The sequence below is a fragment of the Pelophylax lessonae genome (genome assembly GCF_965119305.1).
Source record: "Pelophylax lessonae genome assembly, chromosome: 4".
NCBI lineage: Eukaryota > Metazoa > Chordata > Amphibia > Anura > Ranidae > Pelophylax > Pelophylax lessonae.
This window is the reverse complement of record NC_138771.1, coordinates 576,195,455-576,267,543: the sequence shown is the minus strand read 5'-3', so window position 1 is coordinate 576,267,543 and position 72,089 is coordinate 576,195,455. Positions and strand designations below refer to the sequence as shown.

The following is a 72,089-nucleotide window of genomic DNA, read 5'->3' as shown; positions in this document are numbered from 1 at the left end:
CCAGATACGGAGACTTGCAGGACAAAGCCGCCAGCTCCGACACTCTGCGAGCCGAAGTGATCGCCACCAAAAAGGCGACCTTTTTGGACAACATAGACAACGAGATCTCCCTGATCTGTTCAAAAGGAGCACGTTGTAACACAGATAGAACGAGATTCAAGTCCCAAGGGGGCAGAGGATCCCTCCTAGGAGGAACCAGATGCCGCACACCCTGAACAAAAGTGCCAACCAAGGAGTTGGAAGCCACGGGACGTTGAAACAGAACGGCCAGCGCAGACACCTGACCCTTTATCGTAGCCAGCGCCAAACGCTGATCGACACCCGTTTGAAGGAAGGACAGCACTCGGGAAACCGAGTACGTGCGGGGTGAAAACCCCCTGGACTCACACCATGCAAAATAGGCCTTCCAAGTACGGTAATAAACCTTCCCCGAGGAAGACTTCCTCGCGTTGATCAAAGTATGAACGACCTCTGGGGAGAGACCCTTCTCCTTCAGGACCTCGGTCTCAACAGCCAGGCCGTCAAAGCCAGAGACTGTAAAGCAGGATGGTATATCGGTCCTTGAGACAGGAGATCGTCTCGAAGAGGCAGACGTCGACCACCAGATTCACGAGGTCTGCGTACCAGGACCGGCGAGGCCAGTCCGGTGCCACAAGAATCACCGTGCTGCGTTCCGAGTGTAACCTGCGAAGGAACCTGGACAGCAACTGAATCGGTGGAAACGCGTACATCAGCCTGTACTGATGCCACGGGGCCACTAACGCGTCCGACGCGTCTGCCCGAGGGTCGCGCGTCCTTGCCACGAACCTTCTCACCTTGTTGTTGAGACGAGACGCGAACAGGTCCACATCTGGAAGACCCCACTTCGCGCACAACATCTGGAAGACAGCCGGGTGGAGAGACCATTCCCCCTGATCCAGGGCCTGGCGACTCAGATAGTCCGCCTGCCAGTTCTCCACCCCCGGAATGTGAACCGCCGTTATCCCCGGGACATGAGTCTCGGCCCAAGACAGAATGTCGGCCACTTCTCGAGCCGCTCGGGCACTCCTGGTGCCCCCTTGGTGGTTGATGTAGGCCACCGCCGTGGCATTGTCCGTCTGCACCCGAACCGGGCAGCCCTGCAGCCGGTCCGTCCAGCGATGAAGACAGAGATTTATCGCACGCAATTCCAGAATGTTGATCGGAAGGGAAGACTCCCCCTCCTACCAAGTTCCCTGGGCGGACAGAACACCCAGAACACCACCCCAGCCCGACAGGCTGGCATCCGTGGTGATCACCGTCCACGAGATAGGACGAAACGACTTGCCCCCGGACACCATCGGGGACTGGAGCCACCACAGAAGGTCTCTTCTGGTGCGATGACTCAACGAGATTTGAAGATCCAGAGATTGAGGTCGCCCGTCCCACATGGACAGGATCTCCGCCTGGAGACCCCGCGTGTGAAACTGGGCGAAGGGAATCGCCTCGAAGGCCGAGACCATCAATCCCAGACATCTCATGCACGTCCGTAGAGACGAGTGCGGAACGTCCCTGAGGGACCTGACTTCCTCCTGAAGAGTTCTGAGTTTGTCTTCCGGCAGGAAGACCTTCGCCTGCACCGAGTCCAGAATCATTCCCAGGTAGGGAAGACGAACCGACGGACTCAGTGTCGACTTTATCGTCCAACCAAACTCCTGCAGAGTTTGCATCGTGACAGACAGGTCCTTCTCCAGACTCTGGCTGGTCGCAGACCGAACCAGAATGTCGTCCAGATACCCCAGGACAGAAATGCCCTGGGCCCTCAATAATGCCAGAACCGGTGCAAGCACCTTGGTGAAGACCCGCGGAGCCGAGGCGAGACCAAAAGGCAATGCCACGAACTGGTAGTGATCCTCCGCAATGGCAAATCGAAGGTACCTCTGGTGACCCTCGAAAATGGGGATGTGAAGATACGCATCCTTCAAATCGATGGAGGCCTTGAATTCCCCCGGAACCAGGGCAGCCACCACCGACCGCAGGGATTCCATGCGGAACTTGCGAACCCGCACAGAGCGGTTCAGAGCCTTCAAGTCCAGAATTGGACGAACCTTGCCCTCCTTTCTGGGCACGGTGAACAGATTGGAATAAAACCCCCGAAATCTGTCCCGATGAGGCACCGGAACTACCACTCCCTGAGCCCTCAGGTCCCGCACCGCCAGGTGCAGGTCCCGTAAACGCTCTGGAGACAGTTGAAGATTTGAGGGAAAAAATCTGCTCTCCGGCCGAGAGAGAAACTCGATCTTGTAACCAGATCGAACGATCTCCTGAACCCATCTGTCCCGCACGCGGGCCAACCAGGGCTGAAGAAAACCGAGCAAGCGTCCCCCCACCCCAAAACTGGGTGAGGGCGCCCCTTCAGGCCGCACTGTTATGGGCTGCGGATCCGGATTGACCGGACTTCTGTTTTCCAGACCAGGGCTTCTTCTGAGAGCCTTGACCTTTGAACGGTTTGCCCTTGTAGTGCGACCGAAAGGCACGAAAGGACCCCTGAAGGGGCCGAAAATTAGCATGCTTCTTCCCAGAAGCCCCCTTAGCCTTGGGGAAATGGGGCAAGAGAGTACTCTTACCTCCGGTGATCCCCTTAATCAACACATCCAAGGACTCCCCAAAAAGGCGAGACCCATCATAAGGCAGATTGGCTAAGGTCTTACGTGAAGACTGGTCCACCGACCAACATTTCAACCAAACCAGGCGGCGAGACAACACCGCCACGCTGTGCACACGTGCAGCCAACGGGACTAGGTCCAAGTCCGCATCACACAGATACATGACACCCTGGTGGATTTGATCCACCATATCCAGGGTCGCCGGCGAGGCCGAGTCGGCCACTAGGACGCGCCTAAGCATCTGCGTCCAACTTGCGACCGCCTGGGCCGCCATGAGAGAGGCAAACAGAGCCTTAAGCATAGAACCCGTAACAGAATAAGTATGACGGGCAAGAGACTCCAATCTCCTATCCGTGGCTTCACGGAACACAGGGGAATCCTCTGCAGGAATCGCAGTGGATTTGTTTAAAACCGCAATTGCGTGATCCACTGGGGGTGGCACACACCACCTTTCATCAGTGGAAGGCGAGAAAGGATAACGCAGCTTGAACCTACTTGGTACAGCAAAAGGTTTGCATAGATTGCGCCATTGTTCCTTAACAGCGCGCTGAAAAGCATCATTGCAGGGAAAAACCTGCGGCGTCCTGCGTTTTCTCTGCGTCCCATAAGCCGCCAAGGCAGCGGGGGGACACACTTCATCCTGCAAACGCAGCGTTTGTTTTATGGAAGCAATCAATTCATCCATGATTGCAAGCTCTTCAGGCGAGCCAGGGGGAGAATTATCAACCCCTTCAACCTCAGCCTCCACCTCGGACCCCACTAGATCCAGGGAGGAGCGGGACCCCGATAAGGAGGCCGCCGCCATAACAACCCCATCACCTTCACCCTCAGAATCAGAGGAAAGAGCAACTCTGGGTCTTTTAGTAGATTGAGCAGCCACCAGCATCTGCACCTGAGCAGCAAGGCCAGCCACAATAGTGGCTAAATCCCCCCCTGGGGGGGAAACAGCGGTCCCCTGGCTTTCCACCAAGGCGGTAGGAAATTTGCCCTCCTGAGAATCCATTGCCCCTATACCAAATGCCGGATAATAAAGGGTTAACTGCCCCTTTAACAAGCGCGGCGAGTGCAGCCCACCGCACCACACACAAGCACAATGAGACCCCCACAGGGACAATAAAACTGACACAGGCAATGGATAGGAAGGATATAACCTGAGGAGACCCTCGCCGCTGCTGCTGCCTCGATCGGTGTTCCTGGAGAAGAGGAAGTGATGCTGCCAGGGCGCTCTATGAAAGCCTATGGGAGGCTACAAGAAAATGGCCGCCATGCATGTAGAACATGCGGCCGGAGCGAGTGTAGGCAAAATGGCGCCGTTTGGCGCCGAAACCGCCGCTCCACAGTACAGTAATGCACACATGTCTGTATATAAAAAAACATGTCAGATCGCCGCAGCGATCGCTGTATAATGCCCAAACATGCCACAAAACATGCCCCACAGCACACAGCTTCTCACACTGACAAGGCTGACACACACAGTGTCACACAGCTCCCCCCCCCCCCCCTGCAGCCCACAGCATGCAGCCGAGAGATAGGGAGGCAAACAGTGTGAATAGAGGCAGGTTACACAGTCCCAGACTGACACCCCCCCAGACAGACAGGTCCCCACATAAATACACTTACCTCACAGTGGCGTGGGGGACCCGCACAGGTGAACAAGCCGCTGCACATGAGGCAGGGAGAGTCGCATACAAGACGCACAGAATGGGGGTTAAGAAACCGCACAGCGTCCAGTGAGGTAGCCACCTCACCAATCATCCCTGCACCGAACAGGGATGGGTCGTTCACTGTGCCAGGAGCGTTACCTGGCTGAACGCTCGATGGCAGGCTGGGAAGCCACTGACCCACGACCTGCGACCAGGGGGATCAGCCCGAGACCCAGCCCGCATGATCCTCTTCATCCGAAGAACTAACTAATGCTGACAAAAAGAACAGCTAAGTAAAGGTAGAGAGAAAACTCAAACAAAAAATCAAAAAAGAAGAAAGAGTCTGGGGCACAAAGCCCCAGCACAGAGAGAGCCAGCCACTCCTGACAAGCTAGACATTAAAACTGAGATATGGTTGCAGGAAGTAGGAGGGTATTGACTGAAGGGACCACCCCTTGAGGGTGGGATATGTTAAAAGCTTTAATGTTAACATATTCTGTTGCCTAGCTACTCCTTCGGAGCAAAGTCTAATACCCATATGTGACGAATATGAAGAGGCGGCGACTGTCGGAGGACGTAAGAGAAAGTAGAGATTTTACTTTATTCTCTTCTGGAATCAATGGGGAGACTGGGTAATGGGGTTCTTTAGTTCAGGCACAATGACATAAGTTGCAGCAATTGTTCTTCTAACCTTGTTAGAACAGTTAACTGCGTAATGACCAGAGTCCCCACAGTGGCGACTCTAGGAAAAATATATAGGGGGGGGGGGGCACATAAGATACCACAGTCAAAACTGGTGGGGCACTCATAATTTTTACCACTAAATCTTACCACTGAAAAAAACAAAATTAGTATATATTAATAAAGTTACATAATACTAGAGTATTGCAGTATGCAAAATTATCTGTTTATTGTACTAACCTACACTTTAAAGACAAGCTTTCAAGAGATTTATTTTGTTCCTCAGGTATTGCCTCAGATCTGAGAAAGAGGAAAACTCTCAAAACCTTTTTTGGTTAAGATGATGTCAAGCGTGTGTGGCGGCAACCAGGTGAGGAGTACAAAGACAAGTGTGTCTTGCCTATAGTCAAGCATGGTGGTGGGAGTGTCATGGTCTGGGATTGTAGTAGTGCTGCCGACACTGGAAGCCACAGTTCATTGAGGGAACCATGAAAGCCAATACGTGCTGTGACATACTGAAGCAGAGCATGATTCCCCTCCCTTCAGAGACTGGGCCGCAGGGTAGTATTCCAACATGATAACGACCCCAAACATACCTCTAAGATGACCACTGCCTTGCTAAAGAAGCTGAGGGTAAAGGTGATGGACTGGCCAAGCATGTCTGCAGACCTAAATCCTATTGAGCATCTGTGGTGCATCCTCAAACAGAAGGTGGAGGAGCTTAGGGTCTCTAACATACACCAGCTCGGTGATATCATCATGCAGGAGTGGAAGAGGGCTCCAGTGGCAGCCTGGGAACTCTGATGAACTCCATGCCCAAGAGGGTTAAGACAGTGCTGGAAAATAAGGGTGGCCACACAAAATAATGATACTTTGGGCCCAATTTGGACATTTTAACTTAGGGATGTACTCACTTATGTTGGCAGCGGTTCAGACATTATTGGCTGTGTGTTGAGTTATTTTGAGGGGACAGAAAATTTACACTGTTTTACAAGCTGTGCACTCACTAGTTTCCATTGTAGCAAAGTGTCACTTCAGTGTTGTCACATGAAAAGATATAATAAAATATTTACAAAAATGTGAGGGGTATTCACACTTTTGTGAGATACTGTATATTGGAGGAGGATGTGAAGGGTAATATGAGGGGTGGTTTATGTAGGAGGAGGGTGTGAAGGGTAACATTGGGGGTGGTATATGTAGGAGACGGGTGTGAAGGGTAATATGGGTGGTTGGTATATGTAGGAGATGGGTGTGAAGGGTAATATAGTTACATATTTAGTGAGGTTGAAAAAAGACATCCGTCCATCCAGTTCAACCTTTTATGTGTGTGTGTGTTTGCTGTTAACCGTACATTGTATACCCCTGTATGTTGTGGTCTTTAAGGTGCCCATCAAATAGTTTTTTGAAACTATCAATGCTCCCTGCTGATACGACTGCTTGTGGAAGAGAATTCCACATCCTTACCGCTCTTACAGTGAAGAACCCCTTACGCACTTTAAGGTTAAACCGCTTTTCCTCTAGTTTTAGTGAGTGGCCACGTGTCTTATTGTATTTCCTTTCTCTGAATAGTTTGTTCCTTATGCTAGGGTCATCACCAGTACAGTATTTGTACATTGATATCATATCCCCCCTCAATCGTCTCTTCTCCAGAGAAAATAAGTTCAGTGCTTGTAGTCTTTCCTCATAGCTGATGTCCTCCATTCCCCTAATTATTTTTGTTGCCCTTCTCTGGACTCTTTCCAGTTCCAGCACATCCTTCCTGAGGACCGGTGCCCAGAACTGGACAGAATACTCCAGATGTAGCCGTACCAGAGTCTTGTAGAGCGGGAGAATAATCTCTTTATTTCTGGAGTGAATCCCCTTTTTTATACATCCCAGTATGGCTTTGCTTGCAGCGGCTCGGCATGCTTAGTTTAGTATCATCCGCAAATACTGAGATTTTGCTCGATATCCCCTCCTCTAGATCATTTATGAATAAATTAAACAGGATTGGTCCCAGGACAGAACCCTGGGGGACCCCACTTTCCACACCCGCCCAATCTGAGTACTCCCCATTAATCACCACCCTCTGGACTCTCCCCTGGAGCCAGTTCTCTATCCAGGTACTCACCTTATGGTCCATACCTACCTTCCTTAGTTTGTACAGTAAGCGTTTGTGGGGAACGGTGTCAAAGGCCTTTGCAAAGTCCAGATACACCACATCCACAGGCTTACCTTTATCTAGGTGGCAGCTCACTTCATCATAGAAGGTTAATAGATTGGTTTGGCAAGAACGATTTTTCATGAATCCATGCTGATTACTACTAATAATACCGTTTTCATTACTAAAGTCTTGTATGTGGTCCCTTAACATCCCCTCCAAAATCTTGCAGACTACTGATGTTAGGCTGACCGGCCTATAGTTACCAGGTATATATCATGGCCCCTTTTTAAATATTGGTACCACGTTGGCTTTTTTCCAATCAGCTGTCACCATACCCATCTGTAAACTATCCTTAAAGATCAAGAATAATGGTCTGGCAATCACCTGGCTGAGCTCTTTAAGAACCGTCGGGTGCAAGCCATCCGGTCCCGGTGATTTATTTATGTTAAGTTTCTCTAGTTTAGTTCTAAGTCTATCTTCTGTTAGCCATGGCGGCACTTCCTGAGGTGTGTTGTTTAGTTCGGCCTTACAAGCTGGGTTCGTGTAGCCCCCCGATTCTTTTGTGAAGACTGAAGAGAAGAAATGATTTAACACTTCCGCCTTTTCTCTGTCCTCAGTGGCCATATTTCCTTTGTCATCTTTTATGGGGTCAATGTGTTCTGGCCTCGCTTTCTTACTGTTTATATACTTAAAGAATTTCTTGGGGTTCTTTTTACTCTCCTCCGCTATATGTCTCTCGTGTTCTATTTTAGCTGCCCCGATTTTGTCTTTACAATTCTTATTGCACTCTTTGTAATGCTTAAATGCTGCCAATGACCCCTCAGTCTTGTATTTTTTGAAGGCCCTTTCTTTAGCACTAATATGCATTTTTATGTTGGAGTTTAGCCACCCAGGGTTTCGTTTTGCTCTTTTAAATGTATTTCCCTTTGGAATGCACTGGCCAATCCCCTTGTTAAGTATGCTCTTGAAGCACTCCCATTTTTCCTCCGTGTTCTTTGTTCCCAGGGTTCTATCCCATTTGATATTTTCTAGCAGCGAGCGCAGTTTTGGGAAATTGGCTCTTTTGAAATTCAGTGTCCTTATATTACCCTTGTGCTTCCTATTACTGTAATTAATACGGAAACTTATTGACCTATGGTCACTGTTTCCTAAGTTGCCCCGTATTTCTATATCCGTGAGCAGGTCTGTATTGTTGGTAATCAGTAGGTCAAGTACTGCATTGTTTCTTGTCGGTGCATTCACCATCTGACCCATGAAATTGTCTTGCAAAACATTTAGGAACTGCCGAGCCTTGGCTGACTGCGCGGTTCCTTCTGCCCAGTCTAAGTCTGGATAATTAAAGTCCCCCATTATAATGACATTTCCCATCCTTGTTGCCAATCCTATCTGTAAAATGAGGTCCGCCTCCCCCTCCTCCCTCTGGTTGGGGGGCCTATAGCATACGCCCAATATTACCTTCCCCACCGTGCCTTCCCTTTGAAGCTCTACCCATAGGGATTCTGCCTCGTCCATAGCTCCATTATTAATATCATCCCTCATATTTATTTGTATACTTAATATACAGACATACCCCTCCCCCTTTTGGGTATGGGGGTGGTATACGTAGGAGGAGGGTGCACAGTAAACCCCCGCTCCATCACGGTTCAGTTTTTGCGGTCCCGGTAAATTGCGTTTTTTTCTGTAATGTTATTTTACTATATAAATCATTGAAAATTAAATATTTTTGTGTTTTCCATAGCTCTTGCTCTGTCTTTCAGTATCTTTTATGTGTTTAAATGAGTTTCTATTGTTTTAAAAGTGTGTTTAAAGACCTTAAAATGATTTTAAAAGTACAGTGACAGTAAAAAAAAAACATGCCTACAGTGTATTTTAATAGGGTTTTTATATTTCGTGGATTTTCACTTTTCGCAGGTGGGTCAGGAACGTAACCCCTGCGATGGAGGGGGGTTTACTGTAAAGGGTAATATGGGGGGGGGGGTATGTGTAGCAGAAGGGTGTGGAGGGTAATATGGGGGAGGGGGTGGTATATGTAGGAGGGAGGGTGTGGAGGGTAATATGGGGGGGGGTGGTATATGTAGGAGGAGGGGTGTGAAGGGTAATATGGAGGGATGGTATATGTAGGAAAAGATTGTGAAGGGTAATATGAACCCATCTCCCCCATATTACCCTCCACACCCTTCTACTACCTATACCACCCCCCATATTACCCTCCACACCCCCCTCCTACTTATACCACCCCCCCCATGGTACCCTCCACACCCTCCTCCTACATATACTACTCCCCATATTACCCTCTACACCTTCTCCTACAAATACTAACCCCCCCATCATATTACCCTTCACACTCTTCTCCTACGTATACCAGCCTCCATATTATCCTTCACACCCCTCTCCTACGTATACCACCCACTATATTACCCTTCACACCCTCCTCCTACTTACACCCTCCCCCCCCCCCATTTTACCCTCCACACCCTTCTCCTACATATACCACCTCCCATATTACTCTCCACACCCCTCTCCTACATATACCACCCCCCCCCCCCCATAAATCAGGTACAAAGTATGGAGAAACAGGCACTATTAAATCCCAAGCATCATGACAATGAGAAAAAAATATATATACAGCCTTTGTTACAGGGTACTGCCTACAATATATAGAGATAGAGAAATGTATCAAGAAGTACTGGCCTATATTACTGAAAGACCACACAGTTAAAGAGGTGTTACCAAACAAACACAAATGTATTTATAAAAAGGCCCCAGGTTGATGGAATATGATTCCTAAAAATGTGCCAGATACTCCTTGAGGAACACATACCTTTTTAGAAAGAAAAGGTTGCTTCAAATGTGGTAGATGCAAACCTTGTAGGACCACTAGGGATAAGCAGAAAACAATTGAAACACTTACATTATCCGAAGGGGGAGAATTTAAAATAGACAGATTTATTACATGTGGAATGAGATTTGTCACATAGATGTTGATTTGCCCCTGTAGACGAATCACAAGAACTTTATCAAAAAGAATAGGGGAACATATGAACAACATTAAGATGGGATTGCAATGACACAGTGTCTCGAACCATTACAGGTTAAAACACAATAGAAACCCTGCATCTTTACAATTTTTTGGTATAGATATAATTTTCAAACGTTGGAGGAGTAGTGATATGCGTAAACAGATATCTCAGAATGAAACCCAATGGATATACCGTTTGGATACTTTGAGCCCCTTGGGGTTGAATTTAGACATTGATCTTAATTGCTACCTGAATGATTTTTATAGGGATTGGTGATATTATTATCAATGGATTAGGTAGGGGGTAATATATCATATCGCCTTATAGCTCTATTAAAATTTAGGAGACTTACCGTACCACATTCCATTGGTTGCTTTTTTATCTAGGGTGAGGGAGTTAGGAGGTCTATATGAGATATAGTGGGGATAATGCTATTTTTGAGAAATTGTAGTGGCAATTTTGTAGCCACTAAGGGGAGCTGAGATATAAACAATTGTCAATTTGGCTCTTTGTAGGAGGTGCCTTACGTCTACAAAATTTAAAGTGGAGGAATAAATGTATAGAAATATAATTGCAAGGAGATATTTATCAAATAGGAGATACACTGCACTCTGTTGGCTACACCTCTGGGAATGTTGGGAAGTAGGGGGATTTACATGGGGATGTAGGGGATTATTGGACAATTACACCTATCTCCTTTGGGAAAGAGGAAAGTACATATTCTTATTTAGCCACTAGGGGGAGCTGATACATAGGCAATGGATAGTATATCCCTGATGTTTTTATAGTATAACCCTGAGAATGATGATTTTATAGTATAAGAGATAAAGTGGAATTATTGATGTGTAATATGTTGTCTTATATGTCATTTTATGATATGATATATATTTATAAGTGCTATGTAAGAATGGGACCAGCTCAGGGAAATGTACCAGTCAGTACCTAATGGCCAGTTCATTCTGCGTCTTCTAAACTTTATATAGTATCTCACGAAAGTGAGTACACCCCTCGCAGTTTTAGTAAATATTTTATTATATCTGTTCATGTGACAACACTGAACACTGAAGAAATTAAACTTTGCTACAATGTAAAGTAGTGAGTGTACAGCTTGTATAACAGTGTAAATTTGCTGTCCCCTCAAAATAACTCAACACACAGCCATTAATGTCACCAGAGGATGCCCCACAGATGCTCGAAAGGGTTTAGGTCTGGAGACATGCTTGGTCAGTCCATCACCTTTACCCTCAGCTTCTTTAGCAAGGCAGTGGTCGTCTTGGAAGTGTGTTTGGGGTTGTTATCATGTTGGAATGCTGCCCTGTGGCACAGTCTCAGAAGGGAGGGGATCATACTCTGCTTCAGTATGTTACAGTACATGTTGGCATTCATGGTTCCCTCAATGAACTGTAGCTCCCCAGTTTCGGCAGCATTCATGCACCCCCAGACCATGACACTCCCATCACCATGCTTGACTGTAGGCAAGACATACTTGTCTTTGTACTCCACACTTGATGGCCGCCACACACGCTTGACACCAGGCCCGGATTGGCTAATCGGGAGCACCGGGATAATTCCCGGTGGGCTGGTCAGTTTTTTTGACCACTAGGGCCGTTGTCATGGCCAGGGGCGGACTGGCCAAGTTGCCTGGGAGGCCCCACGCAGGGTGGCAATTTCCCCGATCTGATCCCCCAGGACACCGCAGCAGCACCTTTAGCTTGCACTAGACTGGTTGCTAAGATGGCCAGCCGCCTGGCGTCTAGCAACCAGTGACGTGCAGAGAAGAGGACCCAGAATGCACGGCGGAGGAGGATCTTCCTCGTCCTCCTCTGCGCCTATTGGAATGTGTGGCATGTGGCTCCACCCACCTCCTCCCTGCATCTTCACTGTGCGGCCGACGGGGGCGGGGACTGCCGGTGGGAGGAGCGAAGGAGGAGAAGGCGGCACCCAGGGACAGCTAGCAGCTTTTTTTAATGCAGGAATAATGCCTTTTTTTTTCAGCCAGGACCTACGGCGCTGCCTCCTTGCATTGCCGCTTACTACAGTCACTTATAATCACAGAAGCCCAGCTTCTGTGTTTTATAAGTGACAGCAATCTCAGCAGCACGCTCAAAACCCTCCCTGCTCTTCCTGCATATTCAACAGAGGAGGGGGCGTGGCAGGATGAGCAGGGGGCGTGGATCGACGAGAAGGGGGCGGGGCACATAGCTCTTGCCTCGAGCCTACAGTATCACAAGAAGCCCGTGGCATCAGCCTGACCTGTAAGGTACAGTCTATTCTTTTCTGTGGGGCAGAGGACAGGGAGGGGAGCCCTGTACTGCACTGGGCAGGGAGGAGAGAAAAGATCTGTAATGGGAGGGAGGGGGCAGAAATTTTGGAGAGAGCTCTGTACTGGGGGAGGGGGGGAGGGTTGACCTGCCCTCTGTACATAGCATAAGCTGTCCAACACAAACCTGGCAATTTTCAGAAATAACAAAAAGAACAATATTATATATTACTTTGCAGTGAAGTGACAGTGCTAACCTACATACACATGTATATGTATATACTCAAGATCCTATATAATCTTCCAAAAAGCATGTATAATAGTGAAACAGAAAACATACTATAATATCCTTAATATGCAAAATCAATAAATATAATGTGTGAGAAATAGAACTGTAGATCAGCAACTGTGTGTCAGGAAGCCCTTACAAAACACCTCCATGTGCAATGAAATTTTAACCCATTATAGGTTATATTGTGCCTTTTGTATGTTTGTTTATAGTCAGGTGTGGTTCCACTCAAGATGTATACTCCTCTTCCGCTGAAAAACACTCCGCTGGGGAATGAGTACGCAAGATAAGACCATAGTTGGTATTAAAAGTGAGGTATTTTAAAAATATTAAAAACACTTACATTTGCAGTACTTGCCAAAACGCATGTAAAAAAACAGTCCTTGGGGACGATAAATCTCCTCACTGCGATACTTCTGTGGGCACGGAAGTATCTAGGTGAGGAAGAGATTTACCACCCCAAAGGACTGTTTTTTTACATGCGTTTTGGCAAGTACTGCACTCCTGAACCCTGACATCTGTAGGTAGTGTGATCCTGAACCCTGACATCTGTAGGTAGTGCGATCCTGAACCCTGACCTCTGTAGGTAGTGCGATCCTGAACCCTGACCTCTGTAGGTAGTGCGATCCTGAACCCTGACCTCTGTAGGTAGTGCTATCCTTAACCCTGACCTCTGTAGGTAGTGCGATCCTTAACCCTGACCTCTGTAGGTAGTGCGATCCTGAACCCTGACCTCTGTACGTAGTGCAATTCTGAACCCTGTAGGTAGTGCAATCCTGAGCCATGCACTCTACACATAGCACACTCCTGAACCCTACCCTCTGTAGGTAGTGCAATCCTGAACCGTGCATTCTATATGTAGCGCACTCGTGAACCTTACCCTCTGTAGGTAGTGCGATCTTGAACCGTGCACTCTGTACGTAGTGCACTCCTGAACCCTGTAGATAGTGCAGTCCTGCGCCGTGCACTCATCACATAGCACACTCCTGAACCCTGCCCTCTGTAGGTAGTGCGATCTTGAACCCTGCACTCTGTACATAGCGCTCTCCTGAACCCTGCCTTCTGTACGTAGTGCAATCCTGAACCTCGCACTCTGAATGCAATGTACTCCTAAACACTGCACTCTGAACGTAGTGCAGTCTGTACGGAGCACAATCCGGAACCCTGCACTTTGTACATAGCACAATCCTGAACCTTGCACTCTGTATTCAGTGCACTCCTGAATCTGCACTCTGAATGTAACGTACTCCTGGGCTCTGCATATAGCATACTCCTGAACCCTGCACTCTGTATATAGCACAATTCTGAACCCTGCACTCTTTATCTAGCACAATTCTGAACCCTGTACTGAAAATTCAATGCACTCCGGAACCCTGAACTCTGTACACTGCACACTATATACAAAGCACACTCCTGAACTCTGCACTCTGTGCTTAGTGCACTCCTCAACTCTGTACAAAGCACACTCACACTCCTCAACTCTGCACTCTGTAGGTAGTGCACTCCTCAACCCTGCAATCTGTACATAGCGCACCGCTGAATTCTGCACTTTGTACGTAGCACATTCCTCAACTCTGCACTGTTCACAATGCACTTCTCAAACTTGCACTTTATGTGTAATACATTTCTCAACTCTGCATTCTGTACATAACGCCCCCTAAACTCTGCACTTTGTGCATAATAAGCTGCTAAACCCTGTACTCTGTATGTATCACACTTCCCTCTTTCTTTCCTCTCCCTCTCTCTCTCTCCTTCCCTCTTTCTTTCACCCCTCCTTCTCTCACTCCCTGAATGAATTACAAGGCTGTAGAGAACAGTGCGCCATTGCAAACTTATATTCTGAGGTTTTAATATTATTATTTTATTATAGTCAGTCGTGAACTTAAGTGGGCTGGTCTAAGGCATGAAACTCCAGGGCTGAAAATGAGTCCCACTCCGGCCCTGCTTGACACCATCTGAACTAGGGATCAACCAATTATTGGTTTGACTGATAATCAGCGGCCGATATTCACTTTTTTGCAAGTATCGATATCGGCCACAAACTTAGCCAATATGACCGATATTTCTGCCTCCGGAGGGGAAGAAGGGACATGGGGATTAGAGCAATGCCTGATAACACAAAAAGCAGGGTTCTTCTGCTTAGCCAGCACACTGGTGATGTCTATCATAGGAGCAGGTCCAGGAGGCGGGACTTCGCATGACAGCGCCCGCGCCGGGTAAGCAGAAGAACCCTGCTTTTTGTGTTATCAGGCGGCGCTCTTATCCCCATGTACTGGTCACTCTGCATTGATGGGGGCACTGGTCACTCTGCATTGGATGGGGGCTCTGGTCACTCTGCATTGGATGGGGGGCACTGGTCACTGTGCATTTTTTGGGGGCACTGGTCACTGTTAATTGTTGGGGGCACTGGTCACTCTGCATTGAAAATAAAATAGTAAATAAACTGCGCTAACAAAAGAATGATAAAACCAGAAAAGCTGCTAGAAAATCAACTGACGTGTTGTAAATAAAGTGAAAAAATGGAAAATTGCAGCGCTAAACCAAAATAACAAACATCATGTGACCATAAGTGAATACATGACTACACAAATCAAATAAATGATATATGATCAAATGAATTATGAGGCGATCAAGTGTAGCCACTAAAAAAAGTTCATAAAGAGAGTCCCAGGTAGTGATGATAGGTGTGCACCCAAATACATAGGTGATATTCAACCGTGCCAGGGGACCCCACACCAAAGATCAATAAATTGCACTCACCGGAGAGTATGGACCCAAGATACTATATAGTATATGGGCCATACGGGCTGGTATTGCTGTATACTCCCAAGACAAGGCTGAAACACCGGATATCAGGAAGGTAGCCAGAGTATCACAACGGAAGCCGTAAATCTCTCACAGTTGTACATGTCACTCTGCATTGTTGGGGGCACTGGTCACTCTGCATTGGATGGGGGCACTGGGCCCTCTGCATTGGATGGGGGCACTGGTCACTCTGCATTGTTGGGGGCACTGGTCACTCTACATTGATGGGGGCACTGGTCCCTCTACATCGATCGGGGCACTGGTCACTCTACATTGATGGGGGCACTGGTCACTCTGCATTAATGGGACACTGGTCACTCTGCATTGATGGGGGCACTGGTCACTCTGCATTGGATAGGGGCACTGGTCACTCTGCATTGATGGGGGCACTGGTCACTCTGCATTGATGGGGGCACTGGTCACTTTACATTGATGGGGGCACTGGTCACTTTACATTGATGGGGGCACTGGTCACTCTGCATTAATGGGACACTGGTCACTCTGCATTGATGGGGGCACTGGTCCCTCTACATTGATGGGGGCACTCGTCCCTCTACATTGATGGGGGCACTGGTCCCTCTATATTGATTGGGGCACTGGTCACTCTGCATTAATGGGACACTGGTCACTCTGCATTGATGGGGGCACTGGTCACTCTGCATTGATGGGGGCACTGGTCACTCTGCATTGATGGGGGCACTGGTCACTCTGCATTGGATGGGGCACTGGTCACTCTGCATTGTTGGGGGCACTGGTCACTCTGCATTGGATGGGGGAACTGGTCACTCTGCATTGATGGGGGCACTGGTTACTCTGCATTGATGGGGGCACTGGTCACTCTGCATTGATGGGGGAACTGGTCACTCTGCATTGATGGGGGAACTGGTGACTCTGCATTGGATGGGGGCACTGGTCACTCTGCATTGTTGGGGGCACTGGTCACTCTACATTGTTGGGGGCACTGGTCACTCTGCATTGATGGGGGTACTGGTCACTCTACATTGATGGGGGCACTGGTCACTCTGCATTGATGGGATCACTGGTCACTCTGCATTGATGGGGGCACTGGTCATTCTGCATTGGATGTGTGATTGAATGTGCAGAATATCAGCCTATATCGGCCGATACGCTGTTACCAATATATCGGTATCGGCCCTGAAAAAAACATATCGGTCTATCCCTAATCTGAACCAAATAAGTTTATCTTGGTCTCTTCAGATCACAGGACATGTTTCCAATAATTCATATCCTTAGTCTGCTTGTGTTCAGCAAACTGTTTGCGGGCTTTCTTGTGCATCATCTTTAGAAGAGGCTTCCTTCTGGGATGACAGCCATGCAGACTAATTTGATGCAGTGTGCGGCGTCGACTGAGCACTGACAGGCTGACCCCCCCTCAACCCTTTCAACCTAAGCCAGTGGCGGCGAACATTGGCACCCAGATGTTTTGGAACTGCATTTCCCATGATGCTCTACTGCACTGCAGAGTGCATGAGAATCATGGGAAATGTAGTTCCAAAACATCTGGGCTGCCAAGGTTCACCATCACTGATCTTTATGCAGAGCAACAATTCTTTTTTTCAGATCCTCAGAGAGTTCTTAGCCATGAGGTGCCGTGTTGAACTTTCAGTGACCAGTATGAGAGAGTGAGAGCGATAACACCAAATTTAACACACCTTTTCCCCATTCACACCTGAGATCTTGTAACACTAACGAGTCACATGACACCGGGGGGAGGGAAAAAGTCCATTTTCCCTTAGGGGTGTACTCACCTTTGTTGCCAGCAGTTTAAACATTAATGGCTGTGCGTTGAGTTATTTTGAGGGGAAAGCAAATTTACACTGTTACACAGTGAATGGTAATGGGGGGGCTGGTATATGAAGGAGAGGGGTGTAAAGGGTAATGGGGGGGGGGGTGGTATGTGTAGGAGGAGGTTGTAAAGGGTAATATGGGGGGTGGTATATGTAGGAGAGGGGTGTGAATGGTAATAGGGGGTGGTATATGTAGGAGGAGGGTGTAAAGGGTAATATGGGGGGTGGTATACTGTATATAGGAGAAGGATGTAAAGGGTAATAGGGGGTGGTATATGTAGGAGAGGGGTGGGAAGGGTAATGTGGGGGGTGGTATATGTAGGAGGTGGGGTGGAGGGTAATATGGGGGTGGTATATGTAGGAGAGGGGTGTGGAGGGTAATATGGGGGCGGTATATGTAGAAGGAAGGTGTGGAGGGTAATATGGGGATGGAATTTGTAGGAGAGGGGTATGAAGGGTAATATGAGGGTGGTATATGTAGGAGAGGGGTGTGGAGGGTAATATGGGGGGTGGTATATGTAGGAGGGGGTGTGGAGGATAATATGGGGGGTGAAATTCATATGTGAGGGGTAATATGGGGGGTGATATATGTAGAAGGAGGGTAATATGGGGGGGGGGTGTGGTATATGTAGGAGGAGGATGTGAAGGGTAATATTGGGGATGGTAAATGTAGGAGAGGGGTGTGAATGGTAATATGGGGGGTGGTATATGTAGGAGGAGGGTGTGGAGGGTAATATGGGGGGGGTGGTATATGTAGGAGAAGGGTGTGAAGAGTAATATGGGGGTGGTATATATGGGAGGAGGGTGTGGAGGGTAATATGGGGGGGTGGTATATGTAGGAGGAGGGCGTGGAGGGTAATATGGGGGTGGTATATGTAGAAGAAGGGTGTGGAGGGTAATATGGGGGGTGATATATGTAGGAGGGGGTGTGGTATATGTAGGAGAGGGGTGTGGAGGGTAATATATGTAGGAGGAGGGTGTGGAGGGTAATATGGGGGGGGGGGTGTATGTAGGAGAGGGGTGTGGAGGGTAATATATGTAGGAGGAGGGTGTGGAGGGTAATATGGGGGGTGATATATGTAGGAGAGGGGTGTGGAGGGTAATATGGGGGGTGGTATATGTAGGAGGAGGGTGTGGAGGGTAATATGGGGGGTGGTATATGTAGGAGAGGGGTGTGGAGGGTAATATATGTAGGAGGAGGGTGTGGAGGGTAATATGGGGGGGGTGGTATATGTAGGAGGAGGGTGTGGAGGGTAATATGGGGGGGTGGTATATGTAGGAGGAGGGTGTGGAGGGTAATATGGGGGGGGTGGTATATGTAGGAGGAGGGTGTGGAGGGTAATATGGGGGGGGTGGTATATGTAGGAGGAGGGTGTGGAGGGTAATATGGGGGGTGGTATATGTAGAAGAAGGGTGTGGAGGGTAATATGGGGGGTGGTATATGCAGAAGGGGGTGTGGTATATGTAGGAGGAGGGTGTGGAGGGTAATACGGGGGGTAGTATATGTAGGAGAGGGGTGTGGAGGGTAATATGGGGGGTGGAATTCATAGGTAAGGGGTATGAAGGGTAATATGGGGGTTGGAGTATGTAGGAAGAGGTTGTGGATGGTAATATGGGGGGTGGAATTCATAGATAAGGGGTATGAAGGGTAATATGGGGGTTGGTATATGTAGGAGAGGGGTGTGGAGGGTAATATGGGGGGGGGGGGTGGAATTCATAGGTAAGGGGTATGAAGGGTAATATGGGGGGTGGTATATGTATGAGGAGGGTGTGGAGGGTAATATGGGGGGGGGGTGTATGTAGGAGAGGGGTGTGGAGGGTAATATATGTAGGAGGAGGGTGTGGAGGGTAATATGGGGGGTAGTATATGTAGGAGAGGGGTGTGGAGGGTAATATATGTAGGAGAGGGGTGTGGAGGGTAATATGGGGGGTGGAATTCATAGGTAAGGGGTATGAAGGGTAATATGGGGGGTGATATATGTAGGAGGAGGGTGTGGAGGGTAATATGGGGGGGGGTGTATGTAGGAGAGGGGTGTGGAGGGTAATATATGTAGGAGGAGGGTGTGGAGGGTAATATGGGGGGGTGGTATATGTAGAAGGGGGTGTGGTATATGTAGGAGGAGGGTGTGGAGGATAATATGGGGGGTAGTATATGTAGGAGAGGGGTGTGGAGGGTAATATGGGGGGTGGAATTCATAGGTAAGGGGTATGAAGGGTAATATGGGGGGTGATATATGTAGGAGGGGGTGTGGTATATGTAAGAGAGGGGTGTGGAGGGTAATATGGGGGGGTGGTATATGTAGGAGGAGGGTGTGGAGGGTAATATGGGGGGGGGGGTGGTATATGTAGGAGGAGGGGTGTGGAGGGTAATATGGGGGGTGATATATGTAGGAGAGGGGTGTGGAGGGTAATATAGGGGGGGGGTGTATGTAGGAGAGGGGTGTGGAGGGTAATATGGGGGGGTGTATGTAGGAGAGGGGTGTGGATGGTAATATGGGGGGGGGTAATATCACAAGGATACAGCACACTTCTTATGTATAATTATATCTTATAATTTCCTTGTTTCATATATCTTTCTCTTTCTGGTATTGATGATATGTAATAGAAGTGCTGACCTCCCCCTCGCCCTGCACCTTGCACCTTGCTCTGCCAACACAGAAGACAGTCTCCATGGAGGGTAATATGGGGGGGGTGTATGTAGGAGAGGGGTGTGGAGGGTAATATGGGGGGGGGTGTATGTAGGGGAGGGGTGTGGAGGGTAATATGGGGGGGGGTGTATGTAGGAGAGGGGTGTGGAGGGTAATATGGGGGGGGGTGTATGTAGGGGAGGGGTGTGGAGGGTAATATGGGGGGGGTGTATGTAGGAGAGGGGTGTGGAGGGTAATATGGGGGGGAGTGTATGTAGGAGAGGGGTGTGGAGGGTAATATGGGGGGGGGTGTATGTAGGGGAGGGGTGTGGAGGGTAATATGGGGGGGGTGTATGTAGGAGAGGGGTGTGGAGGGTAATATGGGGGGGTGTATGTAGGAGAGGGGTGTGGAGGGTAATATGGGGGGGTGGTGTATGTAGGAGAGGGGTGTGGAGGGTAATATAGGGGGGGTGTATGTAGGGGAGGGTAATATGGGGGGTGTATGTAGGGGAGGGGTGTGGAGGGTAATATGGGGGGGGTGTATGTAGGAGAGGGGTGTGGAGGGTAATATGGGGGGTGGTGTATGTAGGAGAGGGGTGTGGAGGGTAATATAGGGGGGGGTGTATGTAGGGGAGGGTAATATGGGGGGGTGTATGTAGGGGAGGGGTGTGGAGGGTAATATGGGGGGGGGGGTGTATGTAGGGGAGGGGTGTGGAGGGTAATATGGGGGTGGGGGTGTATGTAGGAGAGGGGTGTGGAGGGTAATATGGGGGGGGGGTATGTAGGAGAGGGGTGTGGAGGGTAATATGGGGGTGGGTGTATGAAGGAGAGGGGTGTGGAAGGTAATATGGGGGGGGTGTGTATGTAGGAGAGGGGTGTGGAGGGTAATATGGGGGGGGGGGTGTATGAAGGAGAGGGGTGTGGAAGGTAATATGGGGGGGGGTGTATGTAGGAGAGGGGTGTGGAGGGTAATATGGGGGGGGGGGGGTTATGTAGGAGAGGGGTGTGGAGGATAATATGGGGGGGGGGGGGTTGTATGTAGGAGAGGGGTGTGGAGGGTAATATGGGGGGGGGGGGGTTGTATGAAGGAGAGGGGTGTGGAGGGTAATGTGGGGGGGGGGTGTATGAAGGAGAGGGGTGTGGAAGGTAATATGGGGGGGGGGTTGTATGAAGGAGAGGGGTGTGGAGGGTAATATGGGGGGGGGGTGTATGAAGGAGAGGGGTGTGGAAGGTAATATGGGGGGGGTGTGTGTATGTAGGAGAGGGGTGTGGAGGGTAATATGGGGGGGGTGTATGTAGGAGAGGGGTGTGGAGGGTAATATGGGGGGGGGGGTTGTATGTAGGAGAGGGGTGTGGAGGGTAATATGGGGGGGGGTTGTATGTAGGAGAGGGGTGTGGAGGGTAATATGGGGGGGGTGTATGTAGGAGAGGGGTGTGGAGGGTAATATGGGGGGGGGGGTTGTATGTAGGAGAGGGGTGTGGAGGGTAATATGGGGGGGGGGGTTGTATGTAGGAGAGGGGTGTGGAGGGTAATATGGGGGGGGGGGTTGTATGTAGGAGAGGGGTGTGGAGGGTAATATGGGGGGGGGGTTGTATGTAGGAGAGGGGTGTGGAGGGTAATATGGGGGGGGTGTATGTAGGAGAGGGGTGTGGAGGGTAATATGGGGGGGGGGGTTGTATGTAGGAGAGGGGTGTGGAGGGTAATATGGGGGGGGGTTGTATGAAGGAGAGGGGTGTGGAGGGTAATATGGGGGTGGGGGGGTAATATCACAAGGATACAGCACACTTCTTATGTATAATTATATCTTATAATTTCCTTGTTTCATATATCTTTCTCTTTCTGGTATTGATGATGTAATAGAAGTGCTGACCTCCCCCTCGCCCTGCACCTTGCACCTTGCTCTGCCAACACAGAAGACAGTCTCCATGGAAACTGTTGACACGTCCAGCTCGCACTCTTCCTGTATTTTGACGAGGCGCACAAGATTTTGCTCGCCTTTGATTGGCCAGCTTACATGTCAATCATACAGCACAGCTGCCAGCTTACCAGTGTACATTATCCAGGCCGCGGTCCTCACTCAGCCAATCAGCGGGAGTGCAGCCGCCCCGTCCCGCCCACCGTGTGACAATATTGCTTTTTCAGGCAAACCACACAGGTACTATCTAACCTGCTAGATGACTCCTGCTTATCCAATAGCGTAATTCGGAGCGAAGATAGACAGTGTCACTAACCAATGGGCTGGCGAAATCATGATGAGGGTGGTACTTGTGAAATGTCCTCTGTAAAGTGGAAGACTGAAGGGGTCAGGACTGGCAGGTGATAGTGTCAGGTACACATTGGCCTTCTGATGGGCACAGGGACATCTCTCAGGCTATAGCAACCTGACATGTTTGGGGGACTGCGAGTCCCAGTGTGCTCTAATGGTTTTAAGCTGGTAGAGCATGCTGGGACTTGTAGTTCTGACATATCTTTAAGCAGAAATGGGCAAGCTGTGCCTTCTTGTTGTTGGGGGATGACAAGTCCTAGCATGTGCTACCCTCCCCCCACTCTGGGGTCTGCATGTTCCTGGCAGCAGAAGGTGTACACATTGGGGGACATCTGTGACATTGTTTTCTTTGTACTGCAGACAAAATTCCGGGCAAAGGTCTGGAAATGCCACAAGATTTTCCTTGCACCATCGGGGTGGGTTTTCATTCTGTCGCAGCGCTGCTTTAGAGCAGCAGATGGGTGAATTATGAATAAGGCTGAATGTTGAGGGGCTTGTTCACACCAGCCGGTGCGCTGCAGTGCGTTTAAATGCATGGACATCAGCAACGAGATAGTGTGAATGGGCCCTTATTGTCGGTTCACATCGCCATGGTTTACCTAAAATCCATGTGCCACAGCTCGCTGCGTTACCTAGCCATTTAGTTTGAAATGCACTAACACACCACACGTTATTGCAGATGCATGATAACGCAGCACAACGCACACACGTAGATAATCTGTGGGATGCATTGCGCAGTAAAAATGTATCATGCACCATTTTAACCACTTAAGCCCTGGAAGATTTTACCCCCTTCCTGACCAGGGGGTATTTTGCGATTCGGCACTGCGTGAATTTAACGGACAATTGCGCGGTCGTGCGACGATGTACCTAAACTAATTTGACGTCCTTTTTTTCCCACAAACAGAGCTTTCTTTTGGTGGTATTTGATCACCTCTGCAATTTTTTGATCACGCGCTATAAACGAAAAAAGAGCGTCAATTTTGCAAAAATAACAATATTTTTCACATTTTTTTCAATGAAATTCCCCCCCAAAAAAATGTAAAAATCGAAATTTTTTAACATTTTCAGCCAATTTGTTTTATGCTACATATGTTTGGTAAAAAAAAATCGCAAAAGGCGTATTTTGATTGGTTTGCGCAAAAGTTATCGCGTTTACTAACAAAGGGAAAGATTTTTGTCATTTTTGTTGTTTTTTTTTTTAACGCGTAATGGCGGCGATCTGCGATTTTTTTTGCAGTACTGCGACATTGCGGCGGACAGATTTGACCCTTGACTGACATTTTTGACACTTTTGGGGTTACCAGTGACATTTCTACAGTAATCAGTGCTATACATATGACTGTTACTGTAAAATTACACTGGCAGTGAAGGGGTTAACTTTATTTGCGAGGGAGGGGCTGTGTGTGTCCCTAGGGGCGTGATTCTAACTGTGATTGGCTGTGGCTTGAGCTGTAGGAACAATGATCAACGGTCCTACATAGTAGAACCGTATGATCATTGTTCCTACACAGGGGAGAATGACAGGCGGTTTGTTTACACAAGCTGCCTGCCTTTCTCCCTCTCGGGTCCGCTGGTCACACGCGCGGGGGGGTCCGTGACCGCGCGGGAGCGCTCCTCCGGCGGCGCGCGCTCGCTCCCCAGAGCCTCACAGGCTAGTGACGTATATATACGTCACTTTGCCTGTGTGGGGCTGACCGCCGCAGTATATGTACTTGCGGCGGTCGGCAAGTGGTTAAGTGCGCTGCCGCCCATTCAAAATGAATTCACTTCTTAACGCAACATATGTTAAAGAGCAATAAAACGCATTCAGAGCAAGTGTGTTAACCTGGTGCCACCCACGGAACACATATCCATAGCTCCCAACTTCCCTGATTTCAAGTCCCTCTGTCCCTCTTTCCTCCTCATTTCGGTCTGATCTATATAGCTGTATATAAATGCACTATTTATCTTTCCAAAAATGATTTTACAGTGCTAAACCTTTCATTGAGTTTCTAAACAATACTAAAAAAAAAAAGAAGAAAAAAAAGTCCTTTCCCTTTGGAAGATAGGGCACTGCGTTATTGTAACTGACAATTGCCCGGTCGTGCCACACTGTACTGAAATTTGTGTCATTTTATTTTACACAAAAAAGAGCTTTGTTGTGGTGGTGTTTTTATTTTTGTTGCTATAAACAAAAAAAAGACAATTTAAAAAAACAATATTTTCCACTTTCTGCTATAAAACCTAGTTAATTAAAAAAAAGGAAAAAGAAATTAAATGTCTTCATAAATTTAGGCCAATATGCATTCTACTACATATTGTTGTTTTAAAAAAAAATCCCAATAAGCATATATTGATTGGTTTATGAAAGTTATAACGTCTACAAGCTATGGGATATATACTGCAATTTATAATTATTTATTTTTATACAAATCATGGCAGAAAAACACCATTCAAACACTAACTGACACTTTGCTGGAACCAGTGACACTAATATAGTGATCAGTTTGAAAAATATGCACTGTCACTGTACTAATGACACTGGCTGGGAAGGGATTAAACATCTAGGGCGATCAAAAGGTTACCTGTGTGCCTAGCCAGTGTTTGTGTTTACTATATGTGCTGCTTTTACTAGGTGAAGAGATGGATTTAAGTCCCAGATTTGCATGAACACAGAATCCACCCCCCCCCCCTCCTGTCAGATTGGAACTCTGCCGTGTTTACATAGGCAGAGCTTCATTCTGAGTCTCTGCCCATTGATCTGCCGGTGCCGGAGGACATTGCGTGCCAGCACACACAGATCTGTTTCTACTGTAAATAATTACAGCAGAAGTGGAGTGCAGGTGCCCCCTGCAGGCGTAGGTGCATGATTACATATATATGTGATCCAGCTCACAACTGCCACCCTGTAGCAGTAAAACTGCTATTAGGCGGTCAGCAAGTGGTTAACCAATCTTTTTTGTATAATTCTCCTTTAAGGGGGTAAGGCAGGGGAGGTGTCCTACACCTACATCTTTTTAGTAATAGGTGTCCCTGGTTCCCATCTTAGAAAGTTGGGAGGTGTGCATATGTGCGCTGGCAAAAGGGTGGGCTTTGACGCACACATGCCACAAATGTGCGTCATTGAGCAGCCAATGTTTCTGTACTAGGAGGGTGCTCCTTGCACACTTCCTGCACAGAGATTTCGGTCCAGACTAATGATTGATGGGGGAGTGGTGGGTCTGACCGTTGACACTGTGACAGCCATTTAAAATAAAAAAAAAAAATTTTTACAGGTTTTTTTTCCTTTATTTTCACCTAGTGATCCAGCCAGTAACACACTTTACTAATGCCTCGTACACACGTGCAGATTGTCGGCCGAAAAGATTCGGCCGACGACCGATCGGCCGATTTTCGGCTTGTTAGTATGATGCTTCCGACAGCCGACAGCGCACTTTCGGCCGAAAAGAATCTGTCGTGCAAGCATTAAAATTTTTGTATGCCGACACCAGAGCGGCCGATTGTTCGCCAGTCAATACAGAATTCGGCCGACAGACAGCAGATTTGCAAGACTGGGCATGCTCAGAAAAGAAAAAACACAGGGAAAGTTAACCATCACATGACATCACTTCTGCAGTCGGCTGTAGTCGGCGGACAAAATTCTTGTGCAGTCTTTTGCACTTTTCAACAGACACGACAGCCCGGGGACAAAAGACGGCCGATCGTTCGGCCGACGATCTGCACGTGTGTACAGGGCATAAAACTAGAGAGTGCAAAAATCTGGTGCAGCTGTGCAGGGTTGTCAATCAGCTTCTAACTTCAGCTTGTTAAATTAAGCTTTAAAGTGGTTGTAAATCTCAGACATAAAATATGAAAAAGCATTTCTCTCTATAGTATATACTTGTTTCATTTAAGAACACTAAGGAATGTATTTACTAAAAGGGGAGAGTGCAAAATCTGGTGCAGCAAAATCAGCTTCTAACGTCAGCTTTTTAAAAAAGCTTTGACAATAAAACCTGAAAGCTCATTGGTTTCTATGAAGAGCTGCATCAGATTTTTCACTCTCCGTTTTTAGTATACGAACCCCAAGGTATCATTTTTGGCTGCTGTTTTGTTCCTCTACTGTCAGTTTGAATCACTTCTCACAAGTTTTCCTGACACCAAGAGAAAAATTGTGACAGGGGAGGGACCTCCCACTGATTGACAGCCTCAGCTCTGTTCCTGTGTGCTGTGTTAAGGGTGGTGTGTCTCTTTACTCCAATCAGCTCTCAGAACTCTCCTAACTGAGCACTGCAGAGTGTAACTTCAGCTCTCTGCCCCCTTTTTCTGAACATTCAGACAGCACTTTAAACTGGTGTAGAGAAGACTGCAGAAAAACAGGTACAACTTATATAGGAGGATTTGTTTCATCTTGGTGTATCACCTGAGGATAATCACTTCACTGGGTATATGTGATGATTTACATATTCTAAACAATAAAACCTGAAAGCTAATTGGTTTCACCAGATTTTGCACTCTCCAGTGTTAGAAAATCTTCCCCTTTTTGTCTTAGGGCGTCTTCACTCCACTGGAAGAGCAACAGAGACACTTTTGCACAGCAGTATTCTCAGTCTGGGGAGAGGGTATTGTTAGATGCCCTAATAGATTTAAAGCAGTATTCAACCCAAAAGCACACATTTATTATAATAATAATAAATTGTCTCTCGCGCTAAATACAAATAATAAAATAAATGAATAAATAAATGCCGCTGCTTCAATGAATCGAAACTAATTATAAAGTGAAATTGCAACTAATTTTGTGAAACCACCAGCAGCGCAAGTGAAAACACAATACTAAACAAATGTGATTAATTGATTGATAAAATAAATACTCCCTTCGCTCGGAGTATTAAATTAATGATTAAAAAAAAACATATATAATATATATAAGTCCAAAAATATATATTAATATCCTGATAAGTACATAGTCCAAAAATTTAATTAAATTCAAAAAGAGTCCAAAACTGGAAAGGATGAACGAGATTGCTGTGAATAAAGATCTAATAAATCACCACAGATTACCGCCACCGCTATGCAATATAAACTTCCACTCCCATCAGATGGACACTCACCAAACATAGATGCCCCCCATTTGCATGGTTGGACAAAAGCGCTGATATGTGTAATGTGGATCCTCTAGTCTAGACGGATTAGATCCCCTCCTGTCTTTTCCTCTAGTAGTCACTCAGTGGGTAACATGTAGAAAGAAAAACTCCACTAGTGTGATATCGTAATAACTTCAACATTTATTTAAAAAAAGAGCTATAATCCACTCACATGTAGTATATAAAATCAGCGCTTAACATATAATACCAACAATCGATTCAATCCCCTGAGTCCTCACCACCTCCACACTGGTTACAATGACTCTGGGAAGCGTCCTATAGTCTTCTGAATGAAAGTCTGGTTGCCGTGTAACCACGTCCGACGCGTTTCATCACTTCCGACTTCGTCACAGGAGGGTCCCAATTTTTAAGGTTTTTCTAACTTAATTTGTTAAGCCACTAATGGTTCTATCGAGTAAATTTTCAGAGTTTCTGTATGAACTTTCAAACAAAATTCCACTTGTTTATGGGTAGCTTAGAGTGTTAGTTCATCTTTACAAAAAAACTACCTATGCAGATAAAGAACGTCTGTAGATTAAAACAAACTAAAGTTGAATAAGGCCTTTGCTTTAGGTGTAGTCCATTTACATACCTTCATTCCGCAGAGAATTTCCAAACTGTTCCTTCTTTTTTTTGACTCAAAAACGTCACAACCGATTTGTGCCCATTAACTGGCCGAAAAATGAACGAACTGTCCAAATGACCAAATTTCGGCCAATTTTTCATATAGTGTATGGCCAGCATAAGTGAGGCCTAATCATCACTGCTCACCTCTTCCATCACAGTAGTGACCTCTCAAATTCTGAGCTCAGAGATACTGCATTGGGGGAGAAAAAGAGCACATGAAGAGGTCAGAATCAGAGAAAATGCTCACTCCTGTAAAGGTGGAGGTGAGCATTGTGACAGTACTCACCGTCACTGGGAGTAAAAGACAGATACTTTATGGTTTGGATAACTTCAAATTGGAGAGTAACATTAATCAACAATATCTCTCAAGAAATATGTGAGGACTATTCCTGTTTGTTTCTGAACATGTTCATTGAAAGAGCTAATCACATTGGCCTCTGATCCATGTTCTTCAATGTCAGAGACAGACTTTCCCTATTGTTTGTGTATTGAGATAATGTCTATTGTATTTCAGGAGCTCGAGGACGGAAAGTCTGCTAATAAATTGGCTCAGGTTGATTGAATTACTTTCATCTATTAGTTGCTGAGTGGAAATAGTATACTGTTTGTGTTGGTTGTTCTTTAGATATGTTAATTATATTTCTGTATACAATTTCATGAGCATATGATAATGTAATCAGGCAACCCCTGACCTGTGTGTGGTAATCTGATGAGGAGGGGGAGGTCCATGTTGTATATAAATTCTGTGTGACTGTTCAATAAACTGAGATTCCAGTACAAGCTAAGTTGTCGGCTAGCTTTGCATGTATGGCGGCTGGGAAAATTTGGTATTTATGTTCAAGACTGTAGGAAGCCGTATACTGACGGAAGCCCACAAACACAGTGTGGGTCAAGGATCCGTTACAAGCAGTAACGACTAGGCCTCACTTAGCAACATCCTATCAATATCCTGGTTGTGTATTGCTGTCAGGCTTCATGGGGTATGTAAATGGCCTACACCTATAGCAAGGACATTCATCAACTTTAGCCAGAGCTGCAAAGTTTGTTTTTATCTACAAACACCCCTTATCTGCATATGCACTTCTTTTGTAAAGGTGAACTATTTTTTTAAAGTGGCTGTAAACCCTTACATATATCTCCACTGAAGTGACAATCCTCAGGTGATGCACAGAGATGAAACAAATCCTCCTACGTAAGCTGTACCTGTTTATCAGCAGCCCTCTCTTCTTTATAGCCTTTCAAAACGCAGAGTTTACACAACATTTCTTAGCTCAAGAAGGCAGGAGGCAGGGATCTGATGCCACACACTACACAGCACAGAGCTGAGTGTAATCTGAGACCTGGGTGGAGGGAACGGACACTCCCGCTACACAGTCTCATAAGGAAACCTGCAGAGCTGAGGCTGTCAATCACCTGCTGTGTCCCGAGATTCCCTGGTGTCGACTTAAACTGTCAGAAGTGACTAATTAAGACAGCAGAGGAAAGAGAGAGCAGACAGAAATCACACTAAGTGCTATGGACTGAGGCTAGTATGCACTATATGAGGATATGCTTTGTTAATTTTTAATTTCAGAGGTTTACAATCACTTTACGTCTCGCCATCTGTTTCACCAATCTTTTTCAGCTTTGCTTTGCTTTACATTACATTTGACATATGTCTCTTTTCCCCATTCAATTTTCACTTTTGTGTGAACATAACCCTGAATTTAGGTTACTGAAAGGTCCTTGAAAGGAAATTGACTGTATTTTTTTTTTGTACAGGCTGGGGAGAAAGAATGCAGTTCTATGTCTCTCGCCTCCTCTTAATAGTGACACGAGCTGCCCTGCGGGTGTCAGGTGTTCTTTTCTGGATCCTGGTTTATGTTGCCTCTCTGTTGGCAGCAGTCTCCTACATTCCTGATGCCCTGAGGCTTATAGCCAGAGGACCATTCAAGGCGTTTTACTGGAAGCAACGCACTACTGCCCCTCCCTGTTTAACAAGCAGCAAGCATGGGCAGCATGGCTACATCCGGATAAAAGTAAGAACTGTCATATTAAAAGATGTGTGCACTTCTTGGGGGCTCCCCTACAACAATGTTTTTGTAGTTTACTTTCACAGCTTCTCCAAGACCTAAGCAATAGGGCCTGCCAGGGGCTGTAATGATATCCTGTACTGGACACATGAAAAGCTGTAGCAAGCGGCCATGTTGTTCAGTTATTATAGGTAAGCCATGACAGTCTTGCAGAACAGGTACACATTGCCGCAGTGATTACTCCCCTCCCACCTCCTCGAATTCATGGAATGCATATGTTTTACACTTCAAAAGAGCCATTATCTCAACTCAGAGACATCAGAAACCAGTACTTAGGCCTGTATAGAGCTGAAAACTGCTAATTGAGTCCTGGCAGGATGTTTGTTTCTCCTGTCCAGGCCTATCGTAAAACTATAACCAAATCCATTAAAGAGGAAGTAAACCCTCCTCTGCAAGTTGTACCTATAGGTAAGCCTATGATAAGGCTTACCTATAGGTACTGTAAATCAGGGCTTGACAAATTTGTTTGGAATCTAGGAGCCAGCTAAAAAAGTTAGGAGCCAGTTTTTTTTTTTTAACAACAAAGCTTTATTTTCAATGACGAAAATAACCGATCTTAAATTTAAACCGTGCAGCAAGGTTGGGGCGAAAGGAGATCCAGTGACCAAGAGTAACATATGCCACCTTAGGCCCCTTTCACACGGGTGCCTACGCTAAGCAGAATCCGCATGCTCAGTGGGGATCTCTCTGCTGATCCCCACTGAGCAGGCGGATGACAGGTCCTGTCCGCTCTGCTATGCAGACGCAGCCCATTCTCCTCTATGGAGCAATCAGATGGAAACGGACCGTCTGTTTCCATCTGATGCCATCCAATCCGATTCACTGGACGGATGGTAAATAGAACCACCATCCGTCTGTTTTTGGCGGACAGGATCGGATGGCGGTGGCTTGCCACTCCATAGAGACTGAAGGGTCCGATCAGGTCCGCCTGAAAAACTGACATGCGGACCTGATCAGAAAGCCAGTGTGAAAGGGGCCATCGGCTGTGTGGCTGTGGCAGGGCAGGGAGATGATGAAAAAATAATAATTTATTTTATTTTTTTCCAAAAGATTCTTATTGTGAATAAGGGATTTTAATGCAAAACAAAAGATCAACACATTGCAAGGAGATTACAAAATGCAATTTTTAAAGTAAGGCCCCTTTCACACAGTCCGCATTCCAGGACCGTGCTCTGCTCAGCGGGGATCGATCCGCCGATCCCCACTGAGCCGGCGGATGACGGCTCCGTCTCCGCCCTGTGTGCAGAGAGGGAGGTGTCAGAGCCCGCTGCTCTCTATGGGGAATCGGGTGAGAGCGGACCGCCTGTCCGCTCTCATCCGATCCCCAGGACGGATGGAAAATAGGTTTCCATCCGTCCGGATTTCACGGACAGGATCGGATGCGGATGTCAGCGGACATGTCACCGCTGACATCCGCTGCTCCATAGGGCTGAATGGGGCATCCGATCAAATCCGCCTAAAAAACTGACAGGCGGATCGGATCGGAACGCCCGTGTGAAAGAGCCCTAACACTCTATTGCAGAAGTGCATAAATATATAAAACACATTATCCTTGAACTTCCAGGAGAGAGCGGTGTAAAATGGGATTTAAAAATAAAATCAAATAATAACCACACTCCCTGCACACTTACCTTTAACAAAAGGGCGCCAGATGAAGACTGCAAAAACTTCCGTCTCTCCACCTCTTGGGAAGGAGAAGGGCGGGCATTGAAAACAAACAGTAGAAAATCCTTGCATTGCTAGTTACTGCATGTTGTAATACTCCCGGCCACCACAAGAGGCCGCCAGTTCCCCATTGGCAGCATCTCTGTGAAGAAGGCCCAAAAGCCGGGGCCTCAATTTTTGGATGATGCCGTAGCTCGAGCGCTGGGGGGGGGGGGGGGGCGCGCAAAGCAACAGGACATCTCCTGCAGTGCACCCCAGGCGCCAGGTCGCTAATTCTAGTCGCAAATGCGACCTGGCGCCCGGGGAATGTCGAACCCTGCTGTAAATATCTCCTAAACATGTACCGTTTAGGAGATATTTACCTTACATGCAGCCAGTGACGTCACTGGCGCATGCGCTCTGCTGAAGGAATGGGCGCTGGTGCCGTTCCTTCAGAGCCCCGTGCTGTGACTGTTGGCTCCCGTGCGCGTGCGTGGGAGTGACGTCACCGCGGCTCCGGCCAATCAGATGGCCGGATGCCGTGATCCCGGAAGACGGGCGACTGGACATGTCGCCCGTCATACAGGTAAGCGGGCGGCACGGCGGGCGCTCGTTCTAAGGTAAGTAGGGATGCTTTGAAATGAAAATTCTGGGCCGAAACCGAAAATGCAGGATGCCCTTGGCCGAAAACCGAAACCGAAAATTTATTTTTCCCCCCAAAAAATTTAAAATAGATAGAACAGGGGCATACACCAAAAACAGGTAGCGACGTACACCTGTCGCTGCCACCCTGTCACAGTATATGTACTGTGATGGGTTGGCAAGAGGTTAATTTAATTACCAATGGTATTAGTATTATGCAGCATGAGGGGGTTAATATATTGCCACTGCTGGTCACTCATCTATTAGTGACCGACCAGTGGCAGTTAATTAACCCCTTTGTGCTGCACTAGTGCAACCATTATCAGTGTTAATTAACACTGGTTGCACTGATACTGGTTGCACTAATGCAGCACAAAGGGGTTAATTAACTGCCACTGGTCGGTCACTAATAGATGAGTGACCAGCAGTGGCAATACATTAACCCCTTCATGCTGCATAATTAATACTAATACCATTGGTAAGCTGTCTCAGCTCCCCCCCCCACACTGCCTCAGCGTCCCCCTCGGCAGTACACCCATCCCCCCTCTGGCTCAGCGTCCCTCCCCATCCCAACGATTCAATCTCCTTACTGTCACTCTGCTGAGTGCTCCTCCGGTGTCCTTCATTCAAAAGAAGCGCCTCTGGCCGGCGGCCCGCCTCCCGGTGATGTCACTACTACGATCTGTGTATGAATGAACTGACAAACCGGGCGGGAGGGCAGGCGAGCGGCCGCTAATAGATATAACTATGTGAGCGCTTCACTTGCCTGTCAGAGGAGATACCCGCATGACAGGGAAGTGAAGGCTCACATAGTTACAGCTATTAGCGGCCGCTCCCCCCGCCCTCCCGCCCGGTGTCAGGTCAGTTCATTCATACACACAGTCCCGCTGACAGGGAAGTGAAGGCTTACATAGTTACAGCTATTAGCGGCCGCTCACCTGCCCTCCCGCCCGGTGTGTCACTTCATTCATACACAGATCGTAGTAGGGACATGATTGAGAGGCGGCCGGCCAGAGGCGGGACTTTTCAAACCTGCGCTGCGCCCTCCTCCTTTCTAACGGCGGCCATTAATTTTGGCATTGTTAACCCATTATCGGCCGAAATGGGATAGGCTCATTTGCGGCCGATAATTTCGGTGGATCCCTAAAGGTAAGTATTTCATAATGAGCTAGTATGCGGTGCATACAAGCACATTATGTGTTTCTCTTTCAGGTTGCAAAAAAAAAAAAATTATGGGTTTTCAACCTCTTTAAGGATACCCAGAACTAATGGGCCATCAGAGAGCTCTGCCCAATTCAAAACTTAACAAACCCACACGATTCATAAACTCAGAAAGGAACATGACACATTAATAAAAAGTATATATTTGGATGAGAACTGTCGTACTGAACGAATCAAGGTCATACATGACCTCACTAGCACATATAGAAGGGAAGATATCTGTCAGATATTCCCTGGGTGACAGCTTTATCTGAGCTACCCTGCATTTAGTATCCCTGGATGCGAAATTCAATGCTAAACAATAATCTATCAGTTTTAAGAATGCAACCGGTACATAGTGGTATAAAAACTGTCTATTGAGGAGGGACCTGATATTGTCATAAACCCAGGACAGCCCATGGCCCCTCTGTTTTATTGGTCAGGGGCATCTGTCAACACCCCTTTGATCCCAGAGAAAAAGAGAGATCCCTAACCAGTTGGGAGTTCTCATGGTACCATCAAAGCAGGAACATGTCAAGCTTGAGAAACCAATAACACCTGGCTCATCGACTGAACTCTGATAACACCCAGGGCATTGATTTCACGTATTCTTCCTCCTCAATTCTACCTTTTTTTCTATTGCTGAATTATATCTCTATTTCTTTGAAACACCTTTTTTCTGTAAATATTTTATTTGCACCAACTTTGACCTTTTCATTAATAAAACCATATTTTGAAAAGTCTTAACCTTGTCCCTAAGCTCTTAATACAAGTTAACAAAGAACCTGTCTCTTGAAGAGTGCAACTGTATAGAATAAATCCTATGGTGACAGTGTGTGTTACAGAGGATTATTCTAAAATCATAATTGATATTGCTAGAATTACCAGCTTCCTCCTGCTTGGACCAAATGGAGGTGGTGGCATTTAAAGGGTTAATTGCTTAGTTAGCCCAGTGACAATCCCTCTCAGCCTGCTGGCACCTTTTGTGGTCCCGCAAGCTGGAAAATCTTTGTACAGGGTGCAGCTGAGAGTGGCATTGTTACGTAAGTGACAGCGTAGTGTGAGATTGTCCTTTTCTTTGTCACAAGTTAGTGAGGAGGGCAGGGATTTGATACCTGCGTCTGTCACAGAGGATGCACAAGAACTTTTCAGAATCTTGTCACCGTCCGCACCTCCTGCTGTGAACTCCATTCACATCTGTGGGAAAGCCTGTCAACAGTTTGGCAAGGTGGCCTTTAGGGAAGGCCTATAGCATCCTTTTTCAACCAGGGTGCCTTCAGCTTTCTTCAGGGGTGCCTTGGCAAAATTCCTAAAAATTGCCCAATAATGGTAACAAACCAAAGGGTGGATTAAGCCTGCCTTTTAGTTACAGAAAGCCACAGGTTTTCATTGTGCATCATTACAACCTTCTATTCGCTAGCCTCCTAACAAACAATGACATCGTCAGTTGATAAGGAGGAAGTCAGGCACCCGCATAGCATCCTTGTTTGCACTGAGGTCACATTAGCTGAGTGAGGAAGAGAAACATTGGAATACTAGTCAGTACCAGTGTGCAAATGTGTATTTGCTTTGGAAAAATAAATCACCTCCAACATTGGATGTCCTACACGTGTGGATGTTGCTGCAATATGTAAAACTATTAGTGTCGTTTTTCACATCTTAGAATAGGGTGCCTTGACATTGTAAGACAAAACCAGAAAAATTCCCAGCTCAACTCGCCAACCATTCTGCTTACCAATCGAATTAACATGTCTAACAGTGTGTGTTAAAAACAGGGGTTTAGTTTGCACACATTTGCAAATGAGCTGAGCTGGGAATTTTTCTGGGTTTGTCTTGCATGCATTGCCCTTCCATGTGCTCCTTGCTGTAAAGGTCAGTTATAGGTGAGGACAGGGGCCATTTTCTTTGTTATTGATATATACTGGTGAGGAGGCACACTGGATGCCTTTGCTGCCATTGTTCTATGTGCTGGGCATCCATTGTGCCCCTGTGCTTGGGTTGGGCTACCTCCAGGCCCACCTGCCCCCTATCTATCCATTAGAATGCATGTGCTCTCTCTGTGAGGACTCTCATAGATTTACAGGAGTTAGGACTGCAGGTAATACAGGGTGCTGTGATGTGGCCCTGCAGCTTACGCATGTGTTTGCAAATGTGTGCTAACTAAACCCCTGTTTTTAACGAATACTGTTAGGTTACTTCAGTTGGTAAGTAAACTGGTTGGTGAATTGAGCTGGGAATTTTTCTGGTTTTGTCTTGCATGCATTGCCCTTTCATGTGCTCCTTGCTGTGAAGGCCAGTTATAGATGGGGGCCATTTTGTTTGTTTGTTTGTTTGCATTGACATTGTGCAGAATTTTAAAGGGTGCCTTGACTGGAAAAAGTCTGAGAAACACTGTCCTATAGACATGTAAAGGTTCCTCTGTTTTTCTATGTGTGAAGGTAGGTTTGGTGGCATTCAGTAATATTCTGCTCTTTGTTTGTACAGAATTCTGGGATGCGTTTCCATTATGTGGCATCTGGAGCAAAAGGAAGCCCATTAATTCTGCTCTTGCACGGCTTCCCTGAAAACTGGTAATGTGATTTGGTAATTTTAGTTTTTTTTTTTTTTTTTAACAAGTGGAGGTAATTTTAGATTTAATGTCCACATCTTTATGCTGATGTGCTACTTGTCATTTTATAAACACAATGCATAAAAATTAGATGAAAGTATCAAGTTCATCCATAGCAGCTAATCCATATTGGAGCTGACATTTTCATAACTGAAGAACTCCACAATAATATCCTTTAAAATGAAATATATGCAAAACTTCCATAAGTTGCCTTGAAATGCACAATGTACCTCTAATTAATGTAACCTAAGAAAACCGATAGCCTAGTCCAGGAGCCATAAAACCCATGACACTTTATTGTGCATGCTTTTATTTTTAGCTAGGAAGTCAAGGTTTTTACCTGGGCCTTTCCAATCTCCCATGCTCTGATGTTGACTCTAGCCAACTTCAACTTTATAGCTAAAATTTAAAATTGCAGTGCTCTGAGCTAGGCAAGGACTATAAAAGGAAGCTGATATATCCTGCATGCACCTGGATTTCCAGTTTACTAACATTACATTGGCTACAGGTAGCAAATAACTATAGGTTTTATTACAGAGCTACAGTATCTCACAAAAGTGAGTACACCCCTCACATTTTTGTAAGTATTTTATTATACTTTTCATGTGACAACACTGAAGAAATTACACTTTGCTACAATGTAATGTAGTGAGTGTACAGCTTGTATAACAGTGTACATTTGCTGTCCCCTCAAAATAATCCAACTCACAGCCGTTAATGTCTAAACCGCTGGCAACAAAAGTGAGTACACCCCTAAGTCAGAATGTCCAAATTGGGCCCAACGTGTCAATATTTTGTGTGGCCACCATTATTTTCCAGCACTGCCTTAACCCTCTTGGCATGGAGTTCACCAGAGCTTCACAGGTTGCCACTGGAGTCCTCTTCTACTCCTTCATGACGACATCAGGGAGCTGGTGGATGTTAGAGACCTTGTGCTCCTTCACCTTCCGTTTGAGGATGCCCCACAGATGCTCAATAGGGGTTAGGTCTGGAGACATGCTTGGCCAGTCCATCACCTTTACCCTCAGCTTCTTTAGCAAGGCAGTGGTCGTCTTGGAGGTGTGTTTCCGGTCGTTAGCTACTCCGAGGCCCAGTCTCCAAAGGGAGGGGATCATGCACTGCTTCAGTATGTCACAGTATTGGCATTCATGGTTCCTTCAATAAACTGTAGCTCACCTTCTCTCTGCTCCAGCACTGCAGCCTCTATCAATCTATTTGACACTTTTAACAGTTCCCTTCTGCACTGCCTGGATAGGGGTGTTCATCAAATAACCTTCAAAAATCAGTTTTTGGGGAAGACTTCCTAAACCTCCCAATTTGTCAAGGTCCCCAATCACATAACAAAGCCTGAATTTGTGAGATGAAGCTTAGCAATGTCATTCTGCTATGACTTTACTCACTCGGTAAACTCAAGCCAGTTTACTGTGTGCTGTTCAACTTCAACACTAGATGAGTCATGTGACCTCTCATCAAAATCTACTTTTACTTACAGTTAAATCCCATTTCAACTCATGATGTCAGAGTGTGACATCAGGGAGAATACTAGTTTACCAAAAATTCTGGTATTGGCTCATCTGTCCTATCTGGGCTAATTTTGGTTGGGGTAAAGCGATTGACCCATCTCTAGTTAAAGTGGTAATAAACCCTTACACATACCCATTGAAGTGACTGGCCTCAGGTGATACAAAGAGATAAAACAAATCTTCCTATATAAGTTGTACCTATTTATCGGTAGTCCTCTCTTCTCTACATCTGTTCACAGTCTGGAATTTATACAGTTTGTCTGAGCTGTCAGAGAAAGGGGGTGAAATTACACACTGCGGAGCTCAGTGAAGAGAGCTCTGAGAGCTGATTAGAGGGAAGAGACAGGGACACCCCCCCCCCCCCATTTCACACAGGAACAGAGTGGAAGCTGTCAATCACAGGCTGTGTGCTGGAGCTCCCTCTCCTGTCATCTTTTTTTCTTGGTGTCAGGAAAACTTGTCAGAAGTGACTCATGCAGATAGCAGAAGAACGGGCAGCAGAAAGAAATTACACTTAGGGGGGGCCTACGGCCACATCACCCTGAACACACCCGATCTCATCTGATCTCGGAAGCTAAGCAGGGTCGGGCCTGGTTAGTACCTGGATGGGAGACCGCCTGGGAATACCAGGTGCTGTAGGCTTATAAAAAAAAAAGAATAAATTACACTTAGGGGTTGATTTACTAAAACTAGAGAGTGCAAAATCTGGTGCAGCTGTGCATGGTAGCCAATCCGCTTCTAACTTCAGCTTGTTCAATTAAGCTTTAAACGGAAAAACTAGAAGCTGATTGGTTGCTTTGCAGAGCTTTACCAGATTTTGCACTCACCAGTTTTAGTATCAACCGCTTAGTGTTCTGGATTGAGACAAGTACACATTATAGAGGTATATGCTTTGTTCATATTTCATGTCTGAGGTTTACAACCACTTTAGGGACTGTGCACTTATCATGAGATGCTCTTGTGTTCGATTGTTTCTCTTAATAATTCCAAGTACTTTTTATGGCTCTTGTTACCTTTCATTTACTTGAAGGACTTTTTCCTTGCCAGGTACTCCTGGCGGTACCAGCTGGATGAGTTCTCCCAGGGCTACTGGGTGGTTGCGGTTGACCTCAGAGGGTTTGGAGGCTCAGATGCACCTTCTGAACTTCTGGATTACAAAATGGAGACTCTTCTGCAGGATGTTGAAGATCTCATTACAGGATTTGGTGAGGGTCTTGTGTGTGTGTGTTTATGTGTGTCCCATAAAAAGTAGGTATCTAATGGGACGTGCCCATATGCTGTAGTAAATTGTTACTTTTCTCTCTCCTACAGGTTACTCGAGCTGTGTTCTAGTTGGCCATGACTGGGGGGGCACCTTGGCGTGGACATTCGCAGTCCGTCACCACAACATGGTCTCTCGTCTCATAGTTATGAATGCACCTCACCCTTCAGCCTTTCATGGTGATTCATTTTTAATGCCAAAACTCTCTATACTTGCCTTAGTTTTGTCCCTTGTTAAAGCGGAGTTCCGGGCACAAAATCAACCTTTTTTTTTGTGCCCATCCGCTTGGTCTCCTTTACCTGAAAAGGAATTGGATAGTTAGGTTTTTTTTTTTTTTTTTTTTTACTTACCTTGTAATTGTAGAAAGAAATACTCACCTTTCGTCACTTCCTCCCTCTGCGGCCTCGGCCCGCGCCATCTCTTCCGGCTTGCAATGATTCCTGGGAGCTGAACGTCATCGCTCCCAGGAATCAATGCGACGGCAACGGCCCCGCTCGTCACTTCCGGGGCGACACCGCATTCCCTGCTAAACAGCTTCTGGCAATGCCCAGAAGCTGTGGAGGAATGTAGCGCCGCACCGGAAGTGATGAGAGGGGCCGGTGAAGGCGCATTCTGGGAGAAGAAGACGTGGAAGAGGACGCAGAAGAGGATCGTGCCAGCTTCAGCTGCCCACAACAGAGATGGCAACGCTGGAGAAGAAATTTTAAAAGTGAGTATTTCTTCTTGCAGGTAAGTGCGAACCGGGACAGATCAGAGGCTAGCCATTGTGGAATGTACTAGCCCTGACTGTCCCGGGGGTATGTTTATTGAAAAACTGTTTTTGTGCCCGGAATTCCACTTTAAAATACATTCATACCTCTTTTTACCACAAGATGGTGATGTGGAGCTGTATGTGAACTGTCTGTTGCTTCATGTCTAATAAAAAGAGGAAAGGTGAAAAGGTAGCCAGAAACTATTGCTTACTTGCTTTCATTTTTTAAATGTACATGGACAGAATAGACACTTAGCTTGAGTTTTATTAAGGCCCCTTTCACACTTGTACGATTTGTCATGCGATTTGGGACTGCAAAATCGCATGACAAGTCATTCTCCATTATTTCCAATGAGCCCCATTCATATCTGTGCGACTTGAAGTCGCACTGACTTCAAAGTAGTCCCTGCACTACTTTTGGCATGATTTTGATGCATTTTGAGTAAAAGAAATTATAAGCCCAGTCAAACTCGCATCAAAATCGCGGCAAAAATCGCGATAAAATCACGTGACTTTGAAGTCGCACAAGTGTGAAAGGGGCCTAAAGCGCACTGTTCTTATTATCTTTCTATTTCTTTGTTTAGCTTCATCATATTCTTTAAATTATTAAAGTGGAATGAACATCAAACAAACAGTACTAACAAAATAAACAGTACAACATAAAAGCAAACATGTATGAGGTTACAATATAACTAGTTTCAGGGAATAAAATAAAAGAACATGAAAACAACATAAAAAAGGACTAAAAGTAGAACTATAGGCAAAACTTTTTTTTTTTTGAATAGAACAAATAATGGTTATAACCCCTGTCAGATTTTTTTTTTTTTTTTTCGCCATCTGTGTCCTGTTTTGGAGATTTGCCTTTGCTTCCTGTCCCACAGCCAAACAGGAAGTGAGAAGAAATCCCTACAAACTGGGGACCCCCAGGTCATCAGAACTATTGTCCCCATTGGAAGATTTCCCCTCTATTGGGATTTTCTTTTACTTCCATTTTCAATGATAATATTAACCACTTGCTGACCGGTCACGTTGACTGTACTGCGGCAAAGTGGCTCGTTCCCGTCCAGCGACGTAGACCTACGTCGCTGGACTCCTCCCCTTGTGGGCGGCGCGCACGCTACCGGAGGCTCGCTCCCGCTGTTTTCAGTCACAGCGGGAGTCGGGCCAGGGGAGGAGCGGTGGTGATCACCGCCGCTCTTCCCCGATCGTCGGGGAATCGAGTCTGGACACAAGCGGGCGGATCTCCTAAGTGACAGGCAGGGTCAGATTGCAGGGTTCAGCATAGCTGAACCTGCGATCTGTCCCTGTGTCACTCAGTCACCTCCCCCCACACACGTCAGTAAGCACCAGGCATACATTAACCCCTCCCTCTCCAATAAAATTAACCCCTTCCCTGCCAGTGTCATTTTTACAGTAACAGTGCATATGTATAGCACTGATTACTGTAGTAATGTCACTGGTACCCCAAAAGTGTAAAAAATGTCAGTCCGGGTCCGATCTGTCCGCCGCAATGTCGCAGCCCCGCAAAAAAATCGCACCACTCTCCACTCTATCCAAAACTAAAAAAAATGAATGCCGTTAGTTATAGTTTAAGGTCTTAGGGAGGAGGAAATAGTCCTGTATCAAATGAGGTATAAAGACATTACATGCACTCACTAGCCTAGAGTGTACTTGTCAAGCATCTGTATACAGCACAAGGGGGAGTTCAAAATCGGGTGCAGCTCTGTATAGCTGTGACTGCTGACTGAAAAATTAAACAAACTGCTAGCAGGCTTTCAACATGCTGCAAGTAGTACTAAAGCGTATTAAACCTTGCTGTAAAGTGACAGTCAACACTCCAGTTAGAATCTGCAGTAAAATTGGTATTAAGCCCTCAGTATTTTTTAGTTGAACAAACTGAGCACAAAAAATAAACATTCCCCAGTAACATATTCGTTAAAATTTTTACCCCAGCATTTGCAGTTTCAACTTTCAGCGCTGCTAGCTCCTGGTCTCTCAGTGCTGTTTCCCTGAACTTCCACTCTTCATAGAAAAGAGTTAACAATCAACAGTCCAGTCTTAAGCCAGTCTGTTAGCTTGGGGAAGGGAGGGGAGAGGGTGAGCAGGGGAGTGCCTTGCCATCCTAGAGCATGGGGCTGTGTGCTTCTATTGATGCACACAGTGTAGGGAAACACAACTCTAGTCCCTGCATGCAAGAATGACTCCATAAGATATTGCAAAAGAAGGGAGCCACTCTGAAACTTGGGACATCAGTCAACCAGCTTCAACAGGAAGATAGGCAAGGATTAAAAGATAAGGAAGCTTCATACTTAGTAAGTGATTAAATCATATGCTCAACATGCTTTGATGCTCAGTTCACATTAATGTGACATAGGATCCGGCTTGTGAGACACCAAGTTGGCTGACGGGAAATTTAATGTTTCCATATGAGAGCCGTCCTAACTGATACTACACAAGTCTGTCTGACTTTAGAAAAGGCTCCTGCACTGCTTTGGTCTGACTCTGATACGACTTCAATGCCGCAGAGTGTACAAAAGTCACATCAAAGTCTGACTCCAAAGTTGCACTGAAAGTCGCGCTTTACCCGAGGCTAAAAAGTGAGGGTTTAATTATACTATAATCTCCCCAAACTGGAGCCAAACATTACTTTAGGCCTAGGATCACATTGGTGCATGGAAAACACTGCATGTGATTCGCACAGGAATCGCACCGCATTCTGGTGCACATCACATGTCTGTGTGGTTTGTGTGATTTTTAGCCATAAAGTTTGTATGGCTGAAATAGCATCTGCACCAAAATGGGGCAAGAACCTTTTTTTTCCCCCGCACCTGAATCGCTTTTGTATGGGTGTTCACTAGCAATCGCACTGTGTTTTGCGATCTGTTTCGGGGTGTTGTTAAGATAGCATTGACACCCACAGCAGATCGCATGGACGCCGTGCGATTGCTTTGGAGTGCGACACGATGTGGGGAAACGCAGTGAATCTTGTGAGTTCTCCGCATTGCATTAGTATAAACCAGGGCTAAATGGAATAACAAAGCTTGGTGAAAGCTCTGCAAATGCTTTTTTAAACTTACTGTACACAAAGTTCTTAAACAAACCTAAACCCTTTGTGGACAAGGCCTAAGGGATCCTAAAGAATATGTCAGTGACTCAAGGAAATGGGAATAATAAAAAAATAACCAAGTATGAGTATGAGGAAGTTAATAAATGAGGGTTGGGTGGATAAAAAGGTAAACTAAGGTGACTGGTGAATATGATAGGATTCACTAACGAGGTATGATTTCAGGGAGCTCTTGAAATAACAGTAATAATAAGTAACAATGGCAAGAGCAGTATGTAGCATGTGCCTTGTATGTACCAAAAAATGTGCTTGTGTAGACATTACTACATAATGCATAGATAAATATTTAAAAAAAAGATGACCATTGACAAGTGCAGATTTACCCTGTAAAGTTAGTCAGTGTAAGGTCACTCTTTTTACATAGTTACATAGTAGGTTAGGTTGAATAAAAATAATAGTCCATCCAGCTCAACCTGTGTAGGTGTACATGTGCCAGTGTCGATAATCATTTTCCATATCACTGTATGTTGGGCTCACTAAGATGCACATCCAAGAGTCTTTTAAAAATATCAATACTCCCCGCTAACACCACCGATTGTGGAAGAGAGTCCACATCCTTTCTTATCGCCCAACAGTGAAAAACCCCCTGTGCAGCTAAAGGTTAAACCGCTTCTCCGCCAGTCTCATTGTGTAGCCCCGTGTCCTCTTACACTCCCTGAGACTGAATAGTTTTTTCCTACGCGGGGATCACCATTGAGGTATTTGTATATCGCTATCATATCTCCTCTCAAGCATCTCTTCTCCAAGGAGAATACATTTTTTTTCATATTTATGGTCCTCCTCTTCCCTTATTAATTTTGTTGCCCTTCCCTGGACTCTCCGCCTCCATTACATCCTTTCTGAGAACTGGACCCGATTACTCCAGATGTGGCCTAATCAAAAAGGCAGGATTATAGTTTTATCTCTGGAGTAAATGTTGTTTTTTTATGCATGCTAATATTCTGCCGGCTTTGCTAGCTGCAGCTTGACATTGCATGCTATAGCTCAGTTTGTCTTCTTCTAGGACCCCCAGATCTTTCTCCATCCTTGATTCCACCTGAGGTTCTCCTCCTAGTGAGTAGTTTGCGTTTTTGTTTTTAGCCCCCAAGTGCAATACTTTTCATTTCTCCGCATTAGACCTCATTTGCCATGTAGTTGCCCCCAATATTTTATTCAAGCCTTCATGTAAAATTTCTATATCCTCATGTGAAGGTTTTGCTTTGCTTTCTTTTGTGTCGTTCGCAAAAACTGAGATTGAGCTATTTATCCCATCCTCTATATGATTTATAATTAAAATAAATAGAATTTGTCCCAAGACAGAGCATTGGGGTACCCCACTTACCACTCAAGACCAGTCTCAGTATACGTTATTTATCACCACCCTTTGGACACACCCCTGTAACCAGTTTTCTATCCAAGAACAAACCCTATGGTCAATGCCTACAGACCTCAGTTTGTAGATTAAGCGTTTGTGGGGAACTATATTGAATTCTGTATTCTTGTGAACTTAGTGGAAGGACAGCTACCTTTACAATACGGTAGTAGAGGTTTAAAGGAATTATTGCAGAGGGAGCAGCCATGATTGCTTAGTGGCTTTACCCCTCTACAGGATGGTCACATTTGTAATTATATTAGGAGATTGTGGATCTATGTGCATCATAAATAAGGGTTTATTTAAGACTTTTAGAAACAGGAGGCTGGAATAAAGTATAAGCTCACCTTTTCACAAAAAATGAAAAGGTGAACCTACAATCTTCTCTCCCCCTGGTTACCTGGCAACGTTTTCACAGGTTTGCAATTGCTAAAATCTAAATGACATTGCATTCACTTACATGAGCCTTTGATGCATGCGCAGTGAATGCAAATGTCATCCAGATCATCCAATGTTGTTTTTTGGATCAATGGATTCATTTGGGGACAGGTGATTTTAGTTTTTATTGTTTTTCGTAAAACTATGAAATATAATAATAACACTTTTTTGTTTTTTGCATAATTACAAGGTAAAATATGATTAAATATATAATCAAACTGTTATATTAATTTAAATTTACATACGAGTGAGTGAGTACTTACAAAAGCCAAGGAATGAAATCATAGTATAAAACACAGAAACCACAATGGTAATCCAGAAGATGGAACTCTCAGGGTCCTAAAATTGATCAGACTACTGTCGCCTGACAAGTCGCGGTGGGTCGCCTGCCATTGATTAGCACAGGATCTGTTCTAATAGGAGCCACACAAGTCGCTCCGACTTAGAAAAAGGGTCCTGTACTACTTTGGGGCGACCTGGAGGCGACCTGCATTGACTTCAATGATATGAAGTCCGTGCATGTCGCGCCGAGGTTGCGGTGCACAGCGTGCACCGCGACTTCACAGGTCGCCCCAGCAAGTAGCGTCGCCCCTATGTGAACTTGGTTTTAGATTTTTCTTTATGAAGGGGTCTTTATTTGGCCAGTGGAGTCCAAATGCAGACCTCCTTTCTACACCATGCAACAACAGGTTGCTTCTAATAGTGATCTATTGCTGGCTACATTTAGCCAGCTTTTTTTCATTATAACATTGATCTACTGCTGCAGGGAGACACTGGACTAAGTTGCAACAACATAAGAGGAAGTGCCATGATGTCACTCATGAGTTAAAAAAAATAAAAATAGGACTTACTGGTTTGATCATTAGGTGAAAATAAGCCTAAAAAATGTAATTAACCAATGCAGCCGCCATATTTATGGATTGGTATGCTACAATATAACACAGATTATGTTAATTGAGTGAACATTTTGATTCTAGTTCAGCTGACTAGCATTATAGCATTACTGATTTCACTTGTTTTCTGGATTGTGATGGTTTTATTTTTTCCACATATTGATATGATTGTTTATATTATGGTGATCACATGCATTGGTATACGTAACTTAGATTTCCTAATAAAATTCAGTTAAATGGTGTTATCAGTCTTATATACGTGTATTGCAGTAACCACGCAATGCTGCACTGATATGTGTGTATAACAGTATGAGGACCCTCTTTACCAGGGAATAATGGACCCCAAGCCAATTCTTCCCTCGCTGTCTTGAGCAATGTTGGTTCTTTGCTGTTGCACTTAGGCTCAGTATGTGTGTTTCTTTCCTCAGATTACGTTTTGGCTCATCCATCTCAGTTATTCTTATCCCGCTACGTCTTCCTATTCCAGTTACCTGTTCTACCTGAAATCCTGCTGTCTTTGGCTGACTTTGAGGTGAGTAAAGCTTTGGGGAGTACCTTAGATCCAGGCAACAGATGTATTTTGACTATCTGCTAGTATGTGATTGAACAGATAAAGCAGAACTGTTGTGAAGTCTGTGTAAATATGCTGTCACACTCACAGCTGTATATTATCTCTCTACTACCACTAGGCTGTCTTTGCCCAAGTTAATAGTTTGTAGCAGATATGGTTTTCCTTTTATTGTGGGAATTATTTCTAAACCTTAGGGTGCTCCCTGGCCTTTTAGTCCAGTCGTCTGGTAATGAAATAATTTTATGTTCCAGTTGCAGCTTTGAAAAATATTACATGTGGACATTTTTTAAGTATTTTATTCAAAATAAAATTGAACAAATATGAAAAATATTGAAAAATATTAAGTTGTTTTAGAAGCAGGTTGTGTCGTGTCATATTAATTTTATTTATATCTTGTTTGGAACACAGTGATTTTTTTTTAAAGGCTACCTTCACCTTTTTCCAAAAAAATAATAAATGCACAACTTTATGCAGGTAAAAACATGTGCATTCATTATTTTTTACTCTTTAGCCCGTAAGGCTTTGCACCCACAATTAGCAGATCATGAGTGCATTGCCAGGATCCTGCAGACACCCAGTACAGCTGTCTGCCTGTACCTCATACGGGCAGACAGTTACTGAATGTCAGGAAGAATCAATGCACTACAAGGATGCACACCAGCGCCCTCACAGTTTACTGATAACTACAAGCCATTCACAGAGTTCTGTTAATGAATTAATGACATCTACTGTCCGCCTCTGCGGCCGACAACAGACGTAGTTAATTCATTCACAGAACTTTGTGAATAAATGATGCAGCTGTGTGGGCAAAACCCCACACGGCAAGGCTGTTTTTAAATTCTGATAGTGGGTACAGGGAGAAGATATCCCACCAACTGTCACAGGGAGGAGGGGATCAGGAGGAGAGGAGGCAGGAGCTGGAACATGTTACATGTTCCGCTCTTAATGCAGGCAATATGTTCCAAAGGTGAACTTATCCTTTAACCGCTTGCCGACCGCCGCAAGAAGATTTACTGCGGCGGTCAGCCCCTGCCAGGCAGAGTGACGTTAATTAACGTCACTAGCCTGGGAGGGTCTGGGGAGCGAGCGCGCGCCCGCGGAGGCGCGCTCCCGCTCCCGCGCGGTGACGGACCCCCCGCGCGTGTGACTGGCGGACCCGATGGCGGGGGAGAGGGAGAAAGTCAGGCGGCTTGTGTAAACAAGCCACCTGTCATTCTCCTCGGTGTAAAGACACTGATCACACGGATCTACTATGTAGATCCGTTGATCAGTGTCCTTACAGCACAAGCCACAGCCAATCACAGTAGAAATCACGCCCCTAGGGACACACACAGCCCCTCCCTCCCAAATAAAGTTAACCCCTTCACTACCAGTGTATTTTTACAGTAACAGTGCATATATATAGCACTGATTACTGTAGAAATGTCACTGGTAACCCCAAAAGTGTCAAAAATGTCAGTCAAGGGTCCGATCTGTCCGCCGCAATGTCGCAGTACCGCAAAAAAAAATCGCAGATCGCCGCCATTACGCGTTAAAAAAAAAAACAACAAAAATCTTTCCCTTTGTTAGTAAACGCGATAACTTTTGCGCAAACCAATAAAAATACTCTTTTTGCAATTTTTTTTACCAAACATAGGTAGGATAAAATAAATTGGCCGAAAATGTTAAAACATTTTGATTTTTACATAATTTTTTTTTGGGGAATTTCATATAAAAAAATGTGAAAAAATATTGCTATTTTTGCAAAATTTACGCTCTTTTTTTGTTTATAGCGCAAAAAGTAAAAATCGCACAGGTGATCAAATACCACCAAAAGAAAGCTCTGTTTGTGGGAAAAAAAGGACGTCAAATTCGTTTAGGTGCAGCGTCGCACGACCGCGCAATTGTCCGTTAAATTCACGCAGTGCCGAATCGCAAAATACCCCCTGGTCTTTTAGCAGGAAAATCCTCCGGGGCTTAAGTGGTTAAACAATCACAATTTGGATTGTTTGGATCATGGACACAAAGTGTGGTTCGACCCTGCCCCCCACTCCCTCCTTACCTAGTCTCCTGTGAGAATAGAGAGAGAAGGGAGAAGAGCAAATGGGGAGAAGAGCTGCTGAAAATGGGCACAGCACTGGATGGAGAGAGGGAACAGATACGTTTTTAAGGGGGAGGCTGGAGGGAGCAACTATTGAAAGGTTTCTTACCTTAATGCAGAGAATACTGTAAGGTAAAAAATCTTTTGCTTTTGTAACCACTTTAAGTCTGTGAATATTTTCAGTGAAATAACAGTTAGAACAGTGTGACATACAGTATGTCTTCTTTTACAGTACATCAGGAAGCCTATGGTGGATGACTTAATGGGAATCCAGAATAAGCAGCGGAGACTCACCAGTGAAGAGACTGAGGCTTTTATATATTACCTGTCTCAGAAAGGGGGCATGACACCCCCTCTAAACTACTACAGGAATCTTTTTGGGTGAGTGATAAAATTATAGCATGATTAAAAAATATAAAATATTGCATATGTAGCCTTTTACACATCACTAGTCCAAGAACCCCTTAGTGATGTGGCAGAGGGGTAGTGGAGCATGTTACAGAGTCCAATGAAACTGCTGGTGCAGATGAGAAATGTAACACAGCAGTTTTGAAACTGGTGAACAATAGGCCACAAATCAGGAGTGTGGAGAAATCATTGACCAGAGTCGTTGAGTCAGCAGCAGGTGCAGGGTAACGTGGCAGCTCTAAGTCAGCAACAGGCCCACAATGAAGTACAAGGTCAACAGATAGAGGTAGTCAGAGAAATAGACCAAGGCTGACAACTGAGGCACAAATAATAAAGTACAGATCACGAGCAAGTAGCCAGAAAGAGAAGACACTGTATCAGGTCAGTTCACTGGTTGTAGGTTTCAGGGTACTGCTGAATACCACTCACCGCCTGCACGTAGGCAATGCTGAGCCTTAAGCAGATTTTTTGGTAGTAATGCCAGCAATCGGTGTGCATGTCAGGTCCTTCACTTGCTTGTGCCTCCAACTTCTCTGTTTATATAGGGCAGCCTTTTTCAACTAGGGTTCTGTGGAACCTAAGGGTTCCTTCAGGGGTTCCTTGGGCAAGGAGTATTTTTAGCCTCTTGAATAAGTAACCACTGACACTAATGATCTTATTAACTATCTGTAAGGGGGGATTCTTCCCCATAACCACAAATGTAAGGAACATTCTTCCCAGTGATCATTGCATTAATGTACCCTGAGCTGTAGATATAGTAATTATTAGCAGGGGTTCTCTAAGACCAGAACAATATTTCAGGGGTTCCTCCATGTTGATTGAGGAAGGCGGATCTAGCTGTTTTAGAATTGTTTTTGCAATGTACAGCCTGTGTTACAATGGAACTTATCCCTACAGGTTCTTTCCAGTGAAAGCCCAGGACGTACTTGTCCCTACGTTGCTGCTGTGGGGTGAGCTTGACGTATTTCTAGAGGCAGCAATGGTCCCAGAGATGCAGCAATATGTCCATGCTCCTTTTCAGGCTGAGATTATACAAAATGCCAGCCACTGGCTACAGCAGGATCACCCCGAAGAGGTCAACAGGATCATGAGGGATTTTTTAAGCCAGGAGGTGCCAGTATCTACACACCATGGAAATAGATAAGTAAGAAGTATTGGTAATCTGAATATGACTGAAGTGCCTATTTTTCCTTCGTGGGTATGATCAGTTGCTTACCCTGGATTTTAAGACTGCTAAAAATGCAGTGGTCTGCTATATTTGTTGGCACCCATGGAAAGAGTGACATTACTTTTTAACTAGAAATAAGATGCAATTCTATAAAGACCGTCCAAAGAAGTAAAATAGGGGATCTATTCAGATGTACGGAATGAGGCCAAATCTTTACGTTTTGCAGAGAAATTAAAGAAACACAAGCCGTCCTAAGGATAAAGGAATGCTGTGCAACCACAGCTAAGTCATGGAATGGAGACCGAATGTACTACTCCCTGAGTATAATTGACATCATTTTGTGCTGCTAAATGTACTCTTTTTAATGCAAACTGTACAATATGTGTAAAACTACATATCTGTATTTCCTGGTTTTGAGGACACACAGAAAAAATGTGTGCATTGTGTTTTTGGAATTAATAACCTGCTCACTCTGGACATCTAAATAGCGTAACGCTACATACACATTCAAAATGCATATACCGTATGTTTACTGTTTTACCTGCTAGAGAATCTGTATTTCAAATCAGCCAGTCCTGTATCCATATTTTTCATATGGTACATTAAGTTGAGTGACATGTGTAATTCATCTTTCTAGTACAGCAGTTGCTGCTACTTCTCCTCCCCAAACTCCTCTTTGCTGCTGTCCAGTGATCAGGGAGCAGTAAAGGTAGGCTATTGCGTTCTTTAAAAAATGACAATGTCATTATTAGTGCTGCAGAATACTTTTTGTTTGTAGGAAGAACTCTTTTTGTGTGTTTCATCTTGCTGGGTTTTCTTCTTTCTTGTATATTCAGTAATGTTTGTTATTATAGGCATTTGTATTGGTAAACCAGGATGTAGATGAGTGTGTATCACAAGATTGGCTGGCTGAGGGCCCATTGACATCATATGCAATGGGCTGTGCTGGGCAGCCTTGTCCAACGAATAGACAAGGTTATTTTCCTTATGTGCTGTTAGTTTAAATTGAGGGGGGGGGGGGGGGGTTCACTAATAAATAAGTAAGGCATGCAACATTTTTATATATGGCAGTGTGCTGCATTGAAATGTCTTTTTGTGGAATTTCAATAAAGCTGAAAAAAAAGTAAAGTAAAAGTCAAAACACTGCATCTCATCACTCCATCATAGCTCACACCAGTGGCCATGGGCTATACAGAGTATAACTCACGCTGCTGGTGTGAATGGATCCTAAAATGACATTCCTAGGTTGGTAAAACAGTAACATTTATGCATTTTATCTGTGTATTTAGCAATTTGCCAAGAGTTTCACTTAAGGCGAAATTCCACTTTTGTTGAGAATTTTGTTGAGAAAAAAACAATCCGCTATGAGTGACCATTGTACATTGCAATGATTTTTAGCAAACTGTGTTGCTGATTTCTACACTTTTCTGAAGAAATTGATTGATGTATCAAAATGTCCTTTTCAGACCGATTCCTGAATGGTAGAGTCTGGGTCTTTATAACTACTTAAGCGGACATCTGCACTATCCAACCACAGAAACCCAAAATTATATTTATGGGGGTATTCTGTACCAACAGTGTACAGAGAGCCTCTGGGTTGCCATATTGCAGTAAATTGTTTTTTTTCTTTAATTTTTAGAAAATTACAGAAGCAGAAGAATAAAATTGAAAGGTAATTTTTAATAACATTAAATTACAAAATGTTTTATATAAAGCCCCTGTGATGTCTAGGAATGAGACTTGAGTTAAATTTGCTGAAAAAGTAATCAACTCTGTTTATGGCAAGTGGTCATGTTCAGTTGCATATCGAAAAAGTGGTAAGGTTTACTGAAAGCAGACCTTCAGTCATTTTTTCATCTTTCCATCTATTAAATCATCTGCCCTTGTTGTTTTAACTTTGGATAGTAAAACATTATTTTTCTACCAGTAAATACATTATACAGCCCACTTCCTCATTCTTGTCTGGTAAAAAGCCTAGCCCTAGGCTCATGACATCACGCACAGCTCTCTCTCTCACTTTTGTGAGAGTTTGCCAGCAAGGGAGGAGGGGTGAATCATAGAAGAGCTACAGAGTTGGATGAGGGGGGAGATAACAGGAGACTGCAGAGATCCAGGAGTATTCATCAAGAGGGGATACATGTGCAGGCATGCAGTGGTGTGAGTGTATGTATCTGTATATGTGTGTGTCTATATATGTGTCTGTATATATGTGTATGTGTCTATATACAGGTATATGTCTGTATAAATGTGTGTATGTGTAAATCCAGGAAGTGAACAGGCAGTAGCTTCAGCTGCCCACTGTTAAAATGGCTGCAGCCAGATTTAGTGGAGGGAGATTTCTGCAGAATATTTGGCAAGTACAGAATGACAGTATATATAAAATAATATGTAAAGTGGTTGGAGGGAAGCTTCATAATGGCAAATATGTTTTTATTACAATTTATGTAAACAGACTGCAGTTCCTCATGAAGCGCTTTCTGTGCAGTTAATGCCTTTTTTTAAATCTGTGAAGACCATCAATGTGACATATTAGTAATGCTAAATGTAGCACTTAAAGTACACCTGTCATGAAGGAAATCTGTCTGCTGGCATTCATGGTCACCTGAAAGTGCTGGTTGCCTGCCTGTGTCTGGAGTTAGGACCTCACAAACCTGGGACACGAAAGAAGTAAATAACAATCAATATGTTGCCTCCTCACTGTTTTACAGACATTAATAGCACACCAAAATATCTTAATGCACATGGTTACAGGGCAAATGCAGCGTGGCCCCATTCAATTGAATGGGTTGCGTTCGGTGGACACCAGTGCCTGCCGAATGCAACAGGGGTTGCATTCTCCTCCAGAGGATGCCAGAGGTTCCTTGACCAATGGGACATTTCTGCCTCTCAGATAAGTTCCCACTGACACCATTGATCTTTTTAGCTATCTATAAGGGGGGTAATCCTTCACAATGTCCACAAGTGTATGGAGCATGCTTCTCACTGACCAGTAATTTTTAGCAAGGGTTCCCTGAGACCAGAAAGTTATTTCAAGGGTCTCTCTATGTTGAAAGGTGTGAGAAAGGCTGTATTGAACCAGAGCGTCGTCATGGAAGGTGTCAGGGGCCTAGACCTGAACCTAGGACCTCTGCTGTGTCTGACAGTAACTCTTCTCGCTGAGCGACCTGAGACACTGGACAGCTCCCTGGACAATTCCTTGAATGATCCTGCCTTGAACCTTGTTTCTCTTGAATTTTGAACCTTTTGCTTCTCCCATGAACTTTCTACATTAAGCCATGTCTCTTCCATTCCTGTTTGCCAGATTATTGTTCTCACTCCAGCCAATATCTCACTCTTGTCACTCCTGCTGCTGTCTGTTTCTCAGCTATCACTTGGTACTGACCTTTTGCTTGTTCCTCAACTGCGCTTCTGCTTGATCCCTATCTGCTATATCTGCTACTGGACCTCGGCTTGCTCACCTCCTGGTGGGGAGATCCTGAAGACAGCAAACTGATACTAACATACAGCAAAACCATCTCTACCATCAGATGCTCCGATTAGTGCTTAGACTCCACACCTGGGTGAGCCCATGTCATCCACCAGGGTAACAGGCTTGTATACCTATCCTGCTGGTCGGTGGGAGCCTCTCTACTGCTATAGCTACTGTTCTCCAAGCCTGACCCTTGACTGTGACAACAGGCTGACAGCTAGCATTTTTAAAAAGAGAGGTCAACAATGGCAGCCAATATACTTTTTCTTTGAAAAGTTTACTTATAATGTCGCCTCTACTAGCAATAACCCCCCCCCCCTTAAAATTCCCATTTTTGTGGCATAATTTTATAGCACAGAGATGAGAGAAACATAACAGGGATGCAGATTCTACTCATAGTCAGCTGGGAGCTATCTATCAGGCTGCATTTGCATGCGCGTTTAGCCACAGTGCAAAACCCTGTGGCAGGAATCTTTTGATTCCTCTTGTTGGGTTTGACAGATGTGAGCAGATAGCTGCAGACGCTGAGCCTATACACTGCAATGACAGGCCATCGGCCACCGCAGCTATTAGTGGCTGCTCACACAGCCAGGAATTACCTGCGGTGATCGTGGCTGGACAAAGCATGTCCAGCCACGATTACCGCAGGTAATCGCCGGCTATGCTAACAGCCAGAAATTGCTGTGGCTACTGACAGCCTGTCATTGCAGTGTACAGGCTTAGTGGTCGCAGTTATATGCTTACAGCTGTCAAACCCAAGAGCAGGATTCCTGCCACTGGGATTTGTACTGTGGCTAAATGCCTGTGCAAATACAGCCTGAGGATGAGAATGTTCTCATGTGCTGACTTTAGATGGCGCTGTCTGAGACAAGATTCTCACCTTGTCTTATGACACTAGCAACCTGCATGGTAGAAAGTAGGCACAGCCTGAAATGCACTCTTTTTCCCCTGCATGCCTACAGAAATTGCAGGAAAAGAATTCCTTATTAGAGAATATATATTTTTTTTATCAGGGGGTCACAGACCAGAAGAAGTTTATGCAGTTCTAGGCAAGCCTGTTGACTGTCATAAATTTGGAGATCATCTTTATGACTTATATCTACATCTATCAGGAAGAAAATCTAACATTTTTTTATTACAGATACTATTAGATTCCAGGAACTAACTGTACATAGATCCTTCACTAATAGTTCTAAAGGCTAACTGTTTTTTTACCGTAATGCTGGGATGTCCAAACTATGGCCCTCCCGCTGTTAAGGAACTACAATTCTCTTCCTGCCTTCTCACAGGCCTTAGGCACCTGCTGCTGTCAGTCAAAATCCTGTGAGGAGTGCCTTAGCAGAACTGTGTGTCTATGGAGGCACACAGCCTGCCTTGGGAGCATGCCCGCCCAGGTGTGCCCATAGCACATGGCTTGCTAAGGAAGTACTTGAAAGAAGGGGCAGACAGTGCCAGCGGGGCACCACAAAAGAGGAGGTAAGGCACCACTCTGTGCAATAATGTTACACAGAGCAGGTAATTATAACCTTTTTTTTATTTTATTAAAAAAAAAAAAAAAATTAGTCTTTACAATCACTTTAAGCTTTAAAGCGTAACTCTACTTTTGTTAAATAAAAAAACATCCCCCCCCCTGGGTGATCTATGTGTATTGAAGGGATTTTAACAAACTTTGCTTCAGATTCCTACCTTCTGTTATTCTGAATAAATCCCTGTGTATTTGTCTGTGCTCATGTGGGAAAGTGAGTCTAATGGGAGTGGTTGAATAATTATCAATCAGCTGTGCACCTTCAGGGCACTAATGAGGAAAGCTGCTGGGCCTGCATCTCTTTAGATGTGATTTTCTATGGGGAGTATCTCACCAAAAATGACATTTTTGTTGCAGGGGATGCCTTATATTTGACTTGTATCTTAATCAGACTTCTGGGAAAATTGGTGTGCCAGTTACCCTTTAAGACATGTTTTTATCTTGTAGAAGACAGATCTAATGTCAGCCCTACAATGTTTTTTTTTTTTTATTTGATGCAGTTGATCCAAAGTGAAATCAGACAGCAGCACAAGTTTTAATTGGTACGTGTGTCAATAGAGCTGCCCGGTGGTTCATTTGCTCAGGATGTACATACAGTAGTGGTGGGACAACTTGCTAAAACACCTTAGTAAAGGAAGATGGTCCTGCACCGGAAAGGGGATTTGGTACATTCAGTATATCATGTTCTGATAGAGTAGCTTGCTGGACGACAACAGAGAAACTAATATGAGAAAAATGTTGCACAATTCTTTATTTATTGCAGCTGTTTTAAAGAGAACCAGTCACCAACAAGCTTCTGAAATTATCTGAATCTTCACTCTTGAATCATCTGAATCTTCACTCTTGCACTGTCTCTTGGATCCAGGTCTAGGGATCTAGCCAGGCATTAATAGAGGGAGTGTGGGGATTTTCAGTTAGAAATACTGGAAGCCTTTTGCTGCTAAAAACAGTAAATTATATAATAACCTTGAGAAACACTAATGCATACTAGTATACATAATATACATAAGTATACATAAATGTTTGAGCCCCTGATGTATACAAGAAACTACTGAATGTTCAGATGATGGTGTTATAGTAAATAGTAGAATAATAATGCCCATGCATTGAAGGATAAAGGAGTTCAGCGGTAAAATGCATTTAGTGATGTTTTCACTGCCCGGAGTTCATTATATATATATATATATATATATATATATATATATATATATATACACACACACACACACACACACACACACACACACACACACACACACACACACACACTATTTTACCCAAAGTATTAAGATGCCTGCCTTTACACGCAGATGAACTTTAATGGCATGCCAGTTTTAGTCCATAGGGTTCACTATTGTGTTTGCCCACCCTTTGCAGCTATAACAGCTGCAACTCTTCTGGGAAGGCTGTCCACAAGGTTTAGGAGTGTGTCTATGGGAATGTTTGACCATTCTTCCAGAAGCACATTTGTGAGGTCAGGCACTCATGTTGGACGAGAAGACCTGGCTCGCAGTCTCTGCTCTTAATTCATTCCAAAAGTGTTCTATTGAGGCAAGGTCCATAAAGACATAAATGAGCCAGTTTGGGGTGGAGGAACTTGACTGGTCGGCACCGAGTCCTGACCTCAACCCAATAGGGTGGGCCAACTCAATATTGATCCCTATGGACTAAGACTGGAATGCATTTAAAGTTCATGTGCATATAGAGGCAGATGTCCCAATACTTTTGACAATATAGCGTGTATATACAGTGCCTTAAAAAGTATTCATACCCCTTGATATTTTCCACATTTTGTCACGTTACAACCAAAAACGTAAATGTACTTTATTGGGATTTGTATGTGATAGACAACCACAAAGTGGCACAAACTGTATTTGTAAAGTGGAGGGAAAATTATAAATGGTTTTCAAATTTTTTTACAAATAAATATCTGAAAAGTGTGGCGTGCATTTGTATTCAGCCCCCTTTACTCCGATATTCCTAACTAAATTCTAGTGGAACTTTAGTTCACCTAATTAGTCACCTAATTAGTAAATAGAGTCCACCTGTGTGTAATTTAATCTCAGTATAAATACAGCTGTTCTGTGAAACCCTCAGAGGTTTGTTAGAGAGCCTTAGTGAACAAACAGCATCATGAAGGCCAAGGAACACACCAGACAGGTCAGGGATAAAGTTGTTGAAAAGTTCAAAGCGGGGTTAGGTTATAAAGAAAATATCCCAAGCTTTGAACATCTCACAGAGCACTGTTCAATCCATCATCTGAAAATGGAAAGAGTATGGCACAACTGCAAACCTACCAAGTCATGGCCCTCCATCTAAACTGACAGCCTGGGCGAGGAGAGCATTATTATAGAGAAGCAGCCAAGATGCCCATGATAACTCTGGAAGAGCTGCAGAGATCCACAGCTCAGGTTGGAAAATCTGTCCACGGGACAACTATTAGTCGTGCACTCCACAAATGTTGTCTTTATGGAAGAGTGGTAAGAAGAATGCCAAAAGAAGTCCCATCTGCAGTTTGCAAGAAGCCATGTGGGGTACACAGAAAACAGGTGGAAGAAGGTGCTCTGGTCAAATGGAACCAAAATTTAATGTTTTGGCCTAAAGGGAAAACGATATGTGTGGTGGAAAACTAACACTGCACATCACCCTGAACACACCAACCCCACCGTGAAATAGGGTGGTGGTGGCAGCATCATGTTGTTGGGATACTTTTCTTCAGCAGGGACAGGGAAGCTGGTTAGAGTTGATAGCAAGATGGATGGAGCCACATAGAAGGCAATCTTGGAAGAAAACCTGTCCTGCGGAGGTTCACCTTCCAGCAGGACAACGACCCTAAACATACAGCCAGAGCTACAATGGAATGGTTTAGAAGTATATTTATGTATTAGAAGTGTTCAGTCAAAGTCCAGACCTAAATCTAATTGAGAATCTGAGGCAAGACTTGAAAATTGCTGTTCACAGACGCTCTCCATCCAATCTGACAGAGCTTGAGCTATTTTGCAAATAAGAATGGGCAAAAATGTCACTCTCTAGATGTGCAAAACCGGTAGAGACATACCCAAAAAGACTTGCAGCTGTAATTGCAGCGAAAGGTGGTTCTACAAAGTATTGACTCAGGGGGGTGAATACAAATGCACGCCACACTTTTAAAATATTTATATGTAAAACATTTTGAAAACCATTTATCATTTTCCTTACACTTCACAATTATGTGCCACTTTGTGTTGGTCTATCACATAAAACCCAAATAAAATACATTTATATTTTTGGTTGTAACATTACAAAATGTGTGAAAAATAAATATATACATATATATATATATATATATATATATATACACATACAGTATATATATATATATATATATATATACAGTATAAATATTTATTTCACTTTCATTTTTGTTTTAAACTGATTGGGTTGTTTTACAAGATAAGGGTTCGGAAATACTTTAAAGGTGCAGGAAACTGACATTTAAATAGTCTCTCTCCCCCCCCCCCCCCCCATGGTCCTATATGACTTTTATTGCAAAATCACTGTATAAACACCTTTTTTTTAGTGTTTTATTACTTGAGCTCATGTGACCGCAGATCTCCTTATACAGTATGTGAAACGCAGGGCCAACAATGTGGATGAAATGAATACTGCAGTAATGGCACCCGATGGCATCACATTCCTACCCACAGAGGGGAGTAACAGTGTAACCAGTAGTGTTTTTGGGAAACCATCATCAATCCAATCAGATTACCCATTTTTAATAGGATGGTGAAAGCTAAGATTTGATACATTTCTGGGGTCAGCCCAGTCTGACTGCAGCAGTTCTTATCTCTAACACATTGATATAAAAAGTGGTTGTAACTGTAAAAAAAAAAAAAAAAAAAAAAAAAAGAAGATCCTGTTACTTTAAAGCATGAATAAAGGGGAAGTTCAAAGTTCACCTTGACACTAAAATTGCTACATCTACAGGCATCCACAATCTAAGTTTAACTGATTTAGCCCAGTAAAGAAGAAATCGCTATACATACCTTTTCTAAAGCCGCTTTTGTCTGGTCCCACGCTGAGCTGACAGCGGCGTTTCACTGTGAAGGCGGGTGCAGAGGACACAGTCGACAGCGGAAGCCCCATAGTAACTCTTTGGGTGACGCCAATTCTCATTCATTTCACAGCTGTTGTTGGCCGTGTCCTCTGCAGAGCTTCTGCTGCTGGAGACCGGACTGTATCGGCTTCAAAAAAGGTATGTATACTGATTTCTTTATTACAGGGCTAGAGAGGTTAGTGTTAGATCATGAATGCTTGTAGATGTAGCGATTTTAGTGTTAGGGTGGACTTCCCTTTTAATAGCATAGTGCTTCTACAGTGTCATTTGTCCTATACTATGCTGTAAAATATCTGGTTGATCCTGTCTGTTACTGTGTCCCCCCTGTGTCTGCTGATCCATGATACCGTGGTTGGTTTATGTGCCTCCGTCATCCCGCTGTGTGTTCTGAGTCTCTCCCCCTCCCACCCTGCCTGTCATTTCCTAGTCAGTGTAGGAGCCAATCTCCTCCCTGCCCCTCCTGCCGCTATTCCACTGCAATATTTAACACAATGACTTGTATCATGTGACTGCCGCCGCTGTGCAGTCACGTGATCTTCCTCTGCTGGCTGGCTGATGTCAGAGGGGAATCTCAGCCCCTCCCCCTGCTCTCCTTGGATCGGGGATGGAAAGCAGAGGGGGGATCACATGACCGCACCGCTGCCGTGTGAGAAAGGGTATTTATCATTATTATTATAAAAAAAAAACACACTGTAGTTTATGACTTTATAAACCAGAGGGGATACAAGTAAGCCCATAATGTGACTTTACAAACACATAGGATGGTGAAAGCCAGAGTCGTAACTAGAACCTTCAGGGCCCCGGTGCAAGAAACCACGAAGGGCCCCCCGGACCCCTGGTGGGGGCCCTTTCCTTCAAGCCTGGGGCTCTTCCCACTGATCCTGGGGCCCTTTACTCTTGTTGCGGGGCCCTTTATTACGGTCCCGCAGCGGGACCCTTTCACAAGTTCTGCAGTGGGCCCCCTTCCTGCCATCTTGGGGCCTCCCCACGGTGCTGGAATGCCAGGGCCCGGTCGCAAGTGTGACCTTTGCGATCCTGAAAGTTCACCCACTGGTGTCAGTAGCTTTTATTTTTTGGTATTTTAATTGTATTATTTTTTATCATTTTATTTAATTTTTTTACTAAGTGACTGACTATGACTCTGTCCATTCAGAAAAGGAAGGAGCTGGTAAATTACATATTCACCGACCCCTTCCTGGTTCTCTATTGGGACACATCCCCTGCAGCAGCCAACAGGAGAGGGGAGGGAGGAAGCCGGCAGCACAGTGGGGGGGGGGGGGGACCAGGGGAGCACACAGGGGCCCAGAGACAGCAGAACACAAGTGAACTGGATAGAGGGAGTGGCAGAGGCAACATACAGAGGAACCAATCTCCTCCATTTTCCTCCTGCAGCTACAGGAGAAAAAAGGAGGACAGTGATTTCTCTACATGCTGCCCCCGCCACCCCTCCTATCCAGGTGTACAGGGGAGCAACACAGGCCCCCTGGAGCATGGGGCCCGGTTGCAATTGCAACCCCTGTAGTTACGCCCCTGGTGAAAGCTAAGATCTGATTAATTGCCTGCAGCAGGTCTTATCTCCAACACATTGATAAGGCCTGCTGTCCATGCCTTGGTAAACCACCTGAAGAAAACTGCTGAAGACGTTTAGCGTCACCCGTTGGTCCTCACTTGCACCTGCATTATGCCCACACAGAATGTGATCACATCTGTGATGAAGAAAGCAGAAATGCAATTCTTGGTCAAGACAGCTAAACAGGATTTGATTAATCAGAAGTCTTACAAAACAATGGCGCTGTGTTTAATTTGGCAGCATTCACTGTAAACACCTGACACCTGAGTAATTCCATTACAAAGATTGGAGATCGCTGTGACTAAACCCTTTTGTAAATAGTGTACCTGCTCTTGGAAGCCGTGCAGGTTTTTATTTATGTGTTATACAATATACCTTGTTTCAAAGAGTGAGTCCGCCAAAAATGATTTCTTTTTCAGTTTGGGTAGATGCCAGCAGGTTCATTTTGCTTGGTTTTTCAAGCTTAAGTATCCCAAAGGAGAGATATCCTGCTCTGTATCAACCATAGCTGTGACATATCTAGCTTTGTCTAAGCTGATCTAAGAAACTAGAAACTGTGACAACAAGTGGTTAATAGGAAATCAAAACAAAAAATAGGCAACAAATGACCAATGGTGGCTACATGTGGTCAACAGATAGTCGTGGTAAGACTCGGACATAAAACAGGCATTTGTGGCAAGCCATGGACAATAAAAGGGCACTTTTGGCAAAATGTGGGAAAAAGATGGACAATGACAGAAATACACAGAAAAATGAACATGCATTGATGGGGCAATAAAACACAAAGGCAATTCTTTCAGTCCAGTCTGCCTCCTACAGCTTCCGTTACCTCTAGTGCAGGCATCTTCTCCTCTTGTAGCATTTTTCCCAGCTTTGAGACAACGAATAGTGATGATGACATCCAGTCTGGTAACTGGCCATCCTGACAGCCCAGATTTGGTATTATCAATTAGCAGGAGTCACAAGCCCAACTATGCTAATCTGTGTTATGTCCCTGCGCAGCATGTATTAGCCATGCAAATTCAGTATTAACATTCTCTAAATAGGTAGCAAACAATAGCAGTAAATACACGATCAGCCAACTTTATGACCGACAGGTTAATTGTATACCATTGATTATCTTGTTACAATAGCATCTGAAAGTCAGTGGGATGTATTAGGCACCAAGTAATCATGTTGTCCCTGAAGTTGATATGAGTTGAAAGCTGAAAAGAAAATGGGCATTGCAATTTGTTGTCAATGGGCTGTTTAGCCGCAGATCTGTCAGGGTGCCCATTCTGACTCGTGTCCACAGCCAAAAGCACCTACAGTGGGCATGTGAGTATCATAACTGGTCCACAGAGCGATGGAAGAAGGTGCCCTGATCTGATGAATCACATTTTCTTTTACATCATGTGGATGGCCGGGTACGTGTGTGTCACTTACCCGGGGAAGAGATGGCACCAGGATGCAGTAAGATGATGGAGGCAGTGTCATGCTTTGGGCGATGTTCTGCGAGGGAACCTTGGGTCCTGCCATTCATGTGGATGTTACTTGACACGTACCACCTACCTAAATGTTCATGCTGAAAAAGTACACCCCATTCATGGAAATAGTATTCCCTGATGGCAGTTGTTTTTTTCAGCAGGATAACATGCCCTGCCACTCTGCAGAAATAGTTCAAGAATCATTTAAGGAACACAACAATGAGTTTGAGGTGGTGAATTGGCTTCCATTTTCTCCAGATCTCAGTCCAATCGAGCATCTAAAGAATGTGCTGGAAAAACAAGTCCAATCCATTAAGGCCCCGCCTCGCAACTTTCACACAGCATACCTTCAGATTTCTAGTGGCGTCCAATCCTTGATGATTTAGGGGTGTTTTGACGGCAAAATAGGGACCTACTCAATATTAGGTAGGGGGTCATAAAGTTATGGCTGATCGATGAATATATTGCAAACATTTTACACAGCTTCAAGGTAAATATTTTTTTTTATTTACACCTAACAGTAGCTTCTTTTTTTACTTTACATGGTTGAATTAATGCCTGTGATTAACCACAAACAGAGCTTTCTTTTGGTGGTATTTGATCACCTCTGCGCTTTTAATTTTTTGCGATATTAATAAAAAAAGAGCAAAAATTTCGCGAAAAAATTTACACTTTCTACTTTGACAGTTAAAAAATATCCTATATATTCAATTTTTGTCATATATTTAGGCTAAAATATATTTAGCTACATGTCTTTGACAAAAAAATTCTCAATGAGCGTATTTTTAACCCCTTTAAGACCGGAAGATTTAACCCCCTTCCTGACCAGGCCATATTTTGCGATTTGGCACTGCGTTACTTTAACGGACAATTGCGCAGTCGTGTGACGCTGTACCCAAATTAAATTTATGTCCTTTTTTTACCCCCACAAATAGAGCTTTCTTTTGGTGGTATTTGATTACCTGAGCGATTTTTAATTTTTGAAAAAGAGACAATTTTGAAAAAAAAAATATTTTTCACATTCTGCTATATAACATTCCCCCCAAAAAATGTACAAATCAAAATTTTTTAACATTTTAGGCCAATTTGTTTTCTGCTACATATTTTTGGTAAAAAAAAATCACAATAAGCCTATTTTGATTAGTTTGCGCAAAAGATATCATGTTTACTAACTACGGGACAGATTTGTAATTTTTATTGTTTATTTTTTTTTACTAGTAATGGCGGCGATCTGCGATTTTTTTGCGGGACTGCGACATTGCGGCGGACAGATCGGACCCCTAACTGACATTTTTGACACTTTTGGGGGAACCAGTGACATTGCTACAGTAATCAGTGCTATAAATATGCACTGTTACTGTAATAATGACACTGGCAGGGAAGTGGTTAACACTGTTGGTGATCAAGGGGTTAAATGTGTGCCTCATGCTTACTGACGTGTGTGGGGGAGGGAGTTGTGTGACACAGACACAGATCGCTGGTTCAGCTGTGCTGAATCCTGTGATCTGTCCCTGCCTGTCACAGAGGAGATCCGCCCGCTTTGTTTTCACAAGCGGGCGGATTTCCTCACTCTTTCCCAGACGATCGGGGAAGATCGACGATGATCACCGTGTCTCCTCCCCTGGCCCGACTCCCCCTGTGTCTGAATACAGGGGGAGCGAGCCTCCAGCGGCGCGCGGCGCCGAGAGAGGGAGGAATCCAGCGACGTAGGTTGCAGCAACATGAGCGGTCGGCTAGTGGTTAAACACGGTTTTAGACCCCCGCCCTTCTCACACAAAGGACTTGCCAATTTCTCACTGCGCTGTCATTTACATAACAATGCCACTCTCAGCTGCACCCTGCACAAAGATTTTCCAGCTTGCAGGCCCACAATCTAGGTGCCAGCAGCCTGAGAGCGATTGTCACTGTGTTAAGTTAATTAAGCAATTAACCCTTTAAACTCCAAACTGCCACCAGATAGCTTTTGGGTCTATCAACCCTTAACAATATTAGCAAGAACAAGTATGAAAAATGAATGCCTGTACACACACTGTCACCACAGACAGGTATGTTCAAAGATTTATCATATACAGTAGCGCTCTTCAAGAAACAGGGATTCTTTTTAATTTGCATTAAAAGCCTTAGAGATAGTTTTAACACTTTTCAAAATAGAGTTTAATAATAATGAAAAGTTGGTGCAAAAAAATTTTTTACAGAAAGACAATGTTACAAAGAAATAAAGTGACAATAAAACAACAGAGAAATAAAAATGAGTTGAAAGTATGAAGTCATGTATCTGTACATGTTATTTTTTTTTTTTTTTTCAATAAAAGTTGTTATGGAAAAAAAAAATGAGTTGAAAAGGAAGAATTCTTGGCTCTCATAAGTCCTGTTAGGTGTTCCTTGGTTAGATGTTAACGAGAGTTTTCAAACTGTTCTGGCATTCCCGTTTTCTCTGGGATCAAAGGGGTTTTGACAGAGGCCATCTGACCAATCAATTGTCTGAGTTTCATGGCCGTCCCTTACATACAGTCTTATACTAATATTATTATATTCCAATATGTACAGGTTGCATTCTAGAAATTGGCAGATTATTGCTCAGCATTCAATTTTTATACAGCGATACCAAACATAGAGTATATCAGATGGGCCTGTCCCCCAGGAGGTAGGAGACTGCTATCTTCCCTTCTGTATGCTCTAGCTTAGTCATGTGTGACCTCAATTTGTTTGGTATGATATTCCTCATTCAAATATATAAATAATAATGTTTCGTGGTCCTGTCTGGTTTTATGAATTGTGTGTGGATATTGTTAAATTGTAGATTGGGCAGGGGTCTCTGAGAGGTCATCTAAAGCTTGACTTCTTTTTACTATCCCCATTAGTTCTGGTTAGACATTTTATGGCATGCTATGTATTTCTAATAGATTTGATTGGCCTACAAACCATGGGTGACAGAACTGAAGGATTCTGTTCTAGTTTTATGATAAGTCACTTCCAATCCCCTCTGGAAAATGATAAGCTGTAGAAGATCATTGCTAGCAGACTCTGCCAGATCTCTGGCCTCAATGAAGATTACAGGTCCTTTGAAATGTAGGCTAAATTAAAAGGGTATGGACGTGCATTGCTAGGTATTTGCTGCTGCAATGTATAACTGTTCTACAAACCAATCATGGCCGACCTATGATTCTTGAACAGCATAGCCGCCAGACGCGGCATTTCGTGTGCCCAGTACGTGATATCTTTACAGCCATTTCTCAAAACCACCATCTTCAGAGAACAATATACTGACATGTTGAAAAATCATGGACTGATAACCCCCATTTCTTTGGTTTGGCTTGTTTTTGTTTTTGTACCTAGAATGGTAAAACTGTCATTGGATTTGTCAAATGTTTGTTGCATCTGTAGAAAGAAATGGTGAATATGAAGTGAACTAGAACAGTTGTCATTCTTAAAGAAATTTCAGAAGCATTAAGTATGCATAGCTATCTATCCTGAAAGAAACCCAAAGATAATTCTCAAATACTTTTGGCAGAGAACATAGGTAGGTGTGCTTACAATAAAAAGAGCAATAGGCAATAGTGTGCTGACCTTAGAAGCCATTCAATCGGAACAATGGTAGGGATGAGAAATCTGTGCCACTGAATAGCTTAGGTGGCAGGCTGGGATTCCTAAACTGCCCCATTGTATTGGGTTTTATATGATTTATATACTGTACCTTCCAACTTTCAGAGATGAGAAAGGATAAGGGGCACCTTTCAGCACAAGTATAGGTGTAGGCAAAGGATACACTCGCAGTTACGAGGTCCTTGAAACATAAATACACAAAAAATGGTGTAATGGTAAAAAATGCTTTCTTATTTCAAAATATTTCAAAATAACCATAAATGGGAGTTTGGGTGAAAGGTTTTGTGCAGTATAACACTTTGGGGAGTTAGAAAGTTAAACAGAGGTCTATATAGCAGACCAAGGAAGGGGACAGCTAAGGAGGAAAAAGGGGGGGGGGGTGGATTTGATTTCAAACAAGGGTCTGTCCCTCCAAATCATAAACAGTTGCTAGCTATGGGATTTACTATTGTAATTTAGTACACAATTATTATTTTTTTAATTATCTATCTAAACTATTGATTTGTTTTAAAGAGGAAGTAAACTCTGCATTTTAAATCACTTTTTTCATGCAATATAATATGGCACAGTATTTACAATTATTGCCCAGGGTAAAGGTTGTAAAAACGGTGAGTCCTCTGTGGACGTCATTTCTGCCCTTCCTTGGGATCCCTTCCCTTTAATGAGTTGATTTGTTCCCCATAAATATCAAACAACATATACATTTCCCGTGTGATTTACTTACTTTTTTTGGAGGCTCTCAGTAATATTGTGGGCTGCAAGTTAAAACATCTTTAGAAGTCTTTGGGATAACCTGGTTTACTCCCCTTGTGACCTCACATAGTCACAAGGGGAGAACAAGGAAGCTGAGAATGATTTGCAAGTCTCGCCTGTCTTCTCAGCTGTGCCGCAGAGAGCAGAACTCTTGGCCATGACATGGTGAAGGGGGTAGGGCACACAAAGCATGCCACGACTTGAGAGACAGGAAGCGCATGAGCCGGTGACGTCATGAAACATTGCAGGATGAAATACAAGAAGAAGGAAAAAGTAAGGAGAATTACACAAGCAGTGATCAGTATCTATAGTATAGAGGATTAAAATGAGCTGAAGTTAGGATAGAGAGTTTACAACCACTTTAACTATTTTATTCAAAGGGATACAGAGGACTGACAAAAAGTATCAATGACCTTTCCTAGGCAAATGATCATCGTATTGAGGCTGATCCTGTTAGTCAAATGAGTGTTAATTTTTAAAATAAATCTTTGGTCAGAAAATGAATTCCTGCTAGATCACTTATTGCTGGCCCCTTTTGCAGATATAGCAATATATCATCAATATGTATTTTATACGTAAACATTAAAAATAAGTGCCTATACTGTTTAAAATTCAGAAATAGACTGTCAGTGCACAGCCATTTTCAGATCTCTCCAGAGATGTTCATTCGGGTTCAAATCTGGGCTTTGGCTGGGCCACTCAAGTACTTTCACAGAGTTGTCCCGTAGCCACTCCTTTGTTATCTTGGCTGTGTGCTTAGGGTCATTTTCCTGTTAGAAGATGAACCTTCACCCCAGTCTGAGGTCTAAAGCGCTCCGGAGCAGGTTTTCATCAAGGATGTCTCTGTACATTGCTGCATTCATCTTTCCCTCGATCCTGACTAGTCTCCCAGTTCCTTCCGCCGAAAGACATCCCCACAGCATGATGCTTCCACCATCATGCTTCACTGTAGGGATGGTATTGGCCAGGTGATGAGCAGTGCCTGGTTTCCTCCAGACAAGACGCTTGCTAATCAGGCCAAAGAGTTCAATTTTTTTTTTTCTGTCAGACCAGAGAATTTTGTTTCTCATTGTCTGAGAGTCCTTCAGGTGCCTTTTGGCAAACTGCAGGTGGGCTGTCATGCGCCTTTTACTGAGGAGTGGCTTCCGTCTGGCCACTCTACCATACAGCCCTGATTGGTGGAGTGCTGCAGAGATGGCTGTTCTTCTGGAAGTTTTTCCTCTCTCCACAGAGAAACGCTGGAGCTCTGTTAGAGTGACCAACAGGTTCTTGGTCACCTCCCTGACTAAGGCCCTTCTTCTCCCGATCACTCAGTTTGGCTGGGCGGCCCCCTCTAGGAAGAGTGGTTCCAAACATCTTTCATTATGGATGATGGAGGCCACTATGTTCATTGGGACCTTCAATGCTGCAGAAAAATTTCTGTACCCTTCCCCAGATCTGTTCCTCCATATAATCCTGTCTCGGAGGTCTACAGACAATTCCATGGACCTCATGGCTTGGTTTGTGCTCTGACATGCACTGTTAACTGTGGGACCCTATATAGACAGGTGTGTGCCTTTCCAAAATATGTCCAATCAACTGAATTTACCACAGGTTCGACTCCAATAAAGTTATAGAAAACATCTCAAGGATGATCAGTGGAAACAGGATGCACCTGAGCTCAATTTTGAGTGTCATTGCAAAGGCTGTAAATACTTATGTACATGTGATTTTTTAATTTTTTTATTTTTAATAAATTTGCAAAGATTTCAAACAAACTTCTTTCACGTTGTCATTATGGGGTTTTGTTTGTGGAGTTTTGAAGAAAATAATGAATTTAATCCATTTTGGAATAAGACTGTAACATAATAATGTGGAAAATGTAAAGTGCTGTGAATACTTCCCAGATGCACTGTGCGTTGCTCTCTAAAGAACTTTTTTGGTTGAGTTGTTATGGTTAAAGTCATGCTTTGCTCCAATAATATTTTCAGTTTAGTAAAGTAAAGTAGATGAATACAATCAAAGAGGAAGAGACCACTTTTTTTTTTTTTAATTAGAAAAAGGTTTCATTTGAAAACAGCATTTTAGGGCCAGTAAGCACCCAAAACAAGATATAGAAGAAATACAGCTCCTTATTGCACAGTCAAATGTACAATCAAAATATCCAGGCAATAATCAGCATAAGTGTTAAAAAGAAAATTAATGCTGCGCTACGGTGATATGTGAAGTATATCCAAAAGTGCTGCTGTGCATAAAAATCAAAATGATTTTAAAAGTGTAAGTGTAAAGAAGACAGCGCAGATTTGGGTGTGTTATACTTATAAAGTGCTCAATGTGCTAATGAAAAAATCAATAATAGTGGTTAGTGCGTGTGTAGGTATAAACCACATATACTCTTGAATAAATAAGAAAATAAATAAATAAAATCTCTTAACATATATATTGAGAATGCAAATCACCACCTAATATATAGTGCAATTCATGAATAAAAAGAATAAATAGCATATAAAAGTCCAATAGCAAAAAAAGTCCCAAGATGCAATAGCCAGCAAGTGGCAAGTGAAAGTCGTTTGATTAAAAAAACAACCCGAAATGGTGCTCAGGTGCTGGAAATTATATGCATGCGGCAATGGTGCGATGGTGGTAATCCTCTCCCCTAGGTAATTGACACTTACCGGACAGTGTGGACCCTCAAACTTTATAGCGTAAGGGTCTCACAGGCAGAGTCCGGCATACAATCCGGGTAAAGTGCTGTAGATGGAAATGACAGCCAATACGGGCTCCCTATGCAATCTCACCGGATGGTCACCATATAAAAAGGAAAGAAGGAATCCCAATAGCGTAATATTGCTTGAACAGTAAATTTATTTGGTCTCAACAAAAGAAAAAAACTCACATTTTTAGTAGTTAAAACAGGCACTGTATGGAACGGTAGATCCCTGGGATGACGGTGCGCAATTTCCGGCTACGAGCCCTTTGGAAATGTCACTTCTGATAGCGGTGGAACGCACGCCGGAGCCAAGCCCCGCTGCGCACCGTCATCCCAGGGATCTACCGTTCCATACAGTGCCTGTTTTAACTACTAAAAATGTGAGTTTTTTTCTTTTGTTGAGACCAAATAAATTTACTGTTCAAGCAATATTACGCTATTGGGATTCCTTCTTTCCTTTTTATATGGTGACCATCCGGTGAGATTGCATAGGGAGCCCGTATTGGCTGTCATTTCCATCTACAGCACTTTACCCGGATTGTATGCCGGACTCTGCCTGTGAGACCCTTACGCTATAAAGTTTGAGGGTCCACACTGTCCGGTAAGTGTCAATTACCTAGGGGAGAGGATCACCACCATCGCACCATTGCCGCATGCATATAATTTCCAGCACCTGAGCACCATTTCGGGTTGTTTTTTTAATCAAACGACTTTCACTTGCCACTTGCTGGCTATTGCATCTTGGGACTTTTTTTGCTATTGGACTTTTATATGCTATTTATTCTTTTTATTCATGAATTGCACTATATATTAGGTGGTGATTTGCATTTTCAATATATATGTTAAGAGATTTTATTTATTTATTTTTTTATTTATTCAAGAGTATATGTGGTTTATACCTACACACGCACTAACCACTATTATTGATTTTTTCATTAGCACATTGAGCACTTTATAAGTATAACACACCCAAATCTGCGCTGTCTTCTTTACACTTACAACAATCAGCATAAGATGTAGATACCTCAAACCTAGAGAATCCACAAAAATATTAACATCGGCTTCACCTCGAAAGACCTTGCAAGAGACGCAACTGAACCAGTTCCAGAGGACTGAGTCCAAGAGTATCTGGCCAAGGGCCCGTAGCTTCTCAATTTTGTTAGGCAGCCCCTATGTTCATATATATATTTTTCTAAACACAAGGAGTCGCCAAGAGAGCATTTTTTACAATGGGAGCCCAGCTGTAGTTTAACCAGCTCATCATAGGAGGCATTATGCCAGATTGGGCTATTTGGTAAAGCCCTTTATCCTCTGCAAGTACCTTGCTTATTCCAAATCTTTTGTATCAGCTTGTAAGTGGGGAAGCATTTATTGGGTTTACTGAAAGCCTGGGATTCCAACCCCTCGAGAATTGATTCCTTTTGTGTATAGGGGTGCATAATCCTAGTAGTGGAGTTAAGACCTAAGGGATCCGGAAGAGACAACTTTAACACCAAGATAAATAACTGTAGCAGTACAGCTAATTATTTTGGATTGGGTTGCGACAATTTGCAACTTTGACCAATCAATTCTTAGTCCAGAAAGATTACCTAACTGTTTGGTAGCGCCCAGGACAAACTGCAAGGTGGGACCTGGTTCAACCATCATCAGTGCAGATTTTACTAGGCTCCTTCTGGTAAGGCCACACATTTTGGGGGCTGACTAGTTTGACAGCAAGAGATTTACACACATTCCTGCAGGCACACTCCAAAATCTTGTGGTAAGCCTTCTTAGAAAGGTGGAGGCTGCCATAACCACAAAGGAGGGTGAGAGAAATCAACTGTATAATAAATGTTCATGGTTTTGGAATCAGATGTACAACAAGCTCTCAGAGTGATGGTCAGGTTTCCACATATTTTTGACCATATACATTATATCTAAAAAACACTTAAAAAATGGATTCTCCTTAATAGGGAAGATTATACAAACTATGTGACAAACTCAAATTGAAAGCTGGAAATTGCTTCTTTCCTCTGAATTCTGCCGGTGTGTGAGAATTAAGTGTATTGAATTAGAGCAATTCAGAAAATGTTAAGCTTCTGCATTTCACTTAAAGCCTCCCAGGCATGTCAAGACTGAGGAATTGGTTTTGTGTAGATATGTCTAAAATTGACAGCTACATGATTTAACTTGATGTCTAAAGAGCCACAAAATGAAATGTCATGCAAAATATTCCCGCTAAATCCAACTTATAAGCGGTAAGTAAAAGTGGCGTACAGCCAAATCATGGTCTCTCACCAGCCAACATCTGACTGTGACACCTGTCATCTTTCACTTTATGTTGTGTGACATACAACCCCAATTCCAAAAAAGTTTGGACGCTGTAAAATCTACTTAAAAACAGAATGCAATGATTTGCAAATCTCATAAACCCATATTTTATTTACAATAGAAAACATGGTCTTTCCCTTGCTGGATGACTGGGATGGGGCCCACCCCAGTCGCTCCACCTGGGATACTTTCCTTCCCCTTTCCCTCCCCCCCCCTTTTTTCTTCTTTTTCTCCTTTTCTTTTCCCACCTGTATTCTTCCAATATTGTTTCTGCACCCCCTGTAATAAAACCTTTTTTTCGGAAAATTCAGAGTGCATCGGCATGGTTATAGTGATCGATTCAGTAGAGTCTTATGCTGGGTTCTCTCACAGAGTCCACCTTTGACTAGTTGACATTTAATCCTATAGGGTAAGGACAGTTGCACCCACCTGAGATTGGTGCACAGTTGATGCCAGTTCCTTTATACCACATCTACCTTATTTCATACCTACAGTATTTAGCTTGTGTACTGATAACGATTGTTTTTTTTTTTTATCTTGTTATCCTTTGACTACTCAATGATTGTGATGATTGCAACAGCACTACAAAAACCTGACCTTAAAACTGTTAATGTTTACACACTTCCTATGTCATGCTGATGTAAGCCTTTAAATAAAGAATTAAAAAGAAAATAGAAAACATATAAGTTTAACCACTTGCTGACTACATAACATATGGCGGCAGAGTGGCTCTGCTGTGCTGGATCACTTACCTAGTACATGATCTGGTATTGCCAGGTAGGGGGCGTGCACGCACGCTGCCGGTGTGCCTCTTCTGCTGTGTGTTAGTCACAGCAGAAGTCGATCAGCAGATGCTGGCCAATGGATGTCCGCTGACACCCGCTGATCGATGAGGACAATAACATAACAGAGCTCTGTTTATGTTAACATGGCAGAGCTCTGTCCTGTCAGTGGGCATGTGCTGGACTTTGTTCG

The 72,089-nt window shown here is 44.3% G+C and overlaps 1 protein-coding gene across 1 annotated transcript; it reads left to right on the top strand.

Annotated features, from left to right (window-relative positions):
- The first annotated feature begins 22,157 nt into the window (after positions 1 to 22,157).
- Positions 22,158 to 50,019, top strand: EPHX3 (epoxide hydrolase 3). The gene is made up of 8 exons (XM_082253166.1): positions 22,158 to 22,217; positions 29,661 to 29,917; positions 35,942 to 36,027; positions 38,636 to 38,793; positions 38,900 to 39,028; positions 45,835 to 45,938; positions 48,290 to 48,438; positions 49,363 to 50,019. The coding sequence occupies exons 2-8, from the start codon at positions 29,675 to 29,677 to the stop codon at positions 49,607 to 49,609; spliced, it is 1,116 nt and encodes a 371-aa protein (XP_082109292.1). The 5' UTR covers positions 22,158 to 22,217; positions 29,661 to 29,674; the 3' UTR covers positions 49,610 to 50,019.
- Positions 50,020 to 72,089: the final 22,070 nt, after the last annotated feature.

Excerpts from the sequence above, each read along its gene's own strand:
- EPHX3 (XM_082253166.1), top strand. The coding sequence starts at position 29,675 with ATGCAGTTCTATGTCTCTCGCCTCCTCTTAATAGTGACACGAGCTGCC. Across the intron at positions 39,029-45,834 it reads TCACCCTTCAGCCTTTCATG|ATTACGTTTTGGCTCATCCA; the intron begins GTGATTCATTTT and ends TTCTTTCCTCAG. Across the intron at positions 48,439-49,362 it reads TACTACAGGAATCTTTTTGG|GTTCTTTCCAGTGAAAGCCC; the intron begins GTGAGTGATAAA and ends TTATCCCTACAG.